The following is a 66,063-nucleotide window of genomic DNA, read 5'->3' on the forward strand; positions in this document are numbered from 1 at the left end:
GTCCGTTCGCTTAGTCTGACAGTTGCATAGATAATTTTTTTCGTTCAACAAAATCTTACGTCAATAATTTTTTATTTTTTTTAATTTATCATTTATTGAAAAAGCACTTGTTTTGTTTCTTTTTTCTATATAAATTATTTTATTTTTGATATTTGAGAGCTTTACACAGATTTTTTCGATTATTTGTCGTTATTTTGTAACATTTCAAGTGATTTATTGTTTAAAAAACACTTTAAAAGTTTTTATTATACAAAGAATAAAAAAAGAAAAAAATTATAAAATAGAAAAAAAATTAAGGAAAATTAATTGCAATCAAGAAAATAGATAATTATTATTTTAACAAATACTTGAGCACAAAATAAAATTATAGATAAAGTTGAAATTAAAACAACGATTGTTTAATAACTAATGAAACGGAATAGAAAATTATAGCAAATATTTAAACTAATATAAGATTATTTGGCAAATTCTTTAAATTAAATGACTTGCAAATTATGGATAGAAATCTTGAAAATGTAATAAAATTTTTAAAATTTTAAGACAAAAAATATTTCAAAATTCTGAAAACTTTTATATAAATTTCAATCTTCTTTAAAAGAAATTTAAACAAATTTGCTCACAATTTTATTGGAAAATAATTATATTTTCTATAATATTTTCTTTCAATATGTTTAATAAAAAATTATAAATAAAAACTTGTTTTCAATGACCCCGACGTGATTTGAACACGCAACCTTCTGATCTGGAGTCAGACGCGCTACCGTTGCGCCACGGAGTCATACGTTTTACCAAAGACAAATTTCTGTTTTGTTACAGTTACTTTTGTTAATTTCATTTACTTACACTCATTATCTTTTGTATTTTTTGTTCTTATTGTCTACATTGTGGATGTTACAAATAGCTTCCATCCACGAGTTCATATAAATCTTCGATAGAGGGCACCACATCATAAAATGGTTGAAAAGAAAACGGCCGTGGTGAATTTTACGTTTTCAACCTTAGAAAAATTTGTCATCCTAAAAGTAGGCAACAGTGTTGTATATTTTATTTTGTCAGTAGAAACCTAAGTCGACAAAGATTAACAACGCCGTTAACTTAAAATTTTCGTCAATCGAATTAAATCATAATATCTTTATATTTAGAAAATTTAACAAATAACCTAGACTAAACTATCGATTACACTATGGGACTAGACTATAGACTAGACTATAGACTAGACTATAGACTAGACTATAGACTAGACTATAGACTAGACTATAGACTAGACTATAGACTAGGACTATAGACTAGGACTATAGACTAGACTATAGACTAGACTATAGACTAGACTATAGACTAGACTATAGACTAGACTATAGACTAGACTATAGACTAGACTATAGACTAGACTATAGACTAGACTATAGACTAGACTATAGACTAGACTATAGACTAGACTATAGACTAGACTAAGACTAGACTATATAGACTAGACTATAGACTAGACTATAGACTAGACTATAGACTAGACTATAGACTAGACTATAGACTAGACTATAGACTAGACTATAGACTAGACTATAGACTAGACTATAGACTAGACTATAGACTAGACTATAGACTAGACTATAGACTAGACTATAGACTAGACTATAGACTAGACTATAGACTAGACTATAGACTACACTATAGACTAGACTATAGACTACACTATAGACTAGACTATAGACTAGACTATAGACTAGACTATAGACTAGACTAGACTATAGACTAGACTATAGTCTAGTCTATAGACTAGACTATAGACTAGACTATAGACTAGACTATAGACTAGACTATAGACTAGACTATAGACTAGACTATAGACGACTATAGACTAGACTATAGACTAGACTATAGACTAGACTATAGACTAGACTATAGACTAGACTATAGACTAGACTATAGACTAGACTATAGACTAGACTATAGACTAGACTATAGACTAGACTATAGACTAGACTATAGGACTAGACTATAGACTAGACTATAGACTACACTATAGACTAGACTATAGACTAGACTATAGACTAGACTATAGACTAGCTATAGACTAGACTATAGACTAGACTATAGACTAGACTAGACTATAGTACTAGACTATAGACTAGACTATAGACTAGACTATAGACTAGACTATAGACTAGACTATAGACTAGACTATAGACTAGACTATAGACTAGACTATAGACTAAACTATAGACTAGACTATAGGCTAGACTATAGACTAGACTATAGACTACATTATAGACTACATTATAGACTACACTATAGACTACACTATAGACTTACACTATAGACTACACTATAGACTACACTATAGACTACACTATAGACTAGACTATAGACTACACTATAGACAAGAATATACGTTGGACTATAGATTGGACTAGTGACTAGTTTATAGACTAGCCTTCAAAATTATATATAGAACAGAACTAGAGCAGAACTAGAAAAGAACTAGAACAGAAGTAGAACTACATATAACAGAACTAGAACAGAACTGAATTAAAACTAGAGTAACGTAGAGCTGAATTGAAATAAAACTTAAACTGAAACTGAAGTAGAACCGAACAAGATCTAACTAGATGTGAAATAGCACTGAACTAGAACTAAACTATTACTGAATTAGAACTCAAACTAACCTAGAACTGGTTCACCATACTTACTTCTCTTACTTTGAATTTTGGCTAAGGTCTTTGGGTTCATTAAGGTCTGGAGTTCTTTACTTACCGGTTGCTCTCTATAGTTTTAGCTTCGATGTGATATTTTGCAATTTCCTTTGAAGCAACTAACCTTTAAATAAAAACAACTAAATAACCATAATTATAGCAGATTTTTTTGTTCATTTTATTGAGTTTTTAATGCAAGCTGTTACATTTAAGTTTTTCTTTTATCATTTATTTTTTATTATTTTATCTTTTTTTTGTTTGTTCTGTTTTTTTAATATAAAAGTATATGACGATTAAATGAATTTGTAATAATTTTTTTTTGTTGTTTTCTGGTTGTTAATTTTTTAATATTTATATATATAATTTAGTTAATTATATTAAATATTTTTTTGTTTACGAAATTAATTATTGTGCGCACGTATAAAAATGAAGAAATATATAAAAAATTAAAGAAAAGTAAAAATTTCAATATTTTTTTTAAATTCCAAAAATTTTCTAAGAAAAAAGCTAAAAAATTAATAAATTTATTTCAAAATTGTAGAATGTTGTTGTTGTTGTCATTTTAAATATATTAAATACTGTCTTGTTATTGTGGTTGTTGTATATATAAGTATGTATGTATAAAGAAATGTCAAAGGTGAATTTGAATTTTTTTTTTAGTTTTTTACAGTGTAAAATTTATTTACAATTTAGATGATTTACACTTAAAGATAAATCATCTGTTATTTATTTAAATACTTATGTTTAATATATATTTTTTTGGTTTTATTTAATGATTTTTATTTTATTATTTTATTTAAATTTTTGGTTACAAACAACTACTGTGTAGGTGATGATAAATGAGGGTTTTAAAATTGTTCTTTTTTCTGGTTGGAATAGTAGTGTTATTTAAAAAAATTGTGTAGAAAATTTTTAAATTATTAAAAAAACAGAAAAAAACACCCTGAAACATTTATTATTTATAAATAGAAGTTATATTTTTTTAATATATAATATTTTCTTTTATAATTACTAATAAGCTTTGTTTTTTGGTTTTAAGAGGGCTTAAAGCTAAAAAAGTGTTTATAGGGAGAACAAGTGTATATAGAGCATTTTCATTTATATTTTTTTGTAAAGAGTAAATATGAAGCAGGTGCGGTGGCTTTGGTTTTTATATATTTTTTATATCTTTTTTTAAGGTTTTTTTATTTTTATTAAAAGGTTATTTTGTGTAAATACCAATCTTAGAAATAAATAATAATTACCTTGTATTTTAAGAGGTCCTGGTTTACTTTATAACAGCAACACAACGATTTTGAAATGACATCTACAAATAAAACAAAAATCTCTAACTGAACTATGTAGAACAGAACTAGAAAAGAACTGAACTAGAACAGAACTAGAATAGAACTAGAACAGAACTAGAATAGAACTAGAACAGAACTAGAACAGAACTAGAACAGAACTAGAACAGAACTAGAACAGAACTAGAACAGAGCTAGAACATAACTAGAACAGAACTAGAACTAGAACAGAACTAGAACAGAACTAGAACAGAACTAGAACAGAACTAGAACAGAACTAGAACATAACTAGAACTAGAACAGAACTAGAACAGAACTAGAACAGAACTAGAACGAACTAGAACAGAACTAGAACAGAACTAGAACAGAACTAGAATAGAACTAGAACAGAACTAGAACAGACCTAGAAAAGACTAGAACAGAACTAGAACAGAACTAACAGAATAGAACAGAACTAGAACAGAACTAGAACAGAACTAGAACAGAACTAGAACAGAACTAGAACAGAACTAGAACAGAACTAGAACAGAACTAGAACAGACAGAACTAGAACAGAACTAGAACAGAACTAGAACAGAACTAGAACAGAACTAGAACAGAACTAGAATAGAACTAGAACAGAACTAGAACAGAACTAGAAGAGAACTAGAACAGAACTAGAATAGAACTAGAACAGAACTAGAACAGAACTAGAACCGAACTAGAACAGAACTAGAACAGAACTAGAGCAGAACTAGAACAGAACTAGAAGCAGAACTAGAACAGAACTAGAACAGAACTAGAACAGAACTAGAACACTAGAACAGAACTAGAACTAGAACAGAACTAGAACAGAACTAGAACAGAACTAGAACAGAACTAGAACTAGAACAGAACTAGAACAGAACTAGAACAGAACTAGAACAGAACTAGAACAGAACTAAAACAGAACTAGAACAGAACTAGAACAGAACTAGAACAGAACTAGAACAGAACTAGAACTAGAATAGAACTAGAACAGAACTAGAACAGAGCTACTACAGAGCTACAACAGAACTAGAACAGAACTAGAACAGAACTAGAACTGAACTAGAACTAAACTAGAACAGAACTAGAACAGAACTAGAACAGAACTAGAACAGAACTAGAACAGAACAAGATCAGAACTAGAACAGAACTAGAACAGAACTAGAACAGAACTAGAACAGAACTAGAATAGAACTAGAACAGAACTAGAACAGAACTAGAACAGAACTAGAACAGAACTAGAACAGAACTAGAACAGAACTAGAACAGAACTAGAACAGAACTAGAACAGAACTAGAACAGAACTAGAACAGAACTAGAACAGAACTAGAACAGAACTAGAACAGAACTAGAACAGAACTAGAACAGAACTAGAACAGAACTAGAACAGAACTAGAACAGAACTACAACAGAACTACAACAGAACTACAACAGAACTAGAAGAGAACTAGAACAGAACTAGAACAGAACTAGAACAGAACTAGAACAGAACTAGAACAAACTAGAACAGAACTAGAACAGAACTAGAACAGAACTAGAACAGAACTAGAACAGAACTACAACAGAACTACAACAGAACTAGAACAGAACTAGAACAGAACTAGAACAGAACTACAACAGAACTAGAACAGAACTAGAACAGAACTAGAACAGAACTAGAACAGAACTAGAACAGAACTTGAACAGAACTAGAACAGAACTAGAACAGAACTAGGACAGAACTAGAACAGAACTAGAACAGAACTAGAACAGAACTAGAACAGAACTAGAACAGAACTAGAACAGAACTAGAACAGAACTAGAACAGAACTAGAACAGAACTAGAACAGAACTAGAACAGAACTAGAACAGAACTAGAACAGAACTAGAACAGAACTAGAACAGAACTAGAACAGAACTAGAACAGAACTAGAACAGAACTAGAACAGAACTAGAACAGAACTAGAACAGAACTAGAACAGAATTAGAACAGAATTAGAACGGAACTAGAACAGAACTAGAACAGAACTAGAACAGAACTAGAACGGAACTAGAACGGAACTAGAACAGAACTAGAACAGAACTAGAACAGAACTGGAACAGAACTGGAACAGGACTAGAACAGAACTAGAACTGAACTAAAATTGTGCTGCAATAAATCTAGAACTTAACGACAGTTTAAATCAAACTGAACTTGAACAATATATAGAACAAGAATTGAACTAGAACTGTACTAGAACTTAACTAAACTTGAACTGAATTTAAACTAAACTAAAACTAAACTAGAACTAACATCAAACTGAACTAGAACTGAACTAAAACTAAACAAGAACTGAACTAGAATTATAAAATAAAAACGAATCATTAGGAAGGGGTTCATATGTTTTTGTGTGTTGTGTTGCTTAAAGTAATTTTTAAAGATCCGATTTTGAAATGTTATTAAATATTTTGTACAAACCAATTCGAACTGAAATTTGAAATAAAAACACAATTTTCAATAAGTTTTTTTTGTTGGTTTGTATGTTATTTTATATTTATGCAAAATATTTCAAAAGAATTTTATTTAAACACAAATACTTTTAGGTTGTTGGTTTTTGTTTTCATGGTTTTTTTAGATCATGGAGTTCAAAAGGGTTTTAAGAAATTTAAACTAATTTTTGTTGTTGTTGTTGTTTTCGGTCTGTCGTTTTGTGGAAAATTAAGTGTCTTACAAGTTTTTGTTGTTGTTAATTTTTTGGTATTTTGAAACATTTTACATTTTTTAAATTTTTGAGTTTTTTCTTGGTTTTTTGTATTTTATTAAATATAATTTTTTTGTTTTTTTTTTTTTTGTATTTTTTATATTTAGCGTACAATTATTGTTGCAATTACAATTGTCTTGAGTACATTTATATATTAAAGATTTATTTTTTTTTGGTTTTTATTTTAAATATTTTTATAATTTTGTTTTGACTTATTATGTAAAGTAATCGAAATTAATTGAAATGATAAGTTTTTTTTTATTATTATTAATATATTTTTTGTGTAAAGTTTTTTCATTTATTATTTTGTTTTAAATTATTTATTAAATTTTTATTATTTATTTTTTTGTTTTACGCAGGACGGGGTTTTTTATCTTGTTTTTTCTTTTTTACTCTTACATTCATGCTAAGTTTTACATAAATATGTTGTTTTGTTGTTATTTTTTATTAAATATATAATAAATTGTTTATATATTTTTTTGTTTGCTTGTTTTGAAATAAATGTTGAGATGAGTTTATGTTTTTAAGCTTTTTTTATAATTTGGTTTTTTGACTAGTTTTTTTTTTCTTAAATAATGCTTGGTATTTTTATGTATTTATAATTCTTTTTTAGTAAATTTTATTCTGTTTTACTTTTCTTTCCATAGTGTAGTTTTAAGTAAAATTTTTAATTATTAAATGAAGTTTTTTTTAACGGATTTTAGTCATACGTGTTAAATGTGTTTTAAAAAAGCCTAGATAACCTAGAAATTTGTTTAAAAAGAGCTTTTTAACTAGAACGAGAACTGAACTAGAACTGACTAGAACAGAACTAGAACAGAACTAGAACAGAACTAGAACAGAACTAGAACAGAACTAGAACAGAACTAAAACAGAACTAGAACAGAACTAGAACAGAACTAGAACAGAACTAGAACAGAACTAGAACAGAACTAGAACAGAACTAGAACAGAACTAGGGCAGAACTAGAACAGAACTAGAACTAGAACAGAACTAGAACAGAACTAGAACTGAACTAGAACTGAACTAGAACTGAACTAGAACTGAACTAGAACTGAACTAGAACTGAACTAGAACTGAACTAGAACTGAACTAGAACTGAACTAGAACTGAACTAGAACTGAAATAGAACTGAACTAGAACTGAACTAGAACTGAGCTAGAACTGAGCTAGAACTGAACTAGAACTGAACTAGAACTGAACTAGAACTGAACTAGAACTGAACTAGAACTGAACTAGAACTGAACTAGAACAGAACTAGAATTGAACTAGAACTGAACTAGAACTGAACTAGAACTGAACTAGAACTGAACTAGAACTGAACTAGAACTGAACTAGAACTGAACTAGAACTGAACTAGAACTGAACTAGAACTAGAACTAGAACTGAACTAGAACTGAACTAGAACTGAACTAGAACAGAACTAGAACAGAACTAGAACTGAACTAGAACATAACCATGAACAGAACTAGAACTGAACTAGAACTAGAACTGAACTAGAACTGAACTAGAACTGAACTAGAACTGAACTAGACTTACTAGAACTTAACTAGAACTTAACTAGAACTTAACTAGAACTTAACTAGAACTGAACTAGAAATGAACCAAGAACTGAAGCTAGAACCGAACTAGAAACTGAACTAGGAACTGAACTAGAACTGAACTAGAACTGAACTAGAAACTGAACTAGAACTGAACTAGAACTGAACTAGAAACTGAACTAGAACTGAACTAGAACTGAACTAGAACTGAACTAGAACTGAATCTAAGAACTGAACCTTAGAACTGAACTAGAAACTGAACTAGAACTGAACTAGAACTGAACTAGAACTGAACTAGAACTGAACTAGAACTGAACTAGAACTGAACTAGAACTGAACTAGAACTGAACTAGAACTGAACTAGAACTGAACTAGAACTGAACTAGAACTGAACTAGAACTAAACTAGAACTGAACTAGAACTGAACTAGAACTGAACTACAACTGAACTAGAACTGAACTAGAACTGAACTAGAACTGAACTAGAACTGAATTAGAACTGAACTAGAACTGAACTGGAACTGAACTAGAACTGAACTAGAATTGAACTAGAACTGAACTAGAACTGAACTAGAACTGAACTACAACTGAACTAGAACTGAACTAGAACTGAACTAGAACTGAACTAGAACTGAACTAGAACTGAACTAGAACTGAACTAGAACTGAACTAGAACTGAACTAGAACTGAACTAGAACTGAACTAGAACTGAACTAGACTGAACTAGAACTGAACTAGAACTGAACTAGAACTAAACTAGAACTGAACTAGAACTAGAACTAGAACTGAACTAGAACTGAACTAGAACTGAACTAGAACTGAACTAGAACTGAACTAGAACTGAACTAGAACTGAAACTAGAACGAACTAGAACTGAACTAGAACTGAACTGACTATAACTGAACTACTAACTGAACTAGAACTGAACTAGAACTGAACTAGAACTGAACTAGAACTGAACTAAACTGAACTAGAACTGAACTAGAACTGAATTAGAACTGAACTAGAACTGAACTAGGAACTGAACTAGAACTGAAACTAGAACTGAACTAGAACTGAACTAGAACTGAACTAGAACTGAACTAGAACTGAACTAGAACGAACTAGAACTGAACTAGAACTGAAACTAGAACTGAACTAAACTGAACTAGAACTGAACTAGAACTGAACTAGAACTGAACTAGAACTGAACTAGAACTGAACTAGAACTGAACTAGAACTGAACTAGAACTGAACTAGAACTGAACTAGAACTGAACTAGAACTGAACTAGAACCTGAACCTGAACTGAACTAGAACTGAACTAGAACTAACTAGAACTGAACTAGAACTGAACTAGAACTGAACTAGAACTGAACTACAACTGAACTAGAACTGAACTAGAACTGAACTAGAACTGAACTAGAACTGAACTAGAACTGAACTAGAACTGAACTAGAACTAGAACTGAACTAGAACTGAACTAGAACTGAACTAGAACTGAACTAGAACTGAACTAGAACTGAACTAGAACTGAACTAGAACTGAACTAGAACTGAACTAGAACTGAACTAGAACTGAACTAGAACTGAACTAGAACTGAACTAGAAGTGAACTAGAACTGAACTAGAACTGAACTAGAACTGAACTAGAAGTGAACTAGAACTGAACTAGAACTGAACTAGAACTGAACTAGTACTGAACTAGAACTGAACTAGAACTGAACTAGAACTGAACTAGAACTGAACTAGAACTGAACTAGTACTGAACTAGAACTGAACAAGAACGGAACTAGAACTGAACTAGAACTGAACTAGAACTGAACTAGAACTGAACTAAAACTGAACTAGAACAGAACTAGAACTGAACTAGAACTGAACTAGAACAGAACTAGAACAGAACTAGAACAGAACTAGAACAGAACTAGAACAAAACTAGAACAAAACTAGAACAAAACTAGAGCAGAACTAGAACAGAACTAGAACAGAACTAGAACAGAACTAGAACAGAACTAGAACAGAAACTAGAACAGAACTAGAACAGAACTAGAACAGAACTAGAACAGAACTAGAAACAGAACTAGAACAGAATTAGAACAGAACTAGAACAGAACTAGAACAGAACTAGGGCAGATCTAGAACAGAACTAGAACAGAACTAGAACAGAACTAGAACAGAACTAGAACAGAACTAGAACAGAACTAGAACAGAACTAGAACAGAACTAGAACAGAACTAGAACAGAACTAGAACAGAACTAGAACAGAAACTAGAACAGAACAGAACTAGAACAGAAACTAGAACAGAACTAGAACAGAACTAGAACTAGAACAGACTAGAACAGAACTAAAACGGAACTAGAACAGAACTAGATCTAGAACGGAACTGGAAATTGATAGCCTATGATTATGTTTCAGCTCTTTTTAAACTATTTTTTATTGTTTTTTTATATATATAAATATTTTATATAAGTTTCGGTTTGTAGTTTTTATTTTGTAAATATTATCTATTTTGCAATTAAAAATAATAATAGATTGTGTATAACTTATACATTTTTTGTATGCTTTGTTATGTTTCTCTTTTGTGTTTGAAGTATATATAAATTGTTGTAATAATTAGCAAGAATTTAGCATAAACATTTTTTAAGTGTTTTTTATATATAATATATAAATAGCAATTTTAGGTATTTTTTTCTTTTAGGTAATTTAACAGTTTGAAAAATTAAAAGCTTTTTGTGTATTTACTAAACATTTTAGAGGAAATAATAATTAAATTAAATTTTTAAAAAATTTCAAAAAGAAAATCTAAGTGTCACAGCAAAGTTTTTTTTTATTGAAAAAAAAAAAAAAAATAAAAAAAAAAAATATTAAAAAAATATTTAAAAAATAGGAAAAGTATAGATTTAAAACTATAAAATTATTTCTTTTTTTTTTGTTTGAACTTAAGTTTTTTGTTTGTTTTAAATGATATGATTAGAATTAAATTAGCTGGAAAATTAATTTATCTATTTAACTTAAATTTGTTGTAATTACAATAATAATGAAGCTGTAGTATGTTTGTTTTCTTTCTTTCTTTCTTCTTCTTTTGAGTATTTAGATTTTAGTTTTCTGTTTGTGTTGTTGTTTTATATTTTTGATTTGATTTTTTTTTAGGTTTAAGTTTAAAGTGAGAGTTTTACCAAGTTTTGCTTTTATTAGTATGATTTTTGTTTTTGTTAAGTTTTAACCTCAAATTTTAAATTTACTCTTCTTAGTTAATGCTTGGCTTAAAAGCGTTTTAAGTATTTCAGAAAGCAGCTCAAAAAAATTTATATTAAGAAGTTATTTTAAGCCAAAATTAAAATTTGGCTTAAAGGGAAACTTCTTCTTCTTCTTCTTATATGTTTGGTTAATTTAAATATTATGTTCGTTTTGTTTTTTTTTTACCTTTACTAATCTCTCCATTATTATGTTTTATTCTGTTAATATTATTTTTCAAGTTTTAGTTTATTACAATTTGTTGTTATTATTATTGTTTTTGTTCATTTTGTAGGAAATAATATAATGTTTTTCTTTTCTTTTATTAATTTAATTTTAATCATATAATGTTTTTTTTTTGTTTTGGTTTGTGTTTGTTTTACATTTATTACTTATTAATAAGTTTGTTTTATACTTAATTATTTTTTTATTTATTTTTTTGCATTACACACCATCAATTTTAAATTATGTTTATGTTTTTATTTTTGGTTTTTCATCAATGTACTTTCTAAACAAGAACAACGTTTAAATGTTTAATAAAAGAAATTATTAGTTTTTATTAATTATTGAATGTTTTTTAGTAGAATTTATGGGAGTTGTTTGTTTTTCATTTAATATTTAGTTAGAAATTGCTTGGCTTTCAAAATATCATTTTTTTTTCTCTTCATGATTTTGTTAGTCCTCTGTAAAATTTGTTTAAATTTGGGTTTTTTTTGTCTTTTAAAATGAGTTTTTTATTTAAACATTTCTTTTTTTTTTGAGAAATTGTGTGTTTGTTGGTTTGTGGAATGTTTTTACTCCTTAACCTCAAAATATTTGTAAGTGGGATTTTCATAACCATTTATTTGCATACTCGGCACTATTTTCTCCTCGGGTACAACGGGATGATGTGGCGGTGGCATTCTGGAATAAAAGAAAATTTAAATTGTAAAAAATAATATTAAATTTATTAAAATTTCTTTCAGCTCTACGTACGAGGCTTGACTATAGTCTAGTCTGGTCTGGTCTAGTCTATAGTTTAGTCTATATAGACTATAGTCTAGACTATAGACTAGACTAGACTATAGACTAGACTGTAGACTACTAGACTATAGACTAGACTATATACTAGACAATACTATAGACTAGACCAGACTATAGACTAGACCAGACTATAGACTAGACCAGACTATAGACTAGACCAGACTATAGACTAGACCAGACTATAGACTAGACCAAACTATTGGATAGACCAGACTATAGACTAGACTGTAGACTATAGACCAGACTATGGACTAGACCAGACTTTTGGCTAGACCAGACCATAGACTAGACCATACTATAGACTACACCAGACTATAGACTAGACCAGACTATAGACTAGACCAGACTATAGACTAGACCAGACTATTGGCTAGACCAGACTATAGACTAGACCAGACTATAGACTAGACCAGACTATTGAATAGACCAGACTATTGAATAGAATAGACTATAGAATAGACCAGACTATAGACTAGCCTATAGACTAGACCAGACTGTTGGCTAGACCAGACTATAGACTAGACCAGACTATAGACCTAGACCAGACTATAGACTAGACCAGACTATAGACTAGACCAGACTATTGACTAGACCAGACTATAGACTAGACCAGATTATAGACTAGACCAGACTATTGGCTAGACCAGACTATTGAATAGACCAGACTATAGCCTAGACTAGACTATTGGATAGACCAGACAATAGACTAGACCAAACTATTGGATAGACCAGACTATAGCCTAGACTAGACCAGACTATAGACTAGACCAGACTATAGACAAGACCAGACTATAGACAAGACCAGACTATAGAGTAGACCAGACTATAGACATGGACAAGACCAGACTATGGACTAGACTATAGATTAGACCAGACTATAGACTATAGACCAGACTATAGACTAGACTAGACCAGACTATAGACTAGACCAGACTATTGGCTAGACCAGACTATAGAATAGACCAGACTATTGACTAGATCAGACTATAGACCAGACTATAGACTAGACCAGACTATAGACTAGACCAGACTATAGACTAGACCAGACTATAGAATAGACCAGACTATAGAATAGACCAGACTATTGACTAGACCAGACTATAGACTTGACCAGACTATAGACTAGACCAGACTATAGACTAGACCAGACTATAGAACAGACCAGACTATTGACTAGACCAGACTATAGACTAGACCAGACTATAGACTAGACCAGAATATAGACTAGACCAGACCATAGGATAGACCAGACTATAAACTAGACCAGACTATAGACTAGACCAGACTATAGACTAGACCAGACTATAGACTAGACCAGACTGTAGACTAGACCTGATTATTGGCTAGACCAGACTATAGACTGGACCAGACTATAGACTAGACCAGACTATAGACTAGACCAGACTGTAGACTAGACCAGATTATTGGCTAGACCAGACTATAGACTGGACCAGACTATAGACTAGACCAGACTATAGACTGGACCAGACTATTGGATAGACCAGACTATAGACTAGACCAGACATATAGACTAGAGCAGACTATAGACTAGACCAGACTATAGACTAGAGCAGACTACTAGACTAGACCAGACTATAGACTAGACCAGACTATAGACTAGACCAGACTATAGACTAGACCAGACTATAGACTAGACCAGACTATAGACTAGACCAGATTATTGGCTAGACCAGACTATAGACTAGACCAGACTATAGACTAGACCAGACTATAGACTAGACCAGACTATAGACTAGACCAGACTATAGACTAGACCAGACGATAGACTAGTCCAGGCGATAGACTACAGCAGACTATAGTCTAGTTTATAGTTTAGTCTATAGTCTTGTCTATAGTCTAGTCTATAGACTATAGTCTAGTCTATAGTCTAGTCTATAGTCTAGTCTATAGTCTAGTCTATAGTCTATAGACTATAGTCTAGTCTATAGTCTAGTCTATAGTCTAGTCTATAGTCTAGTCTATAGTCTAGTCTATAGTCTAGTCTATAGTCTAGTCTATAGTCTAGTCTAGTCTAGTCTATAGTCTAGTCTAGTCTAGTCTATAGTCTAGTCTATAGTCTAGTCTATAGTCTAGTCTATAGTCTAGTCTATAGTCTAGTCTATAGTCTAGTCTATAGTCTAGTCTATAGTCTAGTCTATAGTCTAGTCTATAGTCTAGTCTATAGTCTAGTCTATAGTCTAGTCTATAGTCTAGTCTATAGTCTAGTCTATAGTCTAGTCTATAGTCTAGTCTATAGTCTAGTCTATAGTCTAGTCTATAGTCTAGTCTATAGTCTAGTCTATAGTCTAGTCTATAGTCTAGTCTATAGTCTAGTCTATAGTCTAGTCTATAGTCTAGTCTATAGTCTAGTCTATAGTCTAGTCCATAGTCTAGTCTAGTCTATAGTCTAGTCTATAGTCTAGTCTATAGTCTAGTCTATAGTCTAGTCTATAGTCTAGTCTATAGTCTAGTCTATAGTCTAGTCTATAGTCTAGTCTATAGTCTAGTCTATAGTCTAGTCTATAGTCTAGTCTATAGTCTAGTCTATAGTCTAGTCTATAGTCTAGTCTATAGTCTAGTCTATAGTCTAGTCTATAGTCTAGTCTATAGTCTAGTCTATAGTCTAGTCTATAGTCTAGTCTATAGTCTAGTCTATAGTCTAGTCTATAGTCTAGTCTATAGTCTAGTCTATAGTCTAGTCTATAGTCTAGTCTATAGTCTAGTCTTTAGTCTAGTCTATAGTCTAGTCTATAGTCTAGTCTATAGTCTAGTCTATAGTCTAGTCTATAGTCTAGTCTATAGTCTAGTCTATAGTCTAGTCTATAGTCTAGTCTATAGTCTAGTCTATAGTCTAGTCTATAGTCTAGTCTATAGTCTAGTCTATAGTCTAGTCTATAGTCTAGTCTATAGTCTAGTCTATAGTCTAGTCTATAGTCTAGTCTATAGTCTAGTCTATAGTCTAGTCTATAGTCTAGTCTATAGTCTAGTCTATAGTCTAGTCTATAGTCTAGTCTATAGTCTAGTCTATAGTTTAGTCTATAGTCTAGTCTATAGTCTAGTCTATAGTCTAGTCTATAGTCTAGTCTATAGTCTAGTCTATAGTCTAGTCTGTAGTCTAGTCTGTAGTCTAGTCTATAGTCTAGTCTGTAGTCTAGTCTATAGTCTAGTCTATAGTCTAGTCTATAGTCTAGTCTATAGTCTAGTCTGTAGTCTAGTCTATAGTCTAGTCTATAGTCTAGTCTATAGTCTAGTCTATAGTCTAGTCTATAGTCTAGTCTATTCAGTATAGTCTAGTCTATAGTCTAGTCTATTCAGTATAGTCTAGTCTATAGTCTAGTCTATTCAGTATAGTCTAGTCTATAGTCTAGTCTATTCAGTATAGTCTAGTCTATAGTCTAGTCTGTAGTCTAGTCTATAGTCTAGTCTATAGTCTAGTCTATAGTCTAGTCTATAGTCTAGTCTCTAGTCTAGTCTATAGTCGAGTCTATAGTCTAGTCTATAGTCTAGTCTGCAGTCTAGTCTATAGTCGAGTCTATAGTCGAGTCTATAGTCTCTAGTCTATAGTCTAGTCTAGTCTATAGTCTAATCTATAGTCTAGTCTATAGTCTAATCTATAGTCTAATCTATAGTCTAGTCTATAGTCTAGTCTATAGTCTAGTCTATAGTCTAGTCTATAGTCTAGTCTATAGTCTAGTCTATAGTCTAGTCTATAGTCTAGTCTATAGTCTAGTCTATAGTCTAGTCTATAGTCTAGTCTATAGTCTAGTCTATAGTCTAGTCTATAGTCTAGTCTGTAGTCTAGTCTATAGTCTAGTCTATAGTCTAGTCTATAGTCTAGTCTATAGTCTAGTCTATAGTCTAGTCTATAGTCTAGTCTATAGTCTAGTCTATAGTCTAGTCTATAGTCTAGTCTATAGTCTAGTCTATAGTCTAGTCTATAGTCTAGTCTATAGTCTAGTCTATAATCTAGTCTATAGTCTAGTCTATAGTCTAGTCTATAGTCTAGTCTATAGTCTAGTCTATAGTCTAGTCTATACTCTAGTCTATACTCTAGCCTATAGTCTAGTCTATACTCTAGCCTATGGTCTAGTCTATAGTCTAGTCTATTCAGTATAGTCTAGTCTATAGTCTAGTCTAGTCTACAGTCTAGTCTAGTCTACAGTCTAGTCTAGTCTATAGTCTAGTCTAGTCTAGTCTAGTCTAGTCTATAGTCTAGTCTAGTCTATAGTCTAGTCTAGTCTAGTCTAGTCTAGTCTAGTCTAGTCTAGTCTAGTCTAGTCTAGTCTAGTCTAGTCTAGTCTAGTCTAGTCTAGTCTAGTCTAGTCTATAGTCTAGTCTAGTCTAGTCTAGTCTAGTCTAGTCTATTCTAGTCTATAGTCTAGTCTATTCTAGTCTTTAGTCTAGTCTAGTCTTGTCTTGTCTAGTCTAGTCTGGTCTAGTCTATTCTAGTCTATAGTCTAGTCTATAGTCTAGTCTATTCTAGTCTAGTCTAGTGTAGCCTATTCTAGTCTAGTCTAGTCTATAGTCTAGTCTATAGTCTTTAGTCTAGTTTAGTCTAGTTTAGTCTAGTTTAGTCTAGTCTAGTCTATTCTATTCTATTCTATTCTATTCTATTCTAGTCTAGTCTAGTCTATAGTTTAGTCTATAGTCTAGTCTACAGTCCAGTCTATAGTCTAGTCTATAGTCTAGTCTATAGTCTAGTCTATAGTCTAGTCTATAGTCTAGTCTATAGTCTAGTCTATAGTCTAGTCTATAGTCTAGTCTATAGTCTAGTCTATAGTCTAGTCTATAGTCTAGTCTATAGTCTAGTCTATAGTCTAGTCTATAGTCTAGTCTATAGTCTAGTCTATAGTCTAGTCTATAGTCTAGTCTATAGTCTAGTCTATAGTCTAGTCTATAGTCTAGTCTATAGTCTAGTCTATAGTCTAGTCTATAGTCTAGTCTATAGTCTAGTCTATAGTCTAGTCTATAGTCTAGTCTATAGTCTAGTCTATAGTCTAGTCTATAGTCTAGTCTATAGTCTAGTCTATAGTCTAGTCTATAGTCTAGTCTATAGTCTAGTCTATAGTCTAGTCTTTAGTCTAGTCTATAGTCTAGTCTATAGTCTAGTCTAGTCTAGTCTAGTCTATAGTCTAGTCTAGTCTATAGTCTAGTCTAGTCTATAGTCTAGTCTAGTCTATAGTCTAGTCTATAGTCTAGTCTATAGTCTAGTCTATAGTCTAGTCTATAGTCTAGTCTATAGTCTAGTCTATAGTCTAGTCTATAGTCTAGTCTATAGTCTAGTCTATAGTCTAGTCTATAGTCTAGTCTATAGTCTAGTCTATAGTCTAGTCTATAGTCTAGTCTATAGTCTAGTCTATAGTCTAGTCTATAGTCTAGTCTATAGTCTAGTCTATAGTCTAGTCTATAGTCTAGTCTATAGTCTAGTCTATAGTCTAGTCTATAGTCTAGTCTATAGTCTAGTCTATAGTCTAGTCTATAGTCTAGTCTATAGTCTAGTCTATAGTCTAGTCTATAGTCTAGTCTATAGTCTAGTCTATAGTCTAGTCTATAGTCTAGTCTATAGTCTAGTCTATAGTCTAGTCTATAGTCTAGTCTATAGTCTAGTCTATAGTCTAGTCTATAGTCTAGTCTATAGTCTAGTCTATAGTCTAGCTATAGTCTAGTCTATAGTCTAGTCTATAGTCTAGTCTATAGTCTAGTCTATAGTCTAGTCTATAGTCTAGTCTTAGTCTAGTCTATAGTCTAGTCTATAGTCTAGTCTATAGTCTAGTCTATAGTCTAGTCTATAGTCTAGTCTTAGTCTAGTCTATAGTCTAGTCTATAGTCTAGTCTATAGTCTAGTCTATAGTCTAGTCTATAGTCTAGTCTATAGTCTAGTCTATAGTCAGTCTATAGTCTAGTCTATAGTCTAGTCTATTCTAGTCTATAGTCTAGTCTAGTCTAGTCTATAGTCTAGTCTATAGTCTAGTCTATAGTCTAGTCTATAGTCTAGTCTATAGTCTAGTCTATAGTCTAGTCTATAGTCTAGTCTATAGTCTAGTCTATAGTCTAGTCTATAGTCTAGTCTATAGTCTAGTCTATAGTCTAGTCTATAGTCTAGTCTATAGTCTAGTCTATAGTCTAGTCTATAGTCTAGTCTATAGTCTAGTCTATAGTCTAGTCTATAGTCTAGTCTATAGTCTAGTCTATAGTCTAGTCTATAGTCTAGTCTATAGTCTAGTCTATAGTCTAGTCTATAGTCTAGTCTATAGTCTAGTCTATAGTCTAGTCTATAGTCTAGTCTATAGTCTAGTCTATAGTCTAGTCTATAGTCTAGTCTATAGTCTAGTCTATAGTCTAGTCTATAGTCTAGTCTATAGTCTAGTCTATAGTCTAGTCTATAGTCTAGTCTATAGTCTAGTCTATAGTCTAGTCTATAGTCTAGTCTATAGTCTAGTCTATAGTCTAGTCTTAGTCTAGTCTATAGTCTAGTCTATAGTCTAGTCTATAGTCTAGTCTATAGTCTAGTCTATAGTCTAGTCTTTAGTCTAGTCTATAGTCTAGTCTATAGTCTAGTCTATAGTCTAGTCTATAGTCTAGTCTATAGTCTAGTCTAGTCTAGTCTATAGTCTAGTCTATAGTCTAGTCTATAGTCTAGTCTATAGTCTAGTCTATAGTCTAGTCTATAGTCTAGTCTATAGTCTAGTCTATAGTCTAGTATATAGTCTAGTCTATAGTCTAGTCTATAGTCTAGTCTATAGTCTAGTCTATAGTCTAGTCTATAGTCTAGTCTATAGTCTAGTCTATAGTCTAGTCTATAGTCTAGTCTATAGTCTAGTCTATAGTCTAGTCTATAGTCTAGTCTATAGTCTAGTCTATAGTCTAGTCTATAGTCTAGTCTATAGTCTAGTCTATAGTCTAGTCTATAGTCTAGTCTGTAGTCTAGTCTATAGTCTAGTCTGTAGTCTAGTCTATAGTCTAGTCTATAGTCTAGTCTATAGTCTAGTCTATAGTCTAGTCTGTAGTCTAGTCTATAGTCTAGTCTATAGTCTAGTCTATAGTCTAGTCTATAGTCTAGTCTATTCAGTATAGTCTAGTCTATAGTCTAGTCTATAGTCTAGTCTATAGTCTAGTCTATAGTCTAGTCTATAGTCTAGTCTATAGTCTAGTCTATAGTCTAGTCTATAGTCTAGTCTATAGTCTAGTCTATAGTCTAGTCTATAGTCTAGTCTATAGTCTAGTCTATAGTCTAGTCTATAGTCTAGTCTATAGTCTAGTCTATAGTCTAGTCTATAGTCTAGTCTATAGTCTAGTCTATAGTCTAGTCTATAGTCTAGTCTAGTCTAGTCTATACTCTAGTCTATACTCTAGCCTATAGTCTAGTCTATACTCTAGCCTATGGTCTAGTCTATAGTCTAGTCTATTCAGTATAGTCTAGTCTATAGTCTAGTTAGTCTACAGTCTAGTCTAGTCTACAGTCTAGTCTAGTCTATAGTCTAGTCTAGTCTAGTCTAGTCTATAGTCTAGTCTAGTCTATAGTCTAGTCTAGTCTAGTCTAGTCTAGTCTAGTCTAGTCTAGTCTAGTCTATAGTCTAGTCTAGTCTAGTCTAGTCTAGTCTAGTCTATTCTAGTCTATAGTCTAGTCTATAGTCTTTAGTCTAGTCTAGTCTTGTGTCTTGTTAGTCTAGTCTAGTCTAGTCTGTCTATAGTCTATATTATAGTCTATAGTCTAGTATAGTCTAGTCTATTCTAGTCTAGTCTAGTGTAGCCTATTCTAGTCTAGTCTAGTCTATAGTCTAGTCTATAGTCTTTATCTAGTTTAGTCTAGTTTAGTCTAGTTTAGTCTAGTCTATTCTAGTCTAGTCTATAGTTTAGTCTATAGTCTAGTCTACAGTCCAGTCTATAGTCTAGTCTATAGTCTAGTCTATAGTCTAGTCATAGTCTAGTCTATAGTCTAGTCTATAGTCTAGTCTATAGTCTAGTCTATAGTCTAGTCTATAGTCTAGTCTATAGTCTAGTCTATAGTCTAGTCTATAGTCTAGTCTATAGTCTAGTCTATAGTCTAGTCTATAGTCTAGTCTATAGTCTAGTCTATAGTCTAGTCTATAGTCTAGTCTATAGTCTAGTCTTTAGTCTAGTCTATAGTCTAGTCTATAGTCTAGTCTATAGTCTAGTCTATAGTCTAGTCTAGTCTATAGTCTAGTCTAGTCTATAGTCTAGTCTAGTCTATAGTCTAGTCTATAGTCTAGTCTAGTCTATAGTCTAGTTTTAGTCTATCTATAGTCTAGTCTAGTCTATAGTCTAGTTTATAGTCTAGTCTATAGTCTAGTCTATAGTCTTGTCTATAGTCTAGTCTATAGTCTAATCTATAGTCTAGTCTATAGTCTAGTCTATAGTCTAGTCTATAGTCTAGTCTATAGTCTAGTGTATAGTCTAGTCTATAGTCTAGTCTATAGTCTAGTCTATAGTCTAGTCTATAGTCTAGTCTATAGTCTAGTCTATCTAGTCTATAGTCATAGTCTAGTCTATAGTCTAGTCTATAGTCTAGTCTATAGTCTAGTCTATAGTCTAGTCTAGTCTAGTCTATAGTCTAGTCTAGTCTAGTCTATAGTCTAGTCTAGTCTATAGTCATAGTCTAGTCTAGTCTATAGTCTAGTCTATAGTCTATAGTCTAGTCTAGTCTAGTCTAGTCTATCTAGTCTAGTCTATAGTCTAGTCTAGTCTATAGTCTAGTCTATTCTATACTCTAGTCTCTCTATAGTCTAGTCTATGTCTAGTCTAGTTAGTCTAGTTAGTCTAGTCTATCTAGTCTAGTCTAGTCTAGTCTAGTCTAGTCTAGTCTATCTCTAGTCAGTCTATATCTAGTCTATAGTCTAGTCTATAGTTTAATCTATACTAGTCTACAGTCTAGTCTATAGTCTAGTCTATTGTCTAGACTAGACTGTGGACTGGACTATAGATTAAACTATAGACTAGACTAGACTATAGACTATAGACTATAGACTAGACTATAGACTAGACTAGAATAGGCTATACTAGACTAGAATAGACTAGACTAGACTTGAATAGACTAGACTTGAATAGACTAGACTAGACTAGACTAAACTAGTCTAGTCTATAGTCTAGTCTATAGTCTAGTCTATAGTCAGTCTATAGTCTAGTCTAGTCTAGTCTATAGTCTAGTCTATAGTCTAGTCTATAGTCTAGTCTATAGTCTAGTCTATAGTCTAGTCTATAGTCTAGTCTATAGTCTAGTCTATAGTCTAGTCTATAGTCTAGTCTATAGTCTAGTCTATAGTCTAGTCTATAGTCTAGTCTATAGTCTAGTCTATAGTCTAGTCTATAGTCTAGTCTATAGTCTAGTCTATAGTCTAGTCTATAGTCTAGTCTATAGTCTAGTCTATAGTCTAGTCTATAGTCTAGTCTATAGTCTAGTCTATAGTCTAGTCTATAGTCTAGTCTATAGTCTGGTCTATAGTCTAGTCTATAGTCTAGTCTATAGTCTAGTCTATAGTCTAGTCTATAATCTAGTCTATAGTCTAGTCTATAGTCTAGTCTATAGTCTAGTCTATAGTCTAGTCTATAGTCTAGTCTATAGTCTAGTCTATAGTCTAGTCTATAGTCTAGTCTATAGTCTAGTCTATAGTCTAGTCTATAGTCTAGTCTACAGTAGAGTCTATATAGTCTAGTCTATAGTCTAGTCTATAGTCTGGTCTATAGTCTAGTCTATAGTCTAGTCTATAGTCTAGTCTATAGTCTAGTCTATAGTCTAGTCTATAGTCTAGTCTATAGTCTATCTTCTATAGTCTAGTCTATAGTCTAGTCTATAGTCTAGTCTATAGTCTAGTCTATAGTCTAGTCTATAGTCTAGTCTATAGTCTAGTCTATAGTCTAGTCTATAGTCTAGTCTATAGTCTAGTCTATAGTCTAGTCTATAGTCTAGTCTATAGTCTAGTCTATAGTCTAGTCTATAGTCTAGTCTATAGTCTAGTCTATAGTCTAGTCTATAGTCTAGTCTATAGTCTAGTCTATAGTCTAGTCTATAGTCTAGTCTATAGTAGTCTATAGTCTAGTCTATAGTCTAGTCTATAGTCTAGTCTATTCTAGTCTATAGTCTAGTCTATAGTCCAGTCTAGTCTATAGTCTTGTCTACAGTCTAGTCTTTAGTCTAGTCTGTAGTCTAGTCTATAGTATAGTCTATAGTCTAGTCTAGTCTGTAGTCTAGTCTAGTCTAGTCTATAGTCTAATCTAGTCTATAGTCTGGTCTATAGTCTAGCCTATAGTCTAGCCTATAGTCTAGTCTATAGTCTAGTCTATAGTCTAGTCTATAGTCTAGTCTATAGTATAGTCTATAGTCTAGTCTATAGTCTAGTCTATAGTCTAGTCTATAGTCTAGTCTATAGTCTAGTCTATAGTCTAGTCTATAGTCTAGTCTATAGTCTAGTCTATAGTCTAGTCTATAGTCTAGTCTACAGTCTAGTCTAGTCTATAGTCTGGTCTATAGTCTAGTCTATAGTCTAGTCTATAGTCTAGTCTATAGTCTAGTCTAGTCTAGTCTATAGTCTAGTCTACAGTCTAGTCTATAGTCTAGTCTACAGTCGTCTATAGTCTAGTCTATATAGTCTAGTCTAGTCTATATAGTCTAGTCTAGTTTATAGTTTAGTCTAGTCTATAGTCTAGTCTATAGTCTAGTCTATAGTCTAGTCTATAGTCTAGCCTATAGTCTAGTCTATAGTCTAGTCTATAGTCTAGTCTATAGTCTAGCCTATAGTCTAGTCTATAGTCTAGTCTATAGTCTAGTCTATAGTCTAGTCTATAGTCTAGTCTATAGTCTAGTCTAGTCTATAGTCTATAGTCTAGTCTATAGTCTAGTCTATAGACTAGTCTATAGTCTAGTCTATAGTCTAGTCTATGGTCTAGTCTATAGTCTAGTCTATAGTCTAGTCTATAGTCTAGTCTATAGTCTAGTATATATCTAGCCTATAGTCTAGTCTATAGTCTAGTCATAGTCTAGCCTATAGTCTAGTCTATAGTCTAGTCTATAGTCTAGTCTATAGTCTAGTCTATAGTCTAGTCTATAGTCTAGTCTATAGTCTAGCCTATAGTCTAGTCTATAGTCTAGTCTATAGTCTAGTCTAGTCTATAGTCTAGTCTACAGTCTAGTCTATAGTCTAGTCTACAGTCTAGTCTATAGTCTAGTCTATATAGTCTAGTCTAGTCTATAGTCTAGTCTATAGTCTAGTCTATAGTCTAGTCTATAGTCGGTCTATAGTCTAGTCTATAGTCTAGTCTATATTCTAGTCTATAGTCTAGTCTATAGTCTAGTCTAGTCTATAGTCTAGTCTACAATCTAGTCTATAGTCTAGTCTACAGTCTAGTCTATAGTCTAGTCTATATAGTCTAGTCTAGTCTAGTCTAGTCTATATAGTCTAGTCTAGTTTATAGTTTAGTCTAGTCTATAGTCTAGTCTATAGTCTAGTCTATAGTCTAGTCTATAGTCTAGTCTATAGTCTAGTCTATAGTCTAGTCTATAGTCTAGTCTATAGTCTAGTCTATAGTCTAGTCTATAGTCTAGTCTATAGTCTAGTCTATAGTCTAGTCTATAGTCTAGTCTATAGTCTAGTCTATAGTCTAGTCTAGTCTATAGTCTAGTCTACAGTCTAGTCTATAGTCTAGTCTACAGTCTAGTCTATAGTCTAGTCTATAGTCTAGTCTAGTCTATAGTCTAGTCTATAGTCTAGTCTATAGTCTAGTCTATAGTCTGGTCTATAGTCTAGTCTATAGTCTAGTCTATAGTCTAGTCTATAGTCTAGTCTAGTCTAGTCTATAGACTAGTCTACAGTCTAGTCTATAGTCTAGTCTACAGTCTAGTCTATAGTCTAGTCTATATAGTCTAGTCTAGTTTATAGTTTAGTCTAGTCTATAGTCTAGTCTATAGTCTAGTCTATAGTCTAGTCTATAGTCTAGTCTATAGTCTAGTCTATAGTCTAGTCTATAGTCTAGTCTATAGTCTAGTCTATAGTCTAGTCTATAGTCTAGTCTATAGTCTAGTCTATAGTCTAGTCTATAGTCTAGTCTATAGTCTAGTCTATAGTCTAGCCTATAGTCTAGTCTATAGTCTAGTCTATAGTCTAGTCTATAGTCTATCTATAGCTAGTCTATAGTCTAGTCTATAGTCTAGTCTATAGTCTAGTCTATAGTCTAGTCTATAGTCTAGTCTATAGTCTAGTCTATAGTCTAGTCTATAGTCTAGTCTATAGTCTAGTCTATAGTCTAGTCTATAGTCTAGTCTATAGTCTAGTCTATAGACTAGTCTATAGTCTAGTCTATAGTCTAGTCTATAGTCTAGTCTATAGTCTAGTCTATAGTCTAGTCTATAGTCTAGTCTATAGTCTAGTCTATAGTCTAGCCTATAGTCTAGTCTATAGTCTAGTCTATAGTCTAGTCTATAGTCTAGTCTATAGTCTAGTCTATAGTCTAGTCTATAGTCTAGTCTATAGTCTAGTCTATAGTCTAGTCTATAGTCTAGTCTATAGTCTAGTCTATAGTCTAGTATATAGTCTAGTCTATAGTCTAGTCTATAGTCTAGTCTATAGTCTAGTCTATAGTCTAGTCTATAGTCTAGTCTATAGTCTAATCTATAGTCTAGTCTATAGTCTAGTCTATAGTCTAGTCTATAGTCTAGTCTATAGTCTAGTCTATAGTCTAGTCTATAGTCTAGTCTATAGTCTAGTCTATAGTCTAGTCTATAGTCTAGTCTATAGTCTAGTCTATAGTCTAGTCTATAGTCTAGTCTATAGTCTAGTCTACAGTCTAGTCTATAGTCTAGTCTATAGTCTAGTCTATAGTCTAGTCTATAGTCTAGTCTATAGTCTAATCTATAGTCTAGTCTATAGTCTAGTCTATAGTCTAGTCTATAGTCTAGTCTATAGTCTAGTCTATAGTCTAGTCTATAGTCTAGTCTATAGTCTAGTCTATAGTCTAGTCTATAGTCTAGTCTATAGTCTAGTCTATAGTCTAGTCTATAGTCTAGTCTATAGTCTAGTCTACAGTCTAGTCTATTGTCTAGTCTATAGTCTAGTCTATAGTCTAGTCTATAGTCTAGTCTATAGTCTAGTCTATAGTCTAGTCTATATTCTAGTCTATAGTCTATTCTAGTCTATAGTCTAGTCTATAGTCTAGTCTATAGTCTAGTCTATAGTCTAGTCTATAGTCTAGTCTATAGTCTAGTCGAAAGTCTAGTCTATAGTCTAGTCTATAGTCTAGTCTATAGTCTAATCTATATTCTAGTCTAGTCTATAGTCTAGTCTATAGTCTAGTCTATAGTCTAGTCTATAGTCTAGTTTATAGTCTAGTCTATAGTCTAGTCTATATTCTAGTCTAGTCTATAGTCTAGTCTATATTCTAGTCTATATTCTAGTCTAGTCTATAGTCTAGTATAGTCTAGTCTTTTCTATAGCCTATAGTCTAGTCTATATTCTAGTCTATAGTCTAGTCTATATTCTAGTCTATAGTCTAGTCTATAGTCTAGTCTATAGTCTAGTCTATAGTCTAGTCTATAGTCTATTCTATAGTCTAGTCTATAGTCTAGTCTATAGTCTAGTCTATAGTCTAGTCTATAGTCTAGTCTAGTCTATAGTCTAGTCTATAGTCTAGTCTATAGTCTAGTCTATAGTCTAGTCTATAGTCTAGTCTATAGTCTAGTCTATAGTCTAGTCTATAGTCTAGTCTATAGTCTAGTCTATAGTCTAGTCTATAGTCTAGTCTATAGTCTAGTCTATAGTCTAGTCTATAGTCTAGTCTATAGTCTAGTCTATAGTCTAGTCTATAGTCTAGTCTATAGTCTAGTCTATAGTCTAGTCTTAGTCTAGTCTATAGTCTAGTCTATAGTCTAGTCTATAGTCTAGTCTATAGCCTAGTCTATAGTCTAGTCTATAGTCTAGTCTATAGTCTAGTCTATAGTCTAGTCTATAGTCTAGTCTATAGTCTAGTCTATAGTCTAGTCTATAGTCTAGTCTATAGTCTAGTCTATAGTCTAGTCTACAGTCTAGTCTATCGTCTAGTCTATAGTCTAGTCTATAGTCTAGTCTATAGTCTAGTCTATAGTCTAGTCTATAGTCTAGTCTATAGTCTAGTCTATAGTCTAGTCTATAGTCTAGTCTATAGTCTAGTCTATAGTCTAGTCTATAGTCTTGTCTATAGTCTTGTCTATAGTCTAGTCTATAGTCTAGTCTATAGTCTAGTCTATAGTCTAGTCTATAGTCTAGTCTATAGTCTAGTCTATAGTCTAGTCTATAGTCTAGTCTATAGTCTAGTCTATAGTCTAGTCTATAGTCTAGTCTATAGTCTAGTATATAGTCTAGTCTATAGTCTAGTCTATAGTCTAGTCTATAGTCTAGTCTATAGTCTAGTCTATAGTCTAGTCTATAGTCTAGTCTATAGTCTAGTCTATAGTCTAGTCTATAGTCTAGTCTATAGTCTAGTCTATAGTCTAGTCTATAGTCTAGTCTATAGTCTAGTCTATAGTCTAGTCTATAGTCTAGTCTACAGTCTAGTCTATAGTCTAGTCTATAGTCTAGTCTACAGTCTAGTCTATAGTCTAGTCTATAGTCTAGTCCATAGTCTAGTCCATAGTCTAGTCTAGTCTATGGTCTAGTTTATAGTCTAGTTTATAGTCTAGTCTAGTCTATAGTCTAGTCTATAGTCTAGTCTATAGTCTAGTCTATAGTCTAGTTTATAGTCTAGTTCTATAGTCTAGTCTATAGTCTAGTCTATAGTCTAGTCTATAGTCTAGTCTCTAGTCTAGTCTCTAGTCTAGTCTATAGTCTAGTCTATAGTCTAGTCTATAGTCTAGTCTATAGTCTAGTATAGTATAGTCTAGCCTAGTCTAGCCTAGTCTAGTCTAGTCTAGTCTAGTCTAGTCTAGTCTAGTCTAGTCTAGTCTAGTCTAGTCTAGTCTAGTCTATAGTCTAGTCTATAGTCTAGTCTATAGTCTAGTCTATAGTCTAGTCTATAGTCTAGTCTATAGTCTAGTCTATAGTCTAGTCTATAGTCTAGTCTATAGTCTCGTCTATAGTCTAGTCTATAGTCTAGTCTATAGTCTAGTCTATAGTCTCGTCTATAGTCTAGTCTATAGTCTAGTCTATAGTCTAGTCTATAGGTTCTAGTCTATAGTCTAGTCTATAGTCTAGTCTATAGTCTAGTCTATAGTCTAGTCTATAGTCTAGTCTATAGTCTAGTCTATAGTCTAGTCTATAGTCTAGTCTATAGTCTAGTCTATAGTCTAGTCTATAGTCTAGTCTAGTCTAGTCTAGTCTAGTCTATAGTCTAGTATAGTCTAGCCTAGTCTAGTCTATAGTCTAGTCTATTTTTCTAGTCTAGTCTACAGTCTAGTCTATAGTCTAGTATAGTCTAGTATAGTCTAGTCTCTTCTAGTCTATAGTCTAATCTAGTCTAGTCTATAGACTATAGTCTAGTCTATAGTCTAGTCTATAGTCTATTCTATAGTCTAGTCTATAGTATAGTCTATAGTCTAGTATATAGTCTAGTCTATAGTCTGGTCTATAGTCTAGTCTATAGTCTAGTCTATAGTCTAGTCTATAGTCTGGTCTATAGTCTACTCTATAGTCTAGTCTATAGTCTAGTCTATAGTCTAGTCTATAGTCTAGTCTATAGTTGGTCTATAGTCTAGTCTATAGTCTAGTCTATAGTCTAGTCTATAGTCTAGTCTATTGTCTAGTCTATAGTCTAGTCTATTGTCTAGTCTATAGTCTAGTCTATAGTCTAGTCTATGGTCTAGTCTATAGTCTAGTCTATAGTCTAGTCTCTAGTCTAGTCTATAGTCTAGTCTATAGTCTAGTCTATAGTCTAGTCTATAGTCTAGTCTATAGTCTAGTCTATAGTCTAGTCTATAGTCTAGTCTATAGTCTAGTCTATAGTCTAGTCTATAGTCTAGTCTATAGTCTAGTCTATAGTCTAGTCTATAGTCTAGTCTATAGTCTAGTCTATAGTCTAGTCTATAGTCTAGTCTATAGTCTAGTCTATAGTCTAGTCTATAGTCTAGTTTCTAGTCTAGTCTATAGTCTAGTCTATAGTCTAGTCTATAGTCTAGTCTATAGTCTAGTCTATAGTATAGTCTAGTCTATAGTCTAGTCTATAGTCTAGTCTATAGTCTAGTCTAGTCTAGTCTATATTCTAGTCTAGTCTATAGTCTAGTCTATAGTCTAGTCTATAGTCTAGTCTATATTCTAGTCTAGTCTATAGTCTAGTATAGTCTAGCCTAGTCTAGTCTAGTCTAGTCTAGTCTAGCCTAGTCTAGTCTAGTCTAGTCTAGTCTAGTCTAGTCTAGTCTAGTCTCTTCTAGTCTAATCTAGTCTATTGCCTATAGACTATAGTCTAGTCTATAGTCTAGTCTATAGTCTAGTCTATAGTCTAGTCTATAGTCTAGTCTAGTCTATAGTCTAGTCTAGTCTATAGTCTAGTCTAGTCTATAATAGTCTAGTCTATAGTCCCGTCTATAGTCTAGTCTAGTCTATAATAGTCTAGTCTATAGTCCCGTCTATAGTCTAGGCTGTAGTCTAGTCTATAGACTGGTTAATAGTCTAGTCTGCTGTTAAGTCTATAGTCTAGTCTATTGTCCTATGTGTAGTCTAGTCTATTGTCCTGTGTGTAGTCTAGTCGTTTCTATGGTCTAGTATATGGTCTAATCCATAGCCTAGTCTATAGTCTATAGTCTATAATCAAGCTATAGTCTAGTCTATAGCCTAGTCTATTGTCTAGTTTATAGTCTATAGTCTAGTTTATAGTCTATAGTCTAGTTTTCAGTCTAGTCTTCTGTTTAGTCTACAGTCTAGTCTATTGGCCTGTGTATAGTCTAGTCTTTTCTATAGTCTAGTATATGGTCTAATCCGTAGCCTAGTCTATAGTCTATAATCAAGCTTATAGTCTATTGTCTAGTCTACAGTATTGTCTATAGTCTAGTCTATTGTCCTGCATATAGTCTAGTATAAAGTCTAGTCTAGTATATAGTCTAGTATATAATTTAGTAGTCTAGTCTAGTATATAGTCTAGCCTATAGTCTTGTCTATAGTCTTGTCTATAGTGTAATCTATAGTCTTACCTATAGTTTAGTCTTCAGTCTAGTCTATAGTCTATTCTATTGTCCTGCATGTAGTCTAGTCCGTAGTCGAGTGTATAGTCTAGTCCATATTCTAGTTTAAAGTCTAGTGTATAGTCGAGTCTATAGTCTAGTCTATGGTCTAGTTCATAGTCTAGACAATAGCTTTGTCTATAGTCTAGTCTTCAGTCTAGTCTATATTCTAGGCTTTGGTCCTGTAGATAGTCTAGTCTGTAGTCTATTATATAGTCTAGTCTACAGTGTAGTCTGTAGTCTTGTATTATAGTCATTGTTATAGTATAAGTAGTGTGAACTGAAATCTAGTTTATGGTCTTGTGTATAAAAAAACATTTTAAATTCGCTTTTATTTCACTCACCTGATCAACTTCAATAAAACCTTGCGCATGTGGCGAACGAGCTGTTCTCCACTTGGCCACAGCAATGCCCACAAATATGGCTGCCATTAAGGCGATGCCGGCAAAGGATAAAGTGAAATAGACATTGCGACCCTCCTTATTCGCATGCGCCGGTGAATGAGAGAATTCTCTGCGTAGAGAGAAGCTCTGCAAAAAGAAAGGATATGTTTTAGGTAAATACGGGTATAGAGAGCGTAAGCGAAATACCGATTCGCGATGACCCAAATCATGGGACATGAAGTGTTGGACAGCAGGTTCGGCCTCTTGATGGGCGACGGCGGCGGCTACATCCTCCACAGCACGCTGGACAGCCTCATCATCCACGGTGGGCAGGATGGTTTGGGTTTTGGTGCTGTGAAAAGAGAAATAGAAATTAATATGATAAACTTGTTTAAAATTTGGATTACTTACCTTAAGGTAGCCTCCAAATATTCCTCAGCTGCCAGATCTTTGTCACTGTGAGCAATTTTTGTGGGATCTACGATAGACTCATCTTTGCTGGTTTTGGATTCTTCACTGGTAAAGGCTCCTGAATCTTGTTCGGCTTTAACCATATCGTCCACTTTCTTGGCCTCCAAACGCAATTTTTCCTCACGCAATTTCTCACGTTCAGCAGCTCTTTGCTCCTTGCGTTGTTTCTCGGCCAAACGTAAACGTTCCTTTTCGGCAACCTTGCGTTCAATTTCCACACGATATTTATCTAAAATGGCAGCCTCAGCTTCTTCACTCATGCCCAAAGAAGAGCCGGGAATGTCATCTTTACTGCGCAAAGCCAAAATGTAATCATTCATGAGCTGAGAAATCTTATTGGACAATTCAGGATAACGTTTAAGCATGGTCATGGACTGATTAACAGCACGATCGATATCAATCAAACGTTCCAAAGTGCGAGGACGTTCTGAGGCGGCAGCCTCCAAACCGCCAGCACCACCGGAATTCAAGAGATGACGATAATGAGCCAAAGCATGAGCACGATCCTTGTGTAAAGCACGCAATAATTTCTGCAAACATTTCTCCACATGATGAGCCTTTAAAAGTAAAATTGTACAAAACATATAATACCGCAACTCAGTAACACATTTTGTTTTTAAGAGAAGAAAGAGGAAACGTAATGTAGGAGAAGGAAAGGAATGTTGAACACACACACACAACATGAAATTCTTGAAAATATATTTCTTACACGAACGAGATGATTATGTGTGAGTTGGGGCGAGAGTTGCTGGGACTGTCAGTCACACAGTCAGTCAGTCTGTCTGTCTGTCGGTCTGTCTGTTCGTACATTTTAAACTACTTACATTTGGTGGTTGCTCTGTTAGGGCCTGTGTGTAGCATGTCATCGCCTCACGTTTACGTTGATTTATGTGTGCCAAAACACGTTGCTGATGCATGGCTGCCAATTGGTGTTTTTCCGCATTACCTTCCTCTTCGAGTGCCTGAACAGAAGTCTAAAATTACATTCCCATATAAAGATGTATTGTACATTTAAGAGAGAAAGATTATCAGAAAGAAGTTGGCTTTTTTTTTTTTGGTTTTGTAAATTTTGGCTAAAAATTTGAAAATTTTCTTAAATATTTCTTTTTTTGGTGTCATGATTTTTGTTTTGTTGATTTTGGGTGATTTTTTTTGCGATAGAAACAAAGAAGTTTTGCTGGGAATATGTTTAAGAAACTGTGTATTGGTTCTAACTACTAATGGGTTAGTTATACAAAAATACAAATGTTGTTCGAGTTTGAGAAGGTTGGGTGGGATCTGTTTAAAATGTTAAACTACTGAGTGCAAATTCTACTAAAGAAATCAACCTTTAAATAAAAGTATTCAATATGTTTTCAAAAAGGAATTCCTTTTTTATCTAAGGAATTCCTTTAGACTACCATCAACATGCAGTTTACGATTAACATGAGTTAATGGTGTGAATTTTTAAACCAAAATGAGGAAAACGAGGGGGGGGGGGGGAGGTAGTGAAATGACAATGAGTGAGTGGATTGACAAAAATCTTATGTTTGGGGGAGTAAGTGAATAAATTTGAATATATTTAAAAAGAATACGCACAGTGACAAAGTGAATGAATAATAATTCCTGTTTAATAGTTTGTAGAGCTCCTACAAGATTTGGGAATTCAAATTTCTGAAAGTCTTTAAAATGAAGCCTTTATAACAGTGCAATATTGAATTTGACTCAGGACAACTGTGTGCTCATTTTTGCTGTTGAATCGATTCAATCTTTGGACTAAATGATCGTATTGCTTAGGAGAATATCGAACTTTGAAAGATGCATAAAGTAGTTCCAAAATTGTTGGCCTAAAGTTGCACTCTAATCTTTGGGAAATTGGGAAAGATGTAGTGAAGGTAATAGGAAGAGAAACTAGATCGTGTACATTTGCGAAATCAGTCGTCATGAATAACCGTTTGATCATTTATTCGAGCAGCAGTATAAGTGATTAACTGCATAAAAGCGAAATTCATTTCATCTTCCTGGAACCGATATACCAGGTTCAAATCATTCGCTGCTTGAAAGCGGAATTCATTTCCTTTTCCTGGAGGCTTTACACCATTCAATTCAAATGATTCGACTTCTCAATAGCCCAATAGTTCCATCAGTTCAGTTTTGGAATAAATTCCGTTAAAACCGAAACATCAGCTTAAACAATGTTGTAGTTTAAAACAGTGGGAGATTCGGAAGAGATGTGGTCTTCCGAATCTCCCACTAGCTTTATCGAAGCTACCAATCTGTCAACCGCAAAAGAGAATGGACTGTTTCTGGTGTTTTGAGTAAGTCGTTTATCGTGGAATAGAGAAGGAGAATAATAGTAAACATTGATGATAATAAAGGTATAGTTTTCCAGAACGGAGCAAGATAAATGTTAGCAGGTTCTCAAGAGCCAACAATGTGTAATCGATCTCTATAAGCTACCAATCCGCAAAAGAGGATGGACTGCTTGTCTTTTGAGTAAGTAGTTTATCGTGGAGAAGGGAATAAAGGTATTGCTTCCCAGAATGCTGCAACACAAATGTTAGCAGCTTCTCAGAGCCTACCTCTTGAGCGTAATGAGATGAAGGAAAAGGAATTCATTACCTTTATTAGTAACAGATGTCTTCGTAATGACAAGAACTCCCATGCTTTGATTACAACTTCTGAAGGTTCATCGGAGACAACGCATTAGTTTGCACGACCATGATGGAGATGAAGCCATCAGAGGCACATTCCCTTCTCTAAATCATGAAAATATTGGACAATGACTTGGTCATCGAATTTGCGGTTAGTTCTTACTAGTTAGGGATCCTCTTAAGGATGCTCATTAAGTTTGATCCACGATTGGCCAGAAAACAGAGTAACTGAAGTTTAAGTTTCTGACAGTGAATAGATCTTTGATAGAAGATCTTGAAACTCAGCGACCCTAAAGTTTTCTCAATTATACAGGTTTTCCCATCCCGAAACTCCACTGTGTCGATTCAATGGTTCAGATGAGACAATCAAAAGATATTTTATATTAAAGCTGGAGGAGTTTTAAACCCTGTTGACAATATTTTGAAATCTTTGGACGATCTTGAAGCTGTTCACTTCAGCTTAAAAGTTGAGGAACAGCATTAGATCAGAACTCAACCAATTTTCTTAAAAAATAAGATCCAGTCTAAGATCCATTTGTACAGAAATCGTTAAATTTTTCTTAATTTTGGAAGTCTGTGTTGTTGGAGCAACAAACATCAACTAAATCTGCACAGATATATATACAAAGCATTGCAGGGTTTTAACTCTGGATGTTTTAGATCTGGGTCACAATTGTATTTTTCTTAATTTTGAAAGTCTGAGTTGTTGAGGCAACAAATTTAAACTTGAACTGGACTGTAACCCAAAATTTATTTCAGTAGTTTCAACTTTGAAAGTTTAAGATCTGGAACACCATTGACAAGTTTGAATTGGAAAAGATTTGAAGAATTCTTCAAGGTATTTTGTTGTTGTTGTAACAGTTCGACTGTGGCCGGGGGAAAAATTTCAATTGATACAACTGTCGCTGGATTGACAATCTTTGGCCGAATATGACTCGGGACGTTCCGGAGCGAAGATCCAATTGTCGTTGGGAACGTTTTGTAATTTTGCTTTGATTTGGAAGTTTAAATGTCAAAACAAATGATCGCGGATTGAATTGATCTAATTCTAGAAGATTTGTTGAAAATTAAAGAGCTTTAGCATGGATATGATCTAAAGGCTTTGGAAATTTTAAGTTCTCTTATTAAGGAAGTTTTATAACCCCAAATAACTTGCATAAGATTAAATCTAGTGGACAACTTTTGGAAAATTTTAAGAATTTTAAGAGTTTTTTAAAGGAATCCTATGTATATATGATTTAATCTTTAAATTCTTTAATATGAAAGAACTGTTTTAAGTTTCTAATAGTTTCCTTTATGTTCTAATAACATCTGCCTTTACAATACAAAAAAAAAACCTTTTCTCTTAGCCACTAACAACCAAATACAGTTCATAAACATACTCCACAAGCCTCATTAAGTCTCCATGGGAATAGGTTATTTAGAAAAACCAGGGGGTAGGAATGTGAATAGTAACGCATTTTCTGCTTTAAATGTATATAAATTTTTTCTGCTTCTTTTTGCTTTAGATAATTAGATTACAGATAATTTTCCAACTAACTAAATTTTATAATTTGCTTATTATATTTATTATTTTATGGTAATTGTAGTGGTAAAGTACAACAGAAAAAAAAACATAATTTTAGTAGTAGTAGTAGTGGTAGTATTATTATTGTTGTAAATAAATGTAGTATTTAGTAGTAGTAGTAGTAGTAAAAGCAACAAAGCTTTGAAAAATAATCAGATTAATAACCAATTTATGTATTTAAAATTATGTATTATTACAGCAAATCATTATCATGTTTATTTAGGGAGTAATCAAATATTTTAGCTAAATTTCAAATTAAATTTATTTTGATAATCATTATCATCATCATCATTATCATTAGCACCATACTACAGAAAATTTAATATATTTATTATAAAGATTTATATTTATACAATATATATAAAAGCTTCATATCTGATGATTCTTTCGCTCCCATTATTATGCACAACTACAACTAAAGAAAAAATAACACAGAATACATAAACAAATACGTTTACTTGATACAGATACACTAAATAGTTATATACAAAGACATAAACATACTAATAATGTAATGATAAGAAAAGAAACTTCAAATGATAAAGAAACAAAAAATTTTCCAAACTAAAATCGTCAACTTTTTGTTAATGTTATAGTAATGAAATGAAATGTATATGAGCAACTTAAACATGACTTGTAACTTAAAAATATATTTAGTTTAGACAGTTAAGAGTTTGTACTAGTTAGGCTGCTATTGCCTTAAAATATATTTAATTAAAAATTGCTTGAAACTTACCTGGAAACGTGCTGTCATTCTCTGTTTGAAACTTTGGGCAGCCTTTGGGATCAGCCAAACGCATATCTTGATATTTTTCCTCCAAATCAGACCAGTCCTTCATGACTCGTGTTACCTTTTCACGATGCGATTCCTCGAGGCGCTGTTGGGCTTCCTTGTTTTAGAATTTATTTGGGTTTTGATAATTAAAAAAAATGCCTGGGCATGGGAAAACACTTACTTTTTGACTTACTTTGTAGCTCTGGTGTTCATAATGGGGATCGAAGTGTGTAAAGTAAGGATCGGGTGTGGGTTGTCCGGTTGTGGGTGGCATTGGCAAATCACCATTTGATTTGCTGTTAACTTCTCCACCCAAAGTTTTTTGTTCTTCCTTCTTTGTCAGCGTAGGTTTAGCACCACTAGAGCTACCCTGTTGATCATAATTATCTGCTGTATCTTCTTCATAATTATCCTCCACAGAATCATATTCAGCATTAGCATCATCTCCTGTGGCAGCCGCTTCATCGGCAGCCATTTCATCTTCTTCATCGTCGGCCAATAAATCGTCTTCATCATCATCGTTATCTTCCATATCATCACCGTTGTCTTTAGAGTAGTTGGAATCATTGTCCTCGCTGCTGATATCATCTAAATCATCATTGATGGGATTAGTGATTTCAGCTGGGGGCAAAACGGGTAAATCGGTTTTCTTAACGCGTATTTCATCGGCTAAAGAAAGAGAAACAAAAGAAAATTCCCTTCAGTTTTAAGAAATTTGCTAAATAACAGGAAAATTGTTAATGTAAAGGAAGGTTTTTGTGAAATTGAGGTAATCTAAAGCAATCTGAATAAATTTCAGGGACATTGCATGCTTATTTTGTCATCTACGAAACTTATTTTTTAATAAAATCACTTTCGATTTAATTCTTTGCAAAATCGGCCGCAGGATGCTGAAAGAAATTTCTTTCAAAAATCTTTGATATAACAAGTTGTTAAGAGAAACCTTTAGAATAACTTCTAGAAGAAAGTTTTTGCGATACTGAGGAAATTGGAACATTATTTCGACTTTAAAGCAACAGAACTTTTGATAGGAAAGAGTGGAACGTCTAAAACAATGGTTTATTACATGGAACAACAAGATATATAGGGAAAGAAAGATTCCAACATTATTAGTGACTCAAACTCAATCACAAACAAGATCCATACAATCAACTTCAACTCTCCAGGAAGAATTGGGGAGATTATTATTTAATTCGGAAATATTAACTGATTCAGCATTGAAGCTATCAACCTTTTTTAAATCTAAAGATTAGATTTCGTTGGTTCGAAGGACCAATCAGTTTCTGCGACTTGTCAACAGTAGTTTTGTATCTGGATCAATATCAATATCTCATTAGCGGACAACATCTATGGCTATTCAACAGAGAACAGAAAGACCAATTGTATTATAAACTAAAGGTTTCATTAGTAGCTGATTACCTGCCACCCAATCCAGCAATATTTGTTACAAAAGATCATAGGAGTGCACTGAATAAAGACAGGGATTGTTTGGATCAAAGGACCAATTGATTAAAGGAACTAAATAAAAATCGAAGACACCACAGCAAGAATCTTGAACCTTAACTTTCTGCGAATCACGGGAACTTTACAATAATGGTTTTGGATATCATATTGTCGGCTTGAAGGACCAATATTTTCGTAATCAGGAGATCTGATCAACTACATATTAATCACAGAAATACACACTAACACGCAATTGACAGTCCAGGAATATCAAATGGACCTTGGCATCAGTAGTATTTGATCAAGATCTGGTATTTGTTAACGCGATCCCTGCGATCAATCTTTGGTGCAATATTCGACAAGTAGTTGGAACATAACAAGGATAGTTTGGTTTGATGGACCAATGATTTGGGCAAGCTATCTATTTGTATATATCTAGCTATCTATCTATCTATCTAGATCTACTAGCTATGCGAGCGAGCGAGCGAGCGAGCGAGCAGCGAGCGAGCGAGCGAGCGAGGAGCGAGCGAGCGAGCGAGCGAGCGAGCGAGCGAGCAGCGAGCGAGCGAGGAGAGCGAGCTAGCGAGCGAGCGAGCGAGCGAGCGAGCGAGAGCGAGCGAGCGAGCGAGCGAGGAGCGAGAGCGAGAGAGCGAGCGATCGATCTATCTATCTATCGATCTATCTAGCTATCTATCTATATATCTAATCTATCTATCTATCTATCTATCTATCTATCTATCTATCTATCTATCTATCTATCTATCGGAAGAAATCTTGTAGAAAATGTTTTTAATTGATTTCGAAGCAGATCTTGGACAAGGGTCCTAATGGACGAGATACATATTTTTGATTTGGCTTGATCAACAATATCAAATTACAATTTTAGATTGTCGGTTCGGAGGACCAATTACATAAAAGCGAGCGGATTCTGGGTTGGTTTTAGGTTTAACTCATCCTTTCCCTATAATATTTAAGATATCTTCTCAAAGTTGTATAAATCTCTTTTTAATTGTTGAAGATTTAATCCCAGAGATTTTTCAATCCTTTAGCTTTTCATTTTGCTATACTGCTCCCTTTATTTATCTGTATTCTTAGAGAATCTTTAAGCTAAAGAAATTTACAGGCCAATTGGTCACGTTTATCAAACATTTACTTTTCGAAATTGGGTTATATTTATTATTAGTTTGTTGGCTCTCGTCCTCTTTGACAAGGAATGCTATGTGAGAATGAATGTGAGCGAGTGTGTTTTGTGCTAGCTGTCTGTGTTTGTGATTTTAATCTCCTTCCGCTAAACTAGATACTTCGATTTATTCCAACACATATCTAGCGCATATTTAAGTCATTTGTAAAACAAACAATATTTTTTTCTTATTCTACTATTTCCTTTTTGTGTGTTTTAGTTAAGGAAAAGTATATGTTAGTGAGTGTGTTTAGAGCAGGAGATAAGTGAAGGAATGTGTGTGCGTGTGTAGGTAGTTAGGTGGAGGGTTTAAATACTTTAGATTCATACTCACTTTTAAAATGTTTTGGACAGCATACAAATTCAACACCCGAAAACAAGGAAATGCCACATGGCAACAACATGGCAAAACTACGCATTTGCATGCCACGCTCTTGACAAGCAGCAGCACCAGTCTGATTCCACCTAACGAATGGCCAGCAACGTGAAGCATTGTGTATATGATCGAATAGACAACCTTCGGGTACTAATAAAGCATCCGATTGGAATGGTCCTTCTACAACAAAAAAAAACATAAAACGGTCAGTTGCAAACTAAGTATAACAAACTACAACGACGACGGAAAGCTAAAGCTGTTGTTGTTGCTCTTCCTATTGAGACTTTAAAACAGAATTAGTTGTTTGTAAATAATATAGTTAGAACTTACCCAAGCAACGGAATGGTTTAATCCAACGATGGGCACCCTTACATTTATTAGCATTCAATGCACCCTGACGACACCAGCCACCTATTTTCTGATAGTGTGATGATTCTACTATATTGGTAATATCTCTGTTGGGATATGCCTGCAATTTTGGAGAGAGAAGAAAAAAATGTTGTTAGATAAATAAATATGTTACACACAGTTTGTTTTAATACCAAAAATACTATAAATCTAAAGAATGACAGTATACTGTAAGAAAATTTGGGTTATTGGTTAAGCTAGTGATCAGGGCAGCTTTATATTATGATAATTAACACCTGCTTATTGTAGCCTTAAGTGTTTATTTTCATTTACAATTTAAATTTTTATTTAATCTCGAAGAGTTTCAAAGTTATAAATAAATTTCTAAAATTAATCCTTAATTAATATTAATCATACGTACCCTAGTACGGTAATAGTTTTATTTAAATAACTTTAGACTACTAAAGGGATTTAAATGAAATGTATGGCAAAGTTGTAGTGCACAACCTAAGCTTTTAGGAAAATTTAATGGAACGTAAAATATTTCTCCAGAATTTGACATTTAGGACTCAACTAAAACTGAAATGATTTTCACACAGTTGGTTTTCTTCCAGTGTAGTTTTTGTGTATCGAGAGTGTATATGAATAAGAGTTAATACTTTAATGTGTAAGTATATGTGTTCATATATGTATGCATTAATGTTAGAGTGTGTTTGTGTGTGTGTATGTATGTCTATTGAAACCATTGAGGTTTTAAAATAAAATGAACACCAAACAGCTCTAGAACATTATAAACTACACATGCAATAGCAGCAACAACAACATATACATTTTCAAACTCACATGTTTCTAGTTTTTTAACTCTTTTCCTCTTTCTTTCCCATATTTATCTTTCCCTCTCTATCATACTTATAGACCATGAGCCAAATTTCGTATAAAACAAAAAAACGGAAACAGGAAATGGAGCATAACAAATCGATTTCAATAGAATTGAAGTCTTAAAATTGAATTTGTCTATCAAAGGTTTATATACATACATATTGTTGTTGTTTTTGTTAATTCCATGTTATTTATATTGTATGTGTGTTTTTTTTTTCCTATTGCCAAACATATACAAATTTTCTACACTCGTTTACACAACATTGTGTTTTAGGTATTTTAAAGAAAACAAAAGAGTTAAAAAAAACTAAATAAATGGAATATTTTTACCCCAATATACATACATATTTATAAGCAGACATAAATATACATTTTTGGTTATAGTAAAACTGCAGTAGTTTAGAGTTCGAAATAGAGATAGAGGTTTCAATGAAATATAAGAGAAAAATTGTTAAAATTTTTAAATTATATTTAAAGCAAAAACTAGTTAAATCATGAATATTTCTACAAATTCCAAAATTTTTTTGTTTTAAGGCTTAATTCCTCAAGTTTTATTAAGGAAAAGTGAAAAAAATTGTTTGAAAAAATATATTTTTTTTGGCAACAAATTTTAGAATCAACAAAATATTTTTGGGCTAACTTATTCACATTATATTATAGCCTTAAGTGTTTACTTTAAAATGCAATTTAAATTATTAATCTAGCTCATATAGTTGCCAAGTTATTGAAAATTTTATAAAAGTACTACCTAATTAATATCAATCATACGTACCCTGGTACAAAAATGGTTTTTTAACAATAACTTCTAAACTACTGCTGCAATTTCAAAGTAATGTAAGGACATTTTAAAGCACACAAGCTAAGCTTTTGGGGTATATAAAAACAAAGTTAAAGACACTAACAGCAAACGAACTATACACTTTTAAATTTTTAACTTAAAATTAAAAATTTAAAAAAAATAATTTTCTTTTCAAAATGTTCTTATTTTTTATATGTTATTGCATCCATATCTAACAAAATTAATTATTTTTAAATTTATTAGCCTTAAGTATTTTAAAAACAATTAAATATTTATAGGTTTTCTTGTTTTGAAAACCTATAAACAAATAAATTGCTTACTTTATCCCAAGCTAATGGCTTGTGTTATTTGTTTTATGTTTTAAACTTTATCCTTAATTTTTTTTCTGAAAACCTTAAGGCTTAAAACAAATACTATAAGACTTTATATGCCTTATTAATTTTAAAACTTTTGTTTGTTATTTTTCTAAATATTTATTTGTTTAGGGTTTGTTAAGGACCTAAGGATAAGCTAGTTTGTTTTTTTTTTGTTTCTTTAATAAACTAATAACATTAATAACCTTACTTATAGCTTTTTAGTTCATCATATTATGACAATTTAAATTACTTAAACTTAATAATTTTTCTTTTGCTGCAAAATCTTTATACAACTATACATTCTTGTTAATTAAGTTTTGTATTTTATGTTTATGGTTTTCTAGTACTCCTAGAAGACTACTCCATTTGTTGTGGTTTTTTTGGGTTGCGGCTGCTAGCATTTTATACTACACTACACTCTACTACTCTCTACTACTCTCTTACTTGATCAATGTTATTTTGCCAGACAATTTCATTATGTTATTTATTAGGGAAATATACGTAAATGATTTGATTATTTATACATACACATGTGTGTTAGAGAAATTTTTGATTTTCAAACAAAAACCAACATTTACTCAAACATTATTTTAGGTTTTATACTTTGGGGATTTATTTTAAGTCATTGCTTTAAACTTTAGTATATCATTATGTAGTTTTATTAATTGCTAGTATTTACAAATAATTTTAAGTTTTTGTTAATGTTTATCAAAATGCATAAAAGTTTAAAAGGCCAATAAGAAGTTTTAAGAGCTTCTAAATTAAAATAATGTAATTTGGTTTCAATAAAGATTAGTAGAAAATAATGTAGAAATAATTTAAATAACATCAAATTAAGTTTATTGCTTAAATATATTTAAGAATTTAAAAATTTAACAAAAATTTTAGCAAAAAATTATTTTTGCTATAAAATTTATTTGAGTTTTGGACTTCTATAGCAAACACATAAAATTAGTTTTTTATTAAATTTGTATAAGGATTTATAGCCTTAAATGTTGGCTTTCTATCACTGCTTAAATAAGTCTGTTAGCTTTTATCGTAAAAAAGTTATAAAGAAATTTCTTAAACTACTACCTAATTAATATCAATCATACGCCACCGTGTTCAAAAAGTATAATCATAAATATGTTCTAAACTACAAGTATAATGTAAAACCTTCAAATACAAAACTTTTAGCACAGAAAATAAACTTTTAGGGAATCATATTTGTAACTATTAAAGTTTCGTTTTCAAATAAGTTACAGTATGTTAAAAGAAAACATATTTATATAAAACAAATTGTTGGAAATCTAAATTCGTTTAAAATTTATTTTTAATCTATCACTTTAATATGTTTGTTATTTGTCTTTTTTTCCTGTTTTTATCCTATCTAAACAATTTCTATGTGAAATTATGTTACAGGAACAGATTTACTATCTTCTTGTCACTATTAAGTAGGTACAACTTCCTTTACTTTTTATATATATAGATTGGCAAATAGAAACATGTACAGCAGCTGCAGGAAAAGAGGTTACGCAAACATATTCCAGCAAAATGAAAGGAAATATATGAACTAAATTTAGCTCCCCTCTTTTTTTCTTGGCAAATAACGAGGTTAGACGAAAGAGTTATTTTGGAAAATGTAAGTAAGAACTAGAACTAGAACAAAACAAAAACAGAATTAGAACAGAACTAGAAGACAACTAGGACTAGAACAGAACTAGAACAGAACTGGAACAGAACTAGAACAGAACTAGAACAGAACTAAAACAGAACTAGAACAGAACTAGAACAGAACTAGAACAGAACTAGAACCGAACTAGAACAGAACTAGAACAGAACTAGAACAGAACTCGAACAGAACTAGAACAGAACTAGAACAGAACTAGAACATAACTAGAACAGAACTAGAAAGAACTAGAACAGAACTAGAACAGACATAGAGCAGAACAGAACTGTAAAGAACTAGAACAGAACTAGAACAGAACTAGTAAAGAACTAGACAGACTAGAACATAACTAGAACAGAACTGGAACATAACTAGAACAGAACTAGAACAGAACTCGAACAGAACTAGAACTGAGCGAGAACTGAGCTAGAACTGAACTAGAAACTAAACTAGAACTGAACTAGAACTGAACTAGAACTGAACTAGAACTGAACTAGAACTGAAACTAGAACTGAACTAGAACTGAACTAGAACTGAACTAGAACTGAACTAGAACTGAACTAGAACTGAACTAGAACAGAACTAGAACTGAACTAGAACTGAACTAGAACTGAACTAGAACTGAACTAGAACTGAACTAGAACTGAACTAGAACTGAACAAGAATTGAACTAGAACTGAACTAGAACTGAACTAGAACTGAACTAGAACTGAACTAGAACTGAACTAGAACTGAACTAGAACTGAACTAGAACTGAACTGAACTAGAACTGAACTAGAACTAGAACTGAACTAGAACTGAACTAGAATTGAACTAGAACTGAACTAGAACTGAACTAGAACTGAACTAGAACTGAACTAGAACTGAACTAGAACTGAACTAGAACTGAACTAGAACTGAACTAGAACTGAACTAGAACTGAACTAGAACTGAACTAGAACTGAACTAGAACTGAACTAGAACTGAACTAGAACTGAACTAGAACTGAACTAGAACTGAACTAGAACTGAACTAGAACTGAACTAGAACTGAACTAGAACTGAACTAGAACTGAACTAGAACTGAACTAGAACTGAACTGAACTAGAACTGAACTAGAACTGAACTAGAACTGAACTAGAACTGAACTAAACTGAACTAGAACGAACTGAACTAGAACTGAACTAGAACTGAACTAGAACTGAACTAGAACTGAACTAGAACTGAACTAGAACTGAACTAGAACTGAACTAGAACTGAACTAGAACTGATCTAGAACTGAACTAGAACTGAACTAGAACTGAACTAGAACTGAACTAGAACTGATCTAGAACTGAACTAGAACTGAACTAGAACTGAACTAGAACTGAACTAGAACTGAACTAGAACTGAACTAGAACTAAACTAGAACTGAACTAGAACTGAACTAGAACTGAACTAGGACTGAACTAGAACGGAACTAGAACTGAACTAGAACTGAACTAGAACTGAACTAGAACTGAACTAGAACTGAACTAGAACTGAACTAGAACTGAACTAGAACTGGACTAGAACTGAACTAGAACTGAACTAGAACTGAACTAGAACTGAACTAGAACTGAACTAGAACTGAACTAGAACTGAACTAGAACTGAACTAGAACTGAACTAGAACTGAACTAGAACTGAACTAGAACTGAACTAGAACTGAACTAGAACTGAACTAGAACTGAACTAGAACTGAACTAGAACTGAACTAGAACTGAACTAGAACTGATCTGGAACTGAACTAGAACTAAACTAGAACTTAATAGAACTGAACTAAAACTAAACTAGAAACTATACTAGAACTGAACTAGAACTATACTAGAACAGAACTAAACTACAACAGAACTGCAAAATTATTTATATATATTTTTAAAGCTTCGGTTAACAGCTATCACGTTCAGATATAAATCATTTCATTCAAACTTCTACTTAGTGAGTTATCAATGAGAAACCACTAAGATGTAGGTGGCGTATGATTGATATTAATTAAGCTGATATTTTCGTTATTGGTTAATAACTCTTGTGTTTTAAAAGCAAACGGAGAAATTTTACAGCCATTTGATATTTAGCAATTAAGATTATTAGAAAACTTTATCTTTAACCTTTAGAATAATTTTCTAAGTATATAAATTGCTATGAATTTAGAAGACGTTACAAAACAATGTTTCTTTGTTGATAAAATACATACATATTCGAGAGAACTGTTTAGACTAGCACTGAACTATATATACAAAAAATATATAAAATTCTAACTGAAGTTTTTGACAAAATGAAGTTTTAAAAGGATGAGTTTAAGCAGTTAATTTTTGTTTATGGAATACTCTTTTTCCTACTTATTTAAAACTATTACTGATTTTTTTTTTTAATTTTTTTCTAAAGCTGGAAAAGTTAATGAGTTTAGTTGTAGTTAAGTTTTTCTATATATATTTTTTTGTAGTTGTAGTAGTTGTTGTTATAGTTTCCAAAACTACTTAACATACTCAGTGTAACCAAAGAGTCCTCTTTGGTACAGGGTGTCAGTGAATGGTGACTTGTATATATATTTATAACTGTATATGCAAAATTTTGCTGTTAGTTCATGTTATTGTTGCCGTTGTAAAACATACATGTCATAGACATGCATAAATGAGGACAATTTCCAATTTCATGTTTTTTTATGCTTTACATTGTAATGGTTTTCAAACTCAAATACACAACACAATAACGCAGCCAACAACAGCAACAACACTTTTATACATAAACACACAGTCATAATTTGAATGGTTTTGTACTCCCACATATATACACACTCACACATATGTATATACAAGTATGACCACTACAATTCACACTCTCTTTGCCTGTCCAACTCTGCCATGTAATAGTTTTACATATTACTACAATGGCGGCAAGAGCAAAAACTACAAATCCAACAACTAACATTTTAAGTATAACTGTTTATGACTCAAGTAGGGAAGCCAGGCAAAAAAAAAATCATGTATAGTGAAAGAGAAAAAAAAACATAACAGAAACAAAAACCTAACGGACCGTTTTATATTTAACAAAAAATATGTGGGTGTTTATGGGAATATGAGCGAGTGTAGTGTATGTGTAGAGAGAAGTGTAGTTTTTTTGTTATATTTCAGGGTTTTTTAAACATGTTTCAAAGTGTAGGCAGGCATGGTAAAGGGTATTTAATAACAAGTACGTTTATAACACACTAACTCTTTGCCAATTCACCCCCTGGCTTCTATAGCTCTTGTTCATTTCAACAACTATTGGTTACTTTGCGGCGTTAAACTTAAAAGTTTTAAATAGTATTAAAAAACCACCAATTTTTCATATTTAAAGTAAAATAATGAGTTTGATTTAATGAAAATAAAGGAAAATTATTTTAAACAATGATAACAAGCATTTTCCGTTATATTTAAAACCAATTTTAAGGAAAAATTATTTTCTTCCAAATTTTTTTTTTACTTTGAATGTTAAATTTTCTAGGGTTTAAGCTATACATACAACTCATAATTTTACGTTTAAAAGCCCTAAATGTTTACTATTAATTGCCGTTTGAATTATTCTTTTAGCTTGTTTCGTTAAAAAGTTATATTAAATTTTCCCTATAAACACCCTAATTAATATCAATCATACGCCACCTTGGCAATTACATTTTAATTGTTAATAACTCTAAAACTACTAGACCGATTTAAACAAAATGTATATCAGTGTTTAGAGCAGGAAATAGGTTTTAAGAAATTATAAATTCAAATCTGTTTTGAATATATCCAAGCAGCTGTAGGCTGTTGAAATTGAGTATGTTAAAAATAAAAATTTTCTAAGCCCAAAAAAAATCAGTTTTTGCATGGAAAATTAAATATATTTTTTAGAACTAGTAACAAAAATAATTAAAATACCAAACATTTCAAACAATTTTGCTGAAGACTTAGTTTCTAAGTTATTTTTTCTATTTTTTTTATAAAAATTATTGTTAATCACTTATTTCGAGACTAACCTCGTAGTTAGTACAAGTTAACTAAATAAAACATAAAGCCATCCAACTGCAGAGAAAAGACGAAAAAATAGCCCACAATTAATGGCTTCGTTTATATGGCTAGTTTGTCTTTTATACACATGTCTCTCTCTATACAATTTGTTTTAAATTAAACAAAAAAATCCTTACAAAATGAAACATTTACAGGCGCTTTAGCTCTACATTATACTTAACAAATTTAAATACTTGCTTATAGTTTTTTTCTTCTCACAAATAATATAAAAAACGAGCTCAAACAGAAAACTTATACACATACACAATTTTCCATGTCTGTGGTTGATTAATTGGGGTCATCATTACTGAAGGATATAAGTGGTTTCCTGTGCAGCTATACAACCTTACTTGTATTTTTTTACACATTTTGCCCATATCATTTATACTCATATGACAAGCCAACAGCAGCAGCAACAACATACTACTTGTATTTTATAATTTTTTATGCCGTTTCATATGAATCTAGCAAAGCATACAGTAAAAAAAACACACACAAACTTACTTGCAGTAAAAGGGAGTTTTACTATACTTTGGGGGGTTATGGTGAAAATCAAATTGTCATTAAGTCGAGTGTGAAATTAGCATAAATTGAACACCATTTCCCTTAAAAATTGTTTTTGTTTTCTGGTCAGTTTTATCTATAGTCCTAAAGGTATTTTATTATAAATTGTTGAACAACAATGAACAAAAATAAATAAAACAATTGAAGCGTAAAATATATTTTTATATAAAAACTACTTAAATATGATGAGGGAAATTTGTTTAACAATAAACTAAAGTGTATAAAATATATTATATAGATGACACCTAAAATTGGCAATTTTTTATAAAAAGGTTAGACATTTTTGAAAGAATTTTTTATATGGAAAAATAAACTTTAACTGAATTAAAACTGAAAGAGAACTGACTTAACCTGAGTTAGAAAAGAACTAGATCGGATAAGAACAGAACTTGAACTACAAGAACCGAACTAGAACAGAACTAAAACAGAACTAAATAGAACTAGAACAGAACTAGAACAGAACTAGAGAGAGAGAACTAGAACAGAACTAGAACAGAACTAGAACAGAACTAGAACAGAACTAGAACAGAACTAGAACAGAAAGAAAGAACTAGAACAGAACTAGAACAGAACTAGAATAGAACTAGAACAGAACTAGAACAGAACTAGAATAGAACTAGAACAGAACTAGAACAGACAGAACTAGAACAGAACTAGAACAGAACTAGAACAGAACTAGAACAGAACTAGAACAGAACTAGAACAGAACTAGAACAGAACTAGAACAGAACTAGAACAGAACTAGAACAGAACTAGAACTGAACTAGAACAGAACTAGAACAGAACTAGAACAGAACTAGAACAGAACTAGAACAGAACTAGAACAGAACTAGAACAGAACTAGAACAGAACTAGAACAGAACTAGAACAGAACTAGAACAGAACTAGAACAGAACTAGAATAGAACAGAACTAGAACAGAACTAGAACAGAACTAGAACAGAACTAGAACAGAAACTAGAACAGAACTAGAACAGAACTAGAACTAGAACAGAACTAGAACAGAACTAGAACAGAACTAGAACTAGAACAGAACTAGAACAGAACTAGAACAGAACTAGAACAGAACTAGAACAGAACTAGAACAGAACTAGAACAGAACTAGAACAGAACTAGAACAGAACTAGAACAGAACTAGAACAGAACTAGAACAGAACTAGAACAGAACTAGAACAGAACTAGAACAGAACTAGAACAGAACTAAACAGAACTAGAAACAGAACTAGAACAGAACTAGAACAGAACTAGAAACAGAACTAGAACAGAACTAGAACAGAACTAGAACAGAACTAGAACAGAACTAGAACAGAACTAGAACAGAACTAGAACAGAACTAGAACAGAACTAGAACAGAACTAGAACAAACTAGAACAGAACTAGAACAGAACTAGAACAGAACAGAACTAGAACAGAACTAGAACAGAACTAGAACAGAACTAGAACAGAACTAGAACAGAACTAGAACAGAACTAGAACAGAACTAGAACAGAACTAGAAAACTAGAACAGAACTAGAACAGAACTAGAACAGAACTAGAACGAACAGAACTAGAACAGAACTAGAACAGAACTAGAACAGAACTAGAACAGAACTAGAACAGAACTAGAACAGAACTAGAACAGAACTAGAACAGAACTAGAACAGAACTAGAACAGAACTAGAACAGAACTAGAACAGAACTAGAACAGAACTAGAACAGAACTAGAACAGAACTAGAACAGAACTAGAACAGAACTAGAACAGAACTAGAACAGAACTAGAACAGAACTAAACGAACTAGAACAGAACTAGAACAGAGCTAGAACAGAACTAGAACAGAACTAGAACAGAACTAGAGCAGAACTAGAACAAAACAGAACTAGAACAAGAACAGAACTAGAACAGAACTAGAACAGAACTAGAACAGAACTAGAACAGAACTAGAACAGAACTAGAACAGAACTAGAACAAACTAGAACAGAACTAGAACAGAACTAGAACAGAACTAGAACAGAACTAGAACAGAACTAGAACAGAACTTGAACAGAACTAGAACAGAACTAGAACAGAACTAGAACAGAACTAGAACAGAACTAGAACAGAACTAGAACAGAACTAGAACAGAACTAGAACAGAACTAGAACAGAACTAGAACAGAACTAGAACAGAACTTGAACAGAACTAGAACTAGAACAGAACAGAACTAGAACAGAACTAGAACAGAACTAGAACAGAACTAGAACAGAACTAGAACAGAACTAGAACAGAACTAGAACTAGAACAGAACTAGAACAGAACTAGAACAGAACTAGAACAGAACTAGAACAGAACTAGAACAGAACTAGAACAGAACTAGAACAGAACTAGAACAGAACTAGAACTGAACTACAAACTAGAACAGAACTAGAACAGAACTAGAACAGAACTAGAACAGAACTAGAACAGAACTAGAACAGAACTAGAACAGAACTAGAACAGAACTAGAACAGAACTAACAGAACTAGAACAGAACTAGAACAGAACTAGAACAGAACTAGAACAGAACTAGAACAGAACTAGAACAGAACTAGAACAGAACTAGAACAGAACTAGAACAGAACTAGAACAGAACTAGAACAGAACTAGAACAGAACTGGAACAGAACTAGAAAGAACAGAACTAGAAACAACTAGGACAGAACTAGGACAGAACAAGAAAAACTAAAACAGAACTAATATTGCAAATTACTCTTCTAACTAGTTTAGATTACATCATAATTAATATTAATCATACGCTACCGTATCAAGAAAAGTAAAAATATAAAATTTCTTTTTAACTACAAAATCGATTACCGTAAAATATATTTCTACATATCTATATATTTTTAGATTTTAACAATGTCGTTTTGCTAGACTGCCTATTTAAATATTAGAATCAACCAAAAACTTTTTACGCTTTTCTTAAGTATACCAATTTAAATTGCAATATCTAGCACCTGCTCCTTAATAGGTTTCCTTCTACTTCTTTTTCAGCAAGTCAATCACATTGAAATTGAATTCCCTAAACATTACGTTTATTTATATTTAAATTAATATTTATTATTTTTTGTTTGTTTGTTTGCCAGTTAGTTTAAAATATTTAACAGCCAAAACCCATTAGGATTTTATTTTTTAATTTAAAATTATTTTCTCCTTTTCTACGTCTTCCACAGGCGGCACAAAGTTTGTTGGAATATTTTTTTTTGTTTTTCCCTGGGGTTCGTTAGTTTTTTCTTTATTCATTCATTCAAAACATTTTTGGAAGCCTATTGTGAAATAAAAGTTTTTCATGCATATTTACGAAATATTAAAAAAAAAAAAAAACTACAAATTGAAAATAATAATATTTGTTACCCGTTTTTCTCACACGCATTCATCAGCATAAAAAAATAATAATGAAATAAAATAATTTCAGTTCGGGTAGCGGTGGTATTCACTTAATAATTTTTTCTGTTTTTTTTTCGGGCTTGTGTGCATAAGTATTGAGTGTTTTAATATGTGTGTGTGTTCTTAAATAAGAAAATTTTATAACAATGTTTATATTTTGTTTTGTATATTTTCCGTTAAACATTTTCATTATAAAGATCGTTTCATTTGAACTAAAATATACACACGAACGTAAGTTAAGAGCAAACTTTAAAAATGTTAGTGAAAATAGAATTTTGTAGACAGCCTACTTGGTGAAACCACCACTGAACTGAGATTCAACTACTAGAACAGAACTAGAGCAGAACAGAACTTGAACAGAACTGGAACAGAACTAGAACTGAACTAGGACTGAACTAGAACTGAACTAGAACTGAACTAGAACTGAACTAGAACTGAACTAGAACTGAACTAGAACTGAACTAGAACTGAACTAGAACTGAACTAGAACTGAACTAGAACTGAACTAGAACTGAACTAGAACTGAACTAGAACTGAACTAGAACTGAACTAGAACTGAACTAGAACTGAACTAGAACTGAACTAGAACTGAACTAGAACTGAACTAGAACTGAACTAGAACTGAACTAGAACTGAACTAGAACTGAACTAGAACTGAACTAGAACTGAACTAGAACTGAACTAGAACTGAACTTGAACTGAACTAGAACTGAACTAGAACTGAACTAGAACTGAACTAGAACTGAACTAGAACTGAACTAGAACTGAACTAGAACTGAACTAGAACTGAACTAGAACTGAACTAGAACTGAACTAAACTGAACTAGATGAACTAGAACTGAACTAGAACTGAACTAGAACTGAACTAGAACTGAACTAGAACTGAACTAGAACTGAACTAGAACTGAACTAGAACTGAACTAGAAACTAGAACTGAACTAGAACTGAACTAGACTGAACTAGAACTGAACTAGAACTAGAACTGACTAGAACTAGAACTGAACTAGAACTAGAACTGAACTAGAACTGAACTAGAACTGAACTAGAACTGAACTAGAACTGAACTAGAACTGAACTAGAACTGAACTAGAACTGAACTAGAACTGAACTAGAACTGAACTAGAACTGAACTAGAACTGAACTAGAACTGAACTAGAACTGAACTAGAACTGAACTAGAACTGAACTAGAACTGAACTAGAACTGAACTAGAACTGAACTAGAACTGAACTAGAACTGAACTAGAACTGAACTAGAACTGAACTAGAACTGAACTAGAACTGAACTAGAACTGAACTAGAACTGAACTAGAACTGAACTAGAACTGAACTAGAACTGAACTAGAACTGAACTAGAACTGAACTAGAACTGAACTAGAACTGAACTAGAACTGAACTAGAACTGAACTAGAACTGAACTAGAACTGAACTAGAACTGAACTAGAACTGAACTAGAACTGAACTAGAACTGAACTAGAACTGAACTAGAACTGAACTAGAACTGAACTAGAACTGAACTAGAACTGAACTAGAACTGAACTAGAACTGAACTAGAACTGAACTAGAACTGAACTAGAACTGAACTAGAACTGAACTAGAACTGAACTAGAACTGAACTAGAACTGAACTAGAACTGAAGTATAACTGAACTAGAACTGAACTAGAACTGAACTAGAACTGAACTAGAACTAGAACTGAACTAGAACTGAACTAGAACTGAACTAGAACTGAATTAGAACTGAACTGAGCTAACCTAGAATCGTAATCGAAGACTTTAGGTTGCTGTGTTACCAATTGAAACATAAACCTAAATTACCAAAATCTTCTTTATACAGAAAGTAGGAAATATTTAAGAAACAAACCAACAAGTACCAACACCTGCTATTATACAAATATATACACACAATTATCCTTAAATACAGTGGTATATATACGTGAGTTTATATATCGCTTAAGTATATGTAATATATATGTATATATAGAAAAAACTAAAGCTTTAATAGGCTTCAAAGCACATTTGGGTCGTCATGCTAAACCAACAACAAAGTTAATTTATATTAACAAAAAATAATAAAAAAAGAGAAAAAAACCCGAACGTATAAAATCAACAGCTTCCATATTAAAGACCATTGCGTAGTTTTTAACTAAAATTAGCATCTTTCAAGAGAAAAACTCATACAACCATACAATGACAAATATACCCTGCAAACACTCACACAGTATCCCTCCCACTACCACACTATTTAACCAACATGCAAACAAGTACACACACACACACGTTTGCACTCACTCACAAACTACTACCACAAACAATGATGCCAGGCCATATTGACCAGAGAAAAATGAAGGCGGAAATGAAGCTGAACAGAAAAAGGAAATCCTCCTTCTTTTTAGTATTTCATGTTTATTTTTTTCCTTTTATAACTAAAATAAAAACAAAAAGGAATTTATGTGTGTGTGTGTGTTGGTATGTTCATACTTAAATATTAGCAAAAGTACGTAAAATAAATTACAAAGAAAAGAAAACTGAAAGCACCATGTAAATTATTATTAAAAAAAATCTGTTTTTTTTTTTTGTTTAAGTCTTATTCTATACTAAATAAAGTTTTCATTTTTTAGAAAACTATACCTAAGGACATTTTGTTGCAAACTGCAACAACTAACAGCACTAAAGGAAAAAATCTTTTAGGCCTTGAAAAAACTATAATTTTTTTCTATTTATGCATCGTTAAGAATGCATTTATTTGGAAAAAGAGGAAAAGAAAATAAATTCTTTCATTTAGAAACTCAAGTCTCCTGCTTCTCAATTCATTCATTATGAACAGCCAATTGTTTTACAAAATTTCCAACACAAAAACACACGCACACAGCCAAACATGCCAACGATTTCCTTTAACCACATTTAAACATTTAAATGTATTTTAGACATTTATAACTGCTCTTAAGGATATCTTTTCAAATGGCCCTCAATGTTTAGTTAATATGGTTTTCTATTCGTTTTTGTTTCCTTTGTTTCTAGTTCAATAGAATGTAAAGAAAATTTAAGGTTTTCTTTCTTCTAGAAAAAAAATTCAAATTATGATGATGACCATTTAGCAAAAATTTCTTGTGTGGTTTTGATATGTGAGTCATTCAATGGAACATCATTTAAAGGCAACCATAGAAATCCATTTCACAGTCACCACGAAAAAGGACATTTAGACAGACAATCAAAGTTGAAAATTACATGGTTCAATAATTTTATTAAGGCAAAAAGAGATAAACTGTAATAGAAAATAAAAATGAAATAATTTAAGTTAAATTTCAGTTCTAGTCCTAGTTCTGTTCTAGTTCTGTTCTAGTTCTGTTGTAGTTCTGTTCTAGTTCTATTCTAGTTCTGTTCTAGTTCTGTTCTAGTTCTAGTTCTGTTCTAGTTCTGTTTCTAGTTCTGTTCTAGTTCTGTTCTAGTTCTGTTCTAGTTCTGTTCTAGTTCTGTTCTAGTTCTGTCTAGTTCTGTTCTAGTTCTATTCTAGTTCTGTTCTAGTTCTGTTCTAGTTCTGTTCTAGTTCTGTTCTAGTTCTGTTCTAGTTCTAGTTCTAGTTCTGTTCTAGTTCTGTTCTAGTTCTGTTCTAGTTCTGTTCTAGTTCTGTTCTAGTTCTGTTCTAGTTCTGTTCTAGTTCTGTTCTAGTTCTGTTCTAGTTCTGTTCTAGTTCTGTTCTAGTTCTGTTCTAGTTCTGTTCTAGTTCTGTTCTAGTTCTGTTCTAGTTCTGTTCTAGTTCTGTTCTAGTTCTGCTCTAGTTCTGTTCTAGTTCTGTTCTAGTTCTGTTCTAGTTCTGTTCTAGTTCTGTTCTAGTTCTGTTCTAGTTCTGTTCTAGTTCTGTTCTAGTTCTGTTCTAGTTCTGTTCTAGTTCTGTTCTAGTTCTGTTCTAGTTCTGTTCTAGTTCTGTTCTAGTTCTGTTCTAGTTCTGTTCTAGTTCTGTTCTAGTTCTGTTCTAGTTCTGTTCTAGTTCTGTTCTAGTTCTGTTCTAGTTCTGTTCTAGTTCTGTTCTAGTTCTAGTTCTGTTCTAGTTCTGTTTTAGTTCTGTTCTAGTTCTGTTTTAGTTCTGTTTCAGTTCTGTTCTGTTCTAGTTCTGTTCTAGTTCTGTTCTAGTTCTGTTCTAGTTCTGTTCTAGTTCTGTTCTAGTTCTGTTCTAGTTCTGTTCTAGTTCTGTTCTGTTCTAGTTCTGTTCTAGTTCTGTTCTAGTTCTGTTCTAGTTCTGTTCTAGTTCTGTTCTAGTTCTGTTCTGTTCTAGTTCTGTTCTGTTCTAGTTATTTTCTACTTCTGAATAGCTTCCCTTTAACCAAACTTTCTAAAAAGATTTTCTTTCAATTTATTGGCCTTAAACTGATTTTTATTTAAGGTTATGGAAAATAGATGCTGTAGCCTATATTTAGGCAACATTACATTTTTTTTTTCAAAAATCATATTTTCGTTAATCATATTACAGGTATTACCTGTACTGACACTCATCCGTACAAACATAAAACCGTGCGAAAAAATGAAATAAGCTTGGGAAACATTTTGTAAAAGTCAACTGAGAATTGTTAACCTTTACAAATTTATGTCGTAGTCACACTCAATGGATGGTGGTGGTGTGGTTGGTTGGCTGATGCCTTTAAATACGTTGAAAGTAAACTGAAACTGTAAGTATCATATACATATATGGGGTTTAGGTATATTTTCTGTTATTTTTTGTGTGTATATCAACCAAATTATATGTATGTAAGCTATAGCCTACATTAGGGCTGTTTGTTGTAAATACATTGAAGGTCTTTAATAATAAAAACTAATGAAAAGCACGAACAAAGTTTTTACCTTCACCTTACACGAAATAAAAATATAAGAAATAATGACAAAAAAAGTAAAACGTGTTTACTTTAAGGGATATCAAAATATAGATAAATTGTAATTTCTTTATAACAGCATAATTTATAAGTAGTAAAGGTTGGGTATAACAACAAAAATAAAAGTATAAGTATACTTTTAGGCATTATATAATGAAGCCTACTTTAAGGTGTAGAGAGTATTATTTGCTATTTTATAAAATTTATTAAATTTCATAAATAATATTGTATGTATTTGAAAATTTGCTGATTAAATTAGTTTTCATATGACAACCTACAATTGTCTGCTGCGGTTTAATATAATTTATATATTTTTTCATATAAAGCATATTTAAAGGGGGGTTTTTTTATACTCATGAGTATTTCTGATTTGATTTTTTATATAAATGTATTTAAATCCTTGTCTACTTTTTCATTATTTGCTTAAATATGTTTTAAAAAGTTTTTTTTCTAAACAAATTTTGTTAAATGTGCTGACTATTTGTGTTTTTTTAAATCCCAAAAATATGTTTAAGTTTTGTTGCTTTTTTTTAAATTGAATAAGAAGACAGAAAAGATAAATCAGCACTGCTATACTTTTGGGAGGTTAGTTATGGTTTAAGGCTAAAACTAACTACATATTTAAAGATTTACTTTTATAGATAAATTTGTATAGTCTACATAAAGGGGGATTATTTTAATGAAAGTCTAAACACTTTTTCTTATAATATAAGATTAATGGTAAAGAAAATGTGATATTTTTAAATAAACAAGAAAAAAGGAAACAATATTAATAAGAAAACAAGGTTTTTCTTTTAAGGATAAAAAGTAAGGTATACATTTGGGGGTATTAAATGTTACAATACTTTAAGGAGACAAAAAATTATACTTCTTGGTTTTTTTTTAAGTTCTGTTGTAGTAACGTTCAAGTTTGTTCTAGTTCTGTTTTAGTTCTGTTCTGTTCTAGTTCTGTTATAGTTCTGTTCTAGTTCTGTTCTAGTTCTGTTCTAGTTCTGTTCTAGTTCTGTTCTAGTTCTGTTCTAGTTCTGTTCTAGTTCTGTTCTAGTTCTGTTCTAGTTCTGTTCTAGTTCTGTTCTAGTTCTGTTCTAGTTCTGTTCTAGTTCTGTTCTAGTTGTTCTAGTTCTGTTCTAGTTCTGTTCTAGTTCTGTTCTAGTTCTGTTCTAGTTCTGTTCTAGTTCTTTCTAGTTCTGTTCTAGTTCTGTTCTAGTTCTGTTCTAGTTGTTCTATTCTGTTCTAGTTCTGTTCTAGTTCTGTTCTAGTTCTGTTCTAGTTCTGTTCTAGTTCTTTCTAGTTCTGTCTAGTTCTGTCTAGTTCTGTCTGCTCAGTTCTGTTCTAGTTCTGTTCTAGTTCTGTTCTGTTCTGTTCTAGTTCTGATCTAGTTCTGTTCTAGTTCTGTTCTAGTTCTGTTCTAGTTCTGTTCTAGTTCTGGTTCTAGTTCTGTTCTAGTTCTGTTCTAGTTCTGTTCTAGTTCTGTTCTAGTTCTGTTCTAGTTCTGTTCTAGTTCTGTTCTAGGTTCTGTTCTAGTTCTGTTCTAGTCTGTTCAGTTCTGTTCTAGTTCTGTTCTAGTTCTGTTCTAGTTCTGTTCTAGTTCTGTTCTAGTTCTGTTCTAGTTCTGTTTCTAGTTCTGTTCTAGTTCTGTTCTAGTTCTGTTCTAGTTCTGTTCTAGTTCTGTTCTAGTTCTGTTCTAGTTCTGTTCTAGTTCTGTTCTAGTTCTGTTCTAGTTTCTAGTTCTGTTCTAGTTCTGTTCTAGTTCTGTTCTAGTTCTGTTCTAGTTCTGTTCTAGTTCTGTTCTAGTTGTTCTAGTTCTGTTCTAGTTCTGTTCTAGTTCTGTTCTAGTTCTGTTCTAGTTCTGTTCTAGTTCTGTTCTAGTTCTGTTCTAGTTCTGTTCTAGTTCTGTTCTAGTTCTGTTCTAGTTCTGTTCTAGTTTTGTTCTAGTTCTGTTTTAGTTCTGTTCAAGTTCTGTTCTAGTTTTGTTCTAGTTCTGTTCTAGTTCTGTTCAAGTTCTGTTCTAGTTCTGTTCTAGTTCTGTTCTAGTTCTATTTCTTTTTTAGTTCTGTTCTAAATTTTATTTTGTTCAAAAGAAGTTGCCTACTTTTAGCTCTTCAATAATTTTAAAAACTGTTGTCTACTTTTAGGTGTTTACAACTGAATTTTTATTATTTTTATTTCGAAAACTATTACTTTTTCCCTTTAAATATTTTATTTTCAGATTAATGATAAAAAAATCTCTACCTTAAACGCAAAATATTCAATTTCATTTAATTGTCCAGTAATTTAGAGGTTTATTATATGACAAAAAATATGTTTTGTAGCTGCATTAACAATTTAATTAAACTTTTACATTTAAATTTATGCAAATTTTTTTCCATGTTTTTTCTACTTTTTAATGATATTTATTTGAAAAATCATATTTATTTTCTATATACAAAAATGCCCTTTACAATTCATAACCATTCATCCTCTTCTGAACTAGTCAATGTTAGAAAAAGTTTATTTAAAATATGTTAGAGAAAAATATAATATGCAAATGACATCAAATAGAAAAATTGTGGCAACTACCAACAACAGCAACAACAAATTGCTGCCACAACAAAAATTTTGTAAACGCACTGGACATACAACAACTGCAGCAAAAAAAAACACAAAATTCATAATATAAAATATTTATATAACTGGCATTGATTTCAAATTTATTAATTTCAAATAAAAATTGCAAAAAACTAAGTTTAGGCTACAACTGCAGTTGATAGATAAAGTGGTGCTGTTTGTGGGTTTTTTCTAAAATTATTTATAAATTGAAAATGTGGAGGAAAAAAAAGCTATGATAACATAAATGTCAATTAAATTGTCAAGTTTGTATTTACAAAATAATAAAAAAAAGTTCTTTAAAGTTCTTATTTCTGGGAAATAATTTTAAATATTTTGCAAAAAAAAAATAACTTAATGCTGTCTATGCATTTTTAATTAGCTTTAGACAATTTTGACCCCAATTTGTGGCTTATTTTGCTTAAATATATTTCTTATTAAATGCTTGAGCTTTTCCCCTCCATATTTTTATTATTTTTTTTAATTTTCACTAAATATTTATTTTAATTTTAACGTTGTAGTAGTAAGGACAGACGTACGTTTATAGCTTGTATGTGTGTGTACATAAGAACGCGTTTTAATTAGGTTTGTTTTGTTATTTCAATGACTTTTTTACTACATCATGCTCTCGTAAATAATGTTTGCACACGGTCTTTCAGGCCAACTGCAGCAACATACAGCAACAACACAAATATTAAGTAAATATAATGTATAAAAATCTTTCATTTTACTAACTAAAATTCGCCACCCACATTTCGATATGCTCTATAATACTAAATTAAAACAGCACCTACACATATGCAACAGTAAAGAGGAAAAAAAAAAAGAAAACATCATGTGCATACTCATAAGGGAAAAATTACCCAGAAAACCCCAACCCAGCAAAAAGTTTTCAAGGAAATAATTAAACAATTTTGTTATATCTACACAAACCACCCAAAAGTATGCTACAAATATTTTTGACTCAAAAATCTTTACTGCTTTAGCTTGAGTTTAAAGTTCTGCTAGATTTAATATCAAAAAATGTTTTACCAAAATCTACATTTAAGCTTTCTCGTTTGCATATTTTGTTTTTTCTATTTTTCTTTTTTTGGGCCAAAGTTTATAGTAAATGCAAATAATTACATTTTGTTAATGTTTTACATACACAAACACATACACACACTGCATAACTAACACATTTTCTGGCATTACTAACACATTAAAATATTCAGAGCCACCCAGTGGATTAATTGAGCTCTTATGTTCAGTGTGTGTTGTAGTGTTTTCCCATGGCGAAAACAAAAGTAATTTTTTCCATCAAAACTAACATAGTCAAATTATAAGAGTAATAGTAACAGAAATATTCATTTACTTTTTGAGTTTATTTTGTTATATTTTTCTATATTAAATGCATTTTAAATCGAATAATTATTCATAAACAAAATTTAATATTATCTAAAAGTATGCTACAGTTTTAAGTAATAATGTTACGAATTATATTAAAAGCACAAAAATATGCTGTAGAATTGAAACGCAACTAACAGAACTAGAACAGAACTAGAACAACTAGAACAGAACTAGAACAGAACTAGAACAGAACTAGAACAGAACTAGAACAGAACTAGAACAGAACTAGAACAGAACTAGAACAGAACTAGAACAGAACTAGAACAGAACTAGAACAGAACTAGAACAGAACTAGAACAGAACTAGAACGAACTAGAACAGAACTAGAACAGAACTAGAACAGAACTAGAACAGAACTAGAACAGAACTAGAACAGAACTAAGACTAGAACAGAACTAGAACAGAACTAGAACAGAACTAGAACAGAACTAGAACAGAACTAGAACAGAACTAGAACAGAACTAGAACAGAACTAGAACAGAACTAGAACAGAACTAGAACAGAACTAGAAACAGAACTAGAACAGAACTAGAACAGAACTAGAACAGAACTAGAACAGAACTAGAACAGAACTAGAACAGAACTAGAACAGAACTAGAACAGAACTTAAGTAATTTTAATTTTTCATTAAAGAACCTAATAGTTATCGTTCAATTTCTGTTACATTTGACTTCCATAAATCTAAAGCATACTTGTAGGAGTAACGCACATCTTAATTAAAAACATTATAACTAAAGCCCAAATATTTCTCCAACCAACACATACTTTTGGTTGTTCTCTTGTTTGTTCCCCCTCTGCTTCTCAACAACAATAAATATTAATTATAATTCTGTTTTGCACTTCAAAAAGTACAAGAACAAAAAATCAACAGGAAATAACTTTGCTGCTGCTTGTCTTCAAATAAAACTTGCATTTATTATTAAAATTCTGTGATTTTTTTCCTTTTGAACAACTATTGTGTCTTAATATTTCTATTAATTTACAATTTTGTTGCTGCAAATTCATTATTTGCTGTTTGCTGCATTTATATTTAAATAAGGAAATGACTTTTACATCCGTTGTACTTTCTTTATATTCTTTCGTTTTACTTGGTACTTGACAATTTCTGGTGAAACCAAAGAAATCAAGGTGCTTATGGTTAATTCTGTCCCCCCAACGAAATAAAATTTAATATTTGTTAACAGAGTAGTATAGTGTAACAGCATCAAATGATTTCTGTAATGAATTTTTTTAGATCTATAGTCTAGAATATAGAATGGTCTATGTTAAGATCTAGAGTCTAGTCTAGTCTATAGTCTAGTCTATAGTCTAGTCTACAGTCTAGTCTATAGTCTAGTCTATAGTCTAGTCTATAGTCTAGTCTACAATCTAGTCTATAGTCTAGTCTATAGTCTAGTCTATAGTCTAGTCTATAGTATAGTCTATAGTTTAGTCTATAGTCTAGTCTATAGTCTAGTCTATAGTCTAGTCTATAGTCTAGTCTATAGTCTAGTCTATAGTCTAGTCTATAGTCTAGTCTATAGTCTAGTCTAGTCTATAGTCTAGTCTATAGTCTAGTCTATAGTCTAGTCTATAGTCTAGTCTATAGTCTAGTCTATAGTCTAGTCTATGTCTGGTCTAGTCTATAGTCTAGTCTATAGTCTAGTCAATAGTCTAGTCTATAGTCCAGTCTATAGTCTAGTCTATAGTCTTGTCTATAGTCTAGTCTATAGCCTAGTCTATAGTCTAGTCTATAGTCTAGTCTATAGTCTAGTCTTTAGTCTAGTCTATAGTCTAGTCTATAGTCTAGTCTATAGTCTAATCTATAGTCTAGTCTATAGTCTAATCTATAGTCTAGTCTATAGTCTAGTCTATAGTCTAGTCTATAGTCTAGTCTATAGTCTAGTCTATAGTCTAGTCTATAGTCTAGTCTATAGTCTAGTCTATAGTCTAGTCTATAGTCTAGTCTATAGTCTAGTCTATAGTCTAGTCTATAGTCTAGTCTATAGTCTAGTCTATAGTCTAGTCTATAGTCTAGTCTATAGTCTAGTCTATAGTCTAGTCTATAGTCTAGTCTATAGTCTAGTCTATAGTCTAGTCTATAGTATAGTCTATAGTCTAGTCTATAGTCTAGTCTATAGTCTAGTCTATAGTCTAGTCTATAGTCTAGTCTATGGTCTAGTCTATAGCCTAGTCTATAGTCTAGTCTATAGGTCTAGTCTAGTCTAGTCTATAGTCTAGTCTATAGTCTAGTCTATAGTCTAGTCTATAGTCTAGTCCTATAGTCTAGTCTATAGTCTAGTCTATAGTCTAGTCCATAGTATAGTCTATAGTATAGTCTATAGTCTAGTCTATAGTCTAGTCTATAGTCTAGTCTATAGTCTAGTCTATAGTCTAGTCTATAGTCTAGTCTATAGTCTAGTCTATAGTCTAGTCTATAGTCTAGTCTATAGTCTAGTCTATAGTCTAGTTTATAGTCTAGTCTATAGTCTAGTCTATAGTCTAGTCTATAGTCTAGTCTACAGTCTAGTCTATAGTCTAGTCTACATTCTAGTCTATAATCTAGTCTATAGTCTAGTCTATAGTCTAGTCTACAGTCTAGTCTATAGTCTAGTCTATAGTCTAGTATATAGTCTAGTATATAGTCTAGTCTATAGTCTAGTCTATAGTCTAGTCTATAGTCTAGTATATAGTCTAGTATATAGTCTAGTCTATAGTCTAGTCTAGTCTAGTCTAGTCTATAGTCTAGTCTATAGTCTAGTCTATAGTCTAGTCTATAGTCTAGTCTATAGTATATTCTAGTCTATAGTCCAGTCTATAGTCCACTCTATAGTCTAGTCTATAGTATAGTCCATAGTCTAGCCAATAATCTAGTCTATAGTCTAGTTTATAGTCTAGTTAATAGTCTAGTTTATAGTCTAGTTTGTAGTCTAGTCTATGGTCTAAGCCGAACTCTAGTTTATAGTCTAGTCTATTGTCTCGCCTTTGGTCTAGTATATAGTCCAGTCTATATTGTAGTCCATAGTCTATAATGTCTGTAGCCTGGACTATAACCTGTACTTTTCCATTAATCTCTTTTATATGAAATATATGTATATTGGATTCAATGTTCTTTTGGAATATTTTTAATACTTTTTAATTAATCCTTTTTGTTGTCCTTTTTTGTTGTAATTACAAATATTTATTGAAATGTTAAATTTTTCCCCATTTTCCGTTCTAATTTTGTAATAATCCAAATGTTTTATATTACAAAAAGACGAAGCTAAAAAAATAGGAAAATTTTTATGTTCATTTTAAGCCAAAAAGGGAAAATATACAATCAACATTAACGCAGTTTCAGGCTGTATGAGATGTTTCAAGGAAAAATTAATTTTGTATTTGTTTGCTTGTTTGCATACACTGTGTTTTTCTTGTTGTTTTTAATCCTCAAAAGGCTCAAAAGTTTTAAAAAATAATAAACAAGATTCTAAGAAGAAATTATAACAGCAGCAATACAATAAAAACAAGCAAAAGAAGGTTATTGCGTTTGAATAAAATAAAGAAAAATACACCTCTGGCTTGAATTTCCGCTTTACAGAAACTAAGGAAAAAAAGTACAGATGTCTTAAATGTTTACAATATTTTTGCATGCTTTAGAAGTTTGTTTTTTTATTATATTCAGAATAACAGAAACAAAAAGACAAGGCGTATGATGAATATAAATGTATGACAATAACAACAATGAAATACCCCTGTTGTACTGTCTCTACTACATTGTTAAATATTTTGTGTTATTGTTGTTGTTGTTGCTTAACAAACCAGTTTAAACACTCTATAGCATTGTATTAGTAAAATGTAATTTTAAAATATTTTCTCATTCTCCAGCACAAACAACCAAGCAACTCAACACTAACCAACCACCCATTCAATCTGTACATTTAACTGTTTCAACGCTCCTCTCTACTCTCCTTTAATTTAGTGAGTGTGTGTGTAAGTGTGTAGTGGTATTGAAAATTATTTTTTAATGCAACATTGATGTTTGTTTACTAAAGTGTGTTCGTTCGGTTTTGCTCAATATGGCGTAAAGCAGAAGAGAGTATGAGCTCCTCTTTACAAAAACATGTTTCTGTGGGTGGGAGTTTTTTTTGTTGTTATTGCTATATATGTATTTCATACTTAAACATTTTTCTAAAAGGGTTTTCAATATGTAAATCTATCTTGGATTTCCGTTTTTTTCTCTGTGTAAGTGTTTTCAATTTTTTATTTTCAACAGTTTTTTCAGTAGTTTTTGTTCTTTTTTTATATCATTTTTTGCAGTTTTAAGTTAAATTTAATGCGTGGGTTTTAGTTTATTTAGATGAGTTAGAAATGTTTGGTATAACACACTTTTTCGTTTTATAAATGAAGGTCGTTTATATTAAAAAAAGGAAGCAAAAGGCGAAAAAAAAGAAAAGATTTTATGTGCTTGTATGACATTGATAAATTTGTATGGTTTTTGGGATTCTTTTTTTATATCGTTGGGTTAAAAAAAACATTTAATTGAAAGTATATATGAATGTTATTTAATTAAGAGAATTTAATGATAAACTTGTTAAACAAAAGAAAGTTTAAAATTTTAATAGAATATAGTGTAGTCTTTAGAATTAGTATTCAGCTCCAGTCTGTAGTCTACTCTATACATCTATATACCAGTTAAATCTATCCTTATATAGTCCATAGTCTAGTCTATATTCTAGTCTATATTCTAGTCTATAGTCTAGTCTATAGTCTAGTCTATAGTCTAGTCTATAGTCTAGTCTATAGTCTAGTCTATAGTCTAGTCTATAGTCTAGTCTATAGTCTAGTCTATAGTCTAGTCTATAGTCTAGTCTATAGTCTAGTCTATAGTCTAGTCTATAGTCTAGTCTATAGTCTAGTCTATAGTCTAGTCTATAGTCTAGTCTAGTCTAGTCTATAGTCTAGTCTATAGTCTAGTCTATAGTCTAGTCTATAGTCTAGTCTATAGTCTAGTCTATAGTCTAGTCTATAGTCTAGTCTATAGTCTAGTCTATAGTCTAGTCTATAGTCTAGTCTATAGTCTAGTCTATAGTCTAGTCTATAGTCTAGTCTATAGTCTAGTCTATAGTCTAGTCTATAGTCTAGTCTATAGTCTAGTCTATAGTCTAGTCTATAGTCTAGTCTATGGTCTAGTCTATAGTCTAGTCTATAGTCTAGTCTATAGTCTAGTCTATAGTCTAGTCTATAGTCTAGTCTATAGTCTAGTCTATAGTCTAGTCTATAGTCTAGTCTATAGTCCAGTCTATAGTCTAGTCTATAGTCTAGTCTATAGTCTAGCCTATAGTCTAGTCTATAGTCTAGTCTATAGTCTAGTCTATAGTCTAGTCTATAGTCTAGTCTATAGTCTAGTCTATAGTCTAGTCTATAGTCTAGTCTATAGTCTAGTCTATAGTGTAGTCTATAGTGTAGTCTATAGTCTAGTCTATAGTCTAGTCTATAGTCTAGTCTATAGTCTAGTCTATAGTGTAGTCTATAGTCTAGTCTATAGTCTAGTCTATAGTCTAGTCTATAGTCTAGTCTATAGTCTAGTCTATAGTCTAGTCTATAGTCTAGTCTATAGTCTAGTCTATAGTCTAGTCTATAGTCTAGTCTATAGTCTAGTATATAGTCTAGTCTATAGTCTAGTCTATAGTCTAGTCTATAGTCTAGTCTATAGTCTAGTCTATAGTCTAGTCTATAGTCTAGTCTATAGTCTAGTCTATAGTCTAGTCTATAGTCTAGTCTATAGTCTAGTCTATAGTCTAGTCTATAGTCTAGTCTATAGTCTAGTCTATAGTCTAGTCTATAGTCTAGTCTATAGTCTAGTCTATAGTCTAGTCTATAGTCTAGTCTATAGTCTGGTCTATAGTCTAGTCTATAGTCTAGTCTATAGTCTAGTCTATAGTCTAGTCTATAGTCTAGTCTATAGTCTAGTCTATAGTCTAGTCTATAGTCTAGTCTAGAGTCTAGTCTATAGTCTAGTCTATAGTCTAGTCTATAGTCTAGTCTATAGTCTAGTCTATAGTCTAGTCTATAGTCTAGTCTATAGTCTAGTCTATAGTCTAGTCTATAGTCTATAGTCTAGTCTATAGTCCAGTCTATAGTCTAGTCTATAGTCTAGTCTATAGTCTAGTCTATAGTCTAGTCTATAGTCTAGTCTATAGTCTAGTCTATTATCTAGTCTATAGTCTAGTCTATAGTCTAGTCTATATTCTAGTCTATAATCTAGTCTATAGTCTAGTCTATAAACTAGTCTATAGTCTAGTCTATAGTCTAGTCTATAGTCTAGTCTATAGTCTAGTCTATAATCTAGTCTATTATCTAGTCTATTATCTATTCTATAGTCTAGTCTTTAGTCTAGTCTATAATCTAGTCTATTATCTAGTCTATTATCTAGTCTATAGTCTAGTATATAGTGCTGTCTAGTCTATAGCCTAGTATATAGTGCTGTCTAGTTTATAGTCTAGTCTATAGTTCGGTATATGGGCTAGCCTATAGTCTAGTATATAGTCTAGTCTATAGTCAAATCTATAGTCTAGTCTATAGTCTAGTCATTAGTCTAGTCTATAGTCTAGTCTGTAGTCTAGTTTAGAGTGTTGTATATAGTCTTGTCTATAGTCTTGTCTATAGTCTAGTCTATAGTCTAGTCTGTAGTCTACTTGTAGTCTAGTCTATACTCTAGTCTGTAGTTTAGTCTATAGTCCAGTCTATCGTCTAATCTATAGTCTAGTCTATAGTCAAGACTATGGTCTAGTCTATAGTCAAGTTTATGATCTAGTCTAAAATAAAATAAAATTTAAA

General features: G+C 31.9%; 1 protein-coding gene and 1 non-coding gene across 2 annotated transcripts; both read right to left on the bottom strand.

Annotated features, from left to right (window-relative positions):
• Positions 1–706: 706 nt before the first annotated feature.
• Positions 707–778, bottom strand: Trnaw-cca. Its single transcript has one exon. It is a non-coding gene; the product is annotated as a tRNA-Trp (tRNA).
• An 11,023-nt stretch (positions 779–11,801) lies between these two features.
• LOC119611110 (amyloid-beta-like protein) lies at positions 11,802–38,911 on the bottom strand (the record flags this gene model as incomplete). Its single annotated transcript, XM_037966578.1, is given in 11 exon segments — positions 11,802–12,341; positions 12,343–12,354; positions 29,950–30,135; positions 30,196–30,340; positions 30,400–31,016; positions 31,284–31,433; positions 35,396–35,443; positions 35,445–35,549; positions 35,616–36,103; positions 38,392–38,613; positions 38,764–38,911. Coding segments are annotated over 11 exon segments (2,217 nt in total), but the record flags the coding sequence as incomplete, so codon positions are not given.
• Between the last annotated feature and the right edge of the window lie 27,152 nt (positions 38,912–66,063).

Source organism: Lucilia sericata, unplaced genomic scaffold (assembly GCF_015586225.1).
Source record: "Lucilia sericata isolate MDLA Ls3-8-SP2 unplaced genomic scaffold, ASM1558622v1 Contig001363F_arrow, whole genome shotgun sequence".
NCBI lineage: Eukaryota > Metazoa > Arthropoda > Insecta > Diptera > Calliphoridae > Lucilia > Lucilia sericata.